This window comes from Oncorhynchus tshawytscha, linkage group LG06 (genome assembly GCF_018296145.1).
Source record: "Oncorhynchus tshawytscha isolate Ot180627B linkage group LG06, Otsh_v2.0, whole genome shotgun sequence".
NCBI classification, from domain to species: domain Eukaryota; kingdom Metazoa; phylum Chordata; class Actinopteri; order Salmoniformes; family Salmonidae; genus Oncorhynchus; species Oncorhynchus tshawytscha.
Window position 1 is genome coordinate 67486506 of NC_056434.1, and position 72089 is coordinate 67558594.

Below are 72089 nucleotides of genomic sequence, written 5' to 3' on the forward strand. Positions count from 1 at the left end.
TGCTATGCAATCTGGTTTCAGAGCTGGTCATGGGTGCACCTCAGCCACGCTCAAGGTCCTAAACAATATCTTAACCGCCATCGATAAGAAACATTACTGTGCAGCCGTATTCATTGATCTGGCCAAGGCTTTCAACTCTGTCAATCACCACATCCTCATCGGCAGACTCGACAGCCTTGGTTTCTCAAATGATTGCCTCGCCTGGTTCACCAACTACTTCTCTGATAGAGTTCAGTGTGTCAAATCGGAGGGTCTGCTGTCCGGACCTCTGGCAGTCTCTATGGGGGTGCCACAGGGTTCAATTCTTGGACCGACTCTCTTCTCTGTATACATCAATGAGGTTGCTCTTGCTGCTGGTGAGTCTCTGATCCACCTCTACGCAGACGACACCATTCTGTATACTTCCGGCCCTTCTTTGGACACTGTGTTAACAACCCTCCAGGCAAGCTTCAATGCCATACAACTCTCCTTCCGTGGCCTCCAATTGCTCTTAAATACAAGTAAAACTAAATGCATGCTCTTCAACCGATCGCTACCTGCACCTACCCCTGTCCAACATCACTACTCTGGACGGCTCTGACTTAGAATACGTGGACAACTACAAATACTTAGGTGTCTGGTTAGACTGTAAACTCTCCTTCCAGACCCATATCAAACATCTCCAATCCAAAGTTAAATCTAGAATTGGCTTCCTATTTCGCAACAAAGCATCCTTCACTCATGCTGCCAAACATACCCTTGTAAAACTGACCATCCTACCAATCCTCGACTTTGGCGATGTCATTTACAAAATAGCCTCCAATACCCTACTCAACAAATTGGATGCAGTCTATCACAGTGCAATCCGTTTTGTCACCAAAGCCCCATATACTACCCACCTTTGCGACCTGTACGCTCTCGTTGGCTGGCCCTCGCTTCATACTCGTCGCCAAACCCACTGGCTCCATGTCATCTACAAGACCCTGCTAGGTAAAGTCCCCCCTTATCTCAGCTCGCTGGTCACCATAGCATCTCCCACCTGTAGCACACGCTCCAGCAGGTATATCTCTCTAGTCACCCCCAAAACCAATTCTTTCTTTGGCCGCCTCTCCTTCCAGTTCTCTGCTGCCAATGACTGGAACGAACTACAAAAATCTCTGAAACTGGAAAAACTTATCTCCCTCACTAGCTTTAAGCACCAACTGTCAGAGCAGGTCACAGATTACTGCACCTGTACATAGCCCACCTATAATTTAGCCCAAACAACTACCTCTTTCCCAACTGTATTTAATTTTAATTGATTTATTTATTTAGCTCTGCTGTCTCAGGTTCTTGTTTGTTAATGTCTTCTTTGTCTTCCTTCTTCTGTTATGGCCTGTTCTGTTCTTCTGGTGTCTCGCTCCATCATATCCTATTCTTAGTTTGCTATCTCTGTGTCTTGCCTCGTGTCTCTCCATCATTTACTCTTCTGTTGCTGCCTATATGTGTCTTGTCTGGTGTCTCTCTCTCCATCATATCCTACTCTTCTGTTGCTATCTCTGTGTCTTGTCTCTCCATCATTTACTCTTCTGTTCTTGCCTATATGTGTCTTGTCTGGTGCATCTCTTTAGGTTTTCAATCCAAAACGGTCAAGGGGATACTGGGGTAGCTTAACTTGTTTTGGGCCTATGTCTGGGTCACCTAAAGCATCCTCTTCCCTACCAGTTTCCCCTGGCTGCTGCTGTTCTAGGTGCTCCACTGGCCTGTTGTTCTCATCTGTTATCCTCCTTGGCTCATCTGAAAGGTAGCAAGGTAGAGGTGCAACATGTCATTAAATCCATTTAAAAGGGCAAATAGACTTCCTGATTTGGCCTCGTTTTAGATTTGGTTCATTAAGAAATGCAAGCAGCATGACTAAATTCAAACATGAGGTGGTTTGATGTGGTTGTCTGGTGTCTCGTAGATAAGGATGTCTGCTAAGCAAACAAATACTAATTAAATCAAATAATGGCTAGGTAACCTGACAGAGGAGTGAAAACGTGTTGAGCTCTCCCTTTTCCTCTGCATGATGTTATACTAGCCCTCCCCCTTCAGAGTTTTTTCATTTGTCAAAATCACATGATATGCATGATGTACACAGTGCAATGAAATGCTGACTTGCTGGTTAACCTGTCGACAATGCAACAACAATAGAAAAGTAAGTAGCTAAGTGAATACAAAGTGTAATATAAATAAATGCTAAATGAAATAATTTAATTATGGGCAGTTTTTTTGTACAATTAGGTACATAGCGTATATGGAAATAAGACATCAGCCAAGCATGTTTACCTGTAGAATGGAATAACGTTAGGTTATAAGACCTCTATGATTAATTTCATTTCATTTAGTCAGTTCTACCACCTCAACATTGCTAATTTAAACTGCAAAATATGAAATTGTAGTAAAGTTCAGCTTCAGTCCACAGGAGGACACTGTGTCACTGTCAGAAGACATGCGCTTCAGTCAGAAAAACGTTCTCAGCCTGCCAGAAACTAGCTACAAAAACGAAACCCATCAAATACACTCTAGAAAAACACTTTTCCTAATATCCTTACTTATATCAACATCCTTAGCTTGCCCACTCACTAAATATACTATTAATTAACTCTGACTGACACCCAATAGCTTAAGCTAGTTTATTAGCATTAGCTAACCTTATGCTGACGTAGAGTAACGTTAGCTAGTAAGCTACCACCAACCCTGCACAAACCTGTGGCTAGCTCTGCTGCTGCTGCACTTTTATTTAGCTCCTTTGCACCCCATTATTTTTATTTCTACTTTGCACATTCTTCCATTGCAAAACTACCATTCCAGTGTTTTACTTGCTATATTGTATTTACTTTTCCACCATGGCCTTTTTTGCCTTTACCTCCCTTCTCACCTCATTTGCTCACATTGTATATAGACTTGTTTATACTGTATTATTGACTGTATGTTTGTTTTACTCCATGTGTAACTCTGTGTCGTTGTATCTGTCGAACTGCTTTGCTTTATCTTGGCCAGGTCGCAATTGTAAATGAGAACTTCTTCTCAACTTGCCTACCTGGTTAAATAAAGGTAAAATTTAAAAAAATATAACCCCCTACTAGAATATCTAACTGTTAGTCATATAAACCCCCTACTAGAATATATCAGTTGTTGATATAAACCTTACTAGAATATCTAACAGTTGTTGATTTAAACCCCCTACTAGAATATCAAACAGTTGTTGATATAAACCCCTACCAGAATATCTAACAGTTGTTGATATAAACCCTATTAGAATATCTAACAGTTAGTCATATAAACCCCCTACTAGAATATCTAACTGTTAGTCATATAAACCCCTACTAGAATATCTAGTTGTTGATATAAATCTAGAACATCTAACTGTTAGTCATATAAACCCCCTACTAAAATATCTAACAGTTGTTGATATAAACCCCCTACTAGAACATCTAACAGTTAGTCATATAAATCCCCTACTGGAATATCTAACTGTTGTTGATATAAACCCCCTACTAGAATATCTAACAGTGGTTGATTTAAACCCCCTACTAGAATATCAAACAGTTGTTGATATAAACCCCTACTAGAATATCTAACAGTGGTTGATATAAACCCCCTACTAGAACATCTAACAGTTAGTCATATAAACCCCCTACTGGAATATCTAACTGTTGTTGATTTAAACCCCCTACTAGAATATCTAACAGTTAGTCATATATAAATCCAGTTTGTCATATAAACCCCTACTAGAATATCTAACAGTTTGTCTAGAATATAAAGTCATATAACCCTACTAGAATATCTAACAGTTAGTCATATAAACCCCTACTAGAATATCAGTTGTTGATATAAAACTAGAATATTAACAGTTGTTGATATCTATTAGAATATCTATAATCATATAAACCCCTACTAGAATATCTAACTGTTAGTCATATAAACCCCCTAGAATATCTACTGGAATATCTAACATCTAACAGTTGTTGATATAAACCCCTACTAGAATATCTAACAGTTAGTCATATAAACCCTTACTAGAATATCTAACAGTTTGTTATATAAACCCCTACTAGAATATCTAGCAGTTATTGAAATAAACCCTACTATAATATCTAACAGTTTGTCATATAAACGCCCTACTAGAATATCTAACAGTTGTTGATATAAACCCCCTACTAGAATATCTAACAGTTAGTCATATAAATCCCCTACTAGAATATCTCGGTTGTTGATATTAACCCCCTACTAGAATATCTAACAGTTAGTCATATAAACCCCCTACTAGAACATCTAACAGTTAGTCATATAAACCCCCTACTGGAATATCTAACTGTTGTTGATTTAAACCCCCTACTAGAATATCTAACAGTTAGTCATATAAACCCTTACTAGAATATCTAACAGTTTGTCATATAAACCCCTACTAGAATATCTAACTTAGTCATATAAACCCCTACTAGAATATCTAACAGTTAGTCATATAACTCCCTACTAGAATATCTAACAGTTAGTCATATAACCCCCTACTAGAATATCTAATTGTTAGTCATATAAACCCCCTACTATAATATCTCAGTTGTTGATATAAACCTTACTAGAATATCTAACAGTTGTTGATATAAACCCTATTAGAATATCTAACAGTGAATCATATAAACCCCCTACTAGAATATCTAACTGTTAGTCATATAAACCCCCTACTAGAATATCTAACAGTTGTTGATATAAACCCCCTACTAGAACATCTAACAGTTAGTCATATAAACCCCCTACTGGAATATCTAACTGTTGTTGATATAAACCCCCTACTAGAATATCTAACAGTTAGTCATATAAACCCTTACTAGAATATCTAACAGTTTGTTATATAAACCCCTACTAGAATATCTAACAGTTATTGAAATAAACCCTACTATAATATCTAACAGTTTGTCATATAAACGCCCTACTAGAATATCTAACAGTTGTTGATATAAACCCCCTACTAGAATATCTAACAGTTAGTCATATAAATCCCCTACTAGAATATCTTGGTTGTTGATATTAACCCCCTACTAGAATATCTAACAGTTAGTCATATAAATCCCCTACTAGAATATCTCGGTTGTTGATATTAACCCCCTACTAGAATATCTAACAGTTAGTCATGTAAACCCCCTACTAGAATATCTAACAGTTAGTCATATAAAACTCACACAAAAAAATCTAAACATGCAGTCATATGTTGTTTGCCTTCCAGACCAATACATCTGTCTCGGGTCTTTCTAACACTGGATTCTGTTACTGTAATTGGAGCTGGAATATATTACAGTCTGGATGGGCCTCACAGTCTAGACAGCCTCATTCCTCCCATGTACACAGTTTGTTAGTGCATGTATGTGTCTGTGTGTGTGTGTGTGTGTGTGTGTGTGTGTGTGTGTGTGATTGTGGGTGTGCGTGTGTGGGAAGGGAGGGAGGTTACCCAAACAGACCTCTCATCAACATTCAGTGACACTCATCTCATAGATAAGTGTGTCTGCTAACCAAACAAATATTAATGAAATCAAATAATGGCTAGAAAATCTGACAGAGGAAAGAAAACGTGTCAAGCTCCCACTTTTCCTCTGCATTATGTTATTGGTAGACGAGCACACACAGCACCAAACCTCACTGCTTCTCTGACAGAGAATATGAGTGTGTAAGAGTATGTGAGAGTGTGTGGGAGGGATCACACCAGCAACTGAAGGGCCTACTTCGAGAGATTTCCCCCTTGAAATTGCCGTAGCAACTGCCCTACTTTCTAGCCATTTTGGGGGCAACCAGCGCACCTATCTAGCGCCCACACCCTCCCCATCCCCCTCTCACACATCCACCAACTAAAAACATCCTTGCCCTGTGTGGGGTTGAGAGCCTCTCCACTAACACTCCTGTTAGAATAACACACTCGCTCCTAAATGCACACGGTGATTGAATAAGAAGTGCCTGTGTTTAGTTTCATATTCAGCTTGTTGGATCATTAGCAAGGGTGCTTGAGGCTAACTACAATTTAGCATAGGATTTACAGTATAATCCAAAACTATGTACATGTGAATTGAATAATGGCACAGCAGTACAAGTAGAGAATAGCACAGTGAGGCTGGTTTGAAGCCAGAGCTTATTTCACAACTTCTGTTATCAAACCCGGGACAAATTGTACCAATCATCGTTGTACTACAGGAGTACTACTACATAAGGCACTCCAAAGCCATTAGGTCTAATAGACACTGGCAGCCAGAGGACAATATGGAGCCATGTCTCCATAACGTCACAACTTGACACAGTGCACGTCAATTAGTCTTGGATTTCAACAAAAACAGCTGGAGCTTAATCTTGATCTACTGTTCTTTCTCCCTATAAACTCTTCTGGACTGGGTGGAGAGATCAGAAACAGATGAGCACCAAAGTTGGAAATAATGTATCTCTTATTATCATGGAGATATAGACCACTGAGTTGGAACTGTCTCAAAAACAGGTACAGTTGGTGAAGCAGGGTATCACTACACACAGTACAAGATATTCCATAATTTCAATGCTATTACGTGTCTCAGGTACTGTAGTTTCTAAAAATATCCACTGGAGAGCAGTATTGCTATTCAGATATTCTCGTTTTTGGCTCCCGAGGGCAAAGATCCAAATTGGTCACACCCATTTAAAGATCTGCAGCTGTGTTGGACTTTCCTCATCAAATGTTCCCAACACTGAAGAGAATACATAGACAAATAAAATGAGCTTGAATTGGATTTCCAAACTTTTGATTTATTGCAGAATACATTGTAGCTGTTGTTTCCAATATTAGTGATAAAACACATTTGACTGGTTACACACAATGCACTGGCAAAATGTAAAAGCATTATATAGTCTGTTTTTTGCCTTTCTTCCTGTTATTTATGTGTGAAGGGTTGTCATATGTGTTTTTGATGTGTATCATGTACTGTATGTCATAAAACCAGCATGCCCTCAGGCTGTCATGACACCAGAAACTAATAACAACAGGTCGTCAGATATTCTTTGAAATACACCTACATTTTATTGGATGACAGTTTGGCTGTGGATACAACACATTTTAGTTAAAATGGTAAGAGCAGGAGACTTGTAACTCAACAGTAGAAAAATCACATGTGTGTCAACCCAAAGATAAACTGAAAAATGTGATTTGTGAAACATTAAGTAAGAATGTCAAATTTGGCAGAATAGTGAAGTCACTTGTTCTACAACAAGCACAGAATCAAGTAGCAGTGAACTTGTATGTCCTGTAATATTTTAAAATCTAGATTAAGAGTTAAGCACTTTCTATTTTGGTATGCAGAAGCTAGCTACAATTATGCTCCTTAATTTCCTATCCACCCATTCAACTCCAGATTCATAAATTACCATATAATTCAACATATTTACTCTCTTTAGCGTGCCAGTTGTCATCTTCTTCTGCATTATAAACTACATACAATGCAAACTTTAGCTAAACATACAATTCTGACATAGCTTTGAGTATACAGTAAAGCAGCTACATACAGCATCTTGTGCATTACAATATACTGGAGGCTGCACAAAATACATGGTATTTATCAAAGTAGAAATACATTAAAGAAACAAAATGATGTATTTTTATTTCCTTCAACTTAGTAGTCATACATTGACGTCCATATAATGGTGGGGATGGGGAATGTGCAGCTAGATTAACATGACATATAGATTAATATGATATTAGTTATTAGGATGGAGAAAGCACTTCAGGGCTTTCCACAGATTGAACAGATCTGCTCTGATAACAGTGGGTGAGATGAGTGATTGGGACATGTACAAACGTTGCCTTCACAGTCAATGGTTCATTTGTCCTTGCATCTGGATTTGAAAAGGCCACACTTTTCTCCACACATGGTGGTGTAACATTATCACCACATCTAAACCTCAAACCTAAAAAAGTGTTGCTAGAAATTGTTTTCTCACCATTCGTAAAGAGTTACTCATGCAAAACGTGCATTGCAGGAGAGTGCCATAGGCAGCATCATAGATCAAAGCTTGTGCACTTTTTCACATCAACAAATCAACGGAGACCAACCTAAATTCAGAGTTTTCCGTGAAGATCTCATTTCGAATCTGAGTTTTAAACCCCTTAGTGTAGGGTTCTCATAGAGGAACACTGAAGAAAGACCATAAACCTTCAAATAAGGTTATCCTGCATTGTCTGCGCTATAACTTGCAAAGCTATTAATTGTATCTTTATTTTTTCATTGAAACAAGGTTATAGAATTTCAAATATCAAGTTGTTTTTATTTTGCTGTTTCCTTCCATCGATACTTGATTTAGGGGATAATACTTCCAGTAGCTGCAGCCTTGAAGCAAATGTAAGAATGGAAGCACAGCACAAAAATGTTTCATGGTTGTGTTAGATCGTGGTAAGGAACAACACCTTGTAATTGCAAGGTGTTATTGCTCTTGTATTACTATTGTTTGGGAGAGAAGGGCAGAGATTTGGAACTGTCACTTTATATTATTTGCAGGGTGGTTGAAGGATAGTTTTGAATGGGCAATTACTGTCGTTAGAAAGAGCCAACAAATATTTACTATCGATTATTTGAATGTAGAATACAGGTTTTCCATAAACCAGAATGCAGGTTTTTCATAAACCAAACCAATTTAAAAAATGTAATCTAAACTAAATACAAATTGACAGTTGCACAGCAAACAAAATGATTTACCCACATGGAAATATCTGTAGCACGTATGCATGAGGCTGCAGATGTAGGATCTTAATTTGAGTCAATTTGTCAAATAATCCAGCAGCAACAGGAAATGTGAATTATTATGTGGATTATAATTAATGGACATTTTTTAGTAGGGTATGATACATTTTAAGTTAGGGCAAATGAAATGTTAAAGTGGAAATTACAAACTTTAGAAGCCTTTTTAAACTTTGAATATACTACAAGTTTGCACTTCCTGCTGTGCAGGAAAATTCTCATCAACAAAAGAGGGATCAAATTAAGATCCTACATCGGTAGTGAAAGAAACGTAATTGCTCTTTCATCAGCGCATGACTCTGTAGACTGCTACTGTGAACCACTAATCATACAATGGGTTAGGGAAGTTCTGTGGAATGGGAAATCTTTGTCCTGTTTGGTTTTGTCACTTGTTTCTTGTCCATGTGTACCTGTCTTACCAATAACAATAAAAACATTTAATAAAAAAATAATTAAAAATGGTTTTCCCAACCCAAAGAAACTCCATGTTCCATAACAATAACCACTCATGTTTTAAGGGCAAAGGTATTCAAGTTTTTTTTCAATCGCAGAGCAACACAGGCAACGTTCACTTTCACTCATTGTCGATGAATATGCCATTCAAATTCTGCCTTGACATGCCATGCATGGCTGGTGAGAATAATGAAATAAGGTGTCTGCGTGAAAGCACACACTCTCTGTTCTAAAGCTGCTAAAATAATAACGCAAAAAATCTGTACAATATTTAAATACTGTATTTACAGAAATAAACATATTTTCAATGTAATCTTTCCTTTTTATGGGCCTGCAATTGTACAGAAATCTCCGGAATATGAAATATTCAAAAAGGAAATTAAGTGGCTTTTTGTCCTCCGTTGAATCATAAGCATAACAAATGAAGGCAACAACAAAGCACAAAGCACATGGCAATGGTTATATTCAAATCAGTTTGCAGGTTCAGCTAGCAGCATTGTCAACTCTGCCACTTTTCACATTCAAGGATATATATTTGGCTGTGGATCAGCGCAACATATTAAACAGTGAGGTGGATTTTTACGTTGTTTGTGAGAAATTAATGTCTTTAGCCTGGTGTCTAAACAGGTGGCTGTTAGTCTCTCTATATTTCCAACACAGATTTGTTCGCAGTACACAATAAACCATTAAACATATATTGTTGACAGGATAGGAGACTGTCTGACTAAATTTGACCAAACATTTTTAAAGCTAATGCACCAAGTTTGTTTTCGTATGGTAATAGAACTCCTTTTTATGACATCTTGGGCCGAACCACAGGAGACGGTAGAGATAAATACAGATTCGAAAGCTACCCTGTTAAGCACGTGTCAAACTTATTCCACGGAGGGACGAGTGTCTGCGGGATTTCGCTCCACCCTTGTACTTGATTGATTAATTAAGGTCACTAGTTAGTAAGGAACTCCCCTCACCTGGTTATCTAGGTCTTAATTGAAAGGAAAAACCCAAAACCTGCACACACTCGGCCCTCCGTGGAATGAGTTCATGGAAGCCCCAGGGGTTTGGTTTTAAATGTCTTAATAATCATAGGAGTTATGAAAAGACGGTCCCATGAGCCAGGGTTGAAGAGGACACTGAGGTTTGTGCAGCATTGTGTCATAGCATGATGTTGTCACTGTAAGAGGAGTACTACAGTATCCACTACAGTATCCATCTACCATGACCTAAAACAGCTACAGCACACTAACTACAGATAACACACAATGAACCTGAAACAAGGCTGCATGTATCAGTAGCAATATCTGCAAGTCTGTGTAAATCTCTAGAGCAGATCACATCAATATAGCCTGCATTTAAGACTAGACACAGTACATACACAGATGGTAGAAAACCTGAGAGCTTGTTTGTTTCTGACCAAGGAGTTAGTTAAAGCAGAAACAAACTAGCACTTATCATGCTACAGGGAATTTGAACAGGCCTAAAGATCAATATACTGCTACAGTATTCTAGCCACTGTCCTCTGGTTCATTGTGTGCTGTGCTGCTGGAGATTTCACTTCCTATGACCTTTTGACCCTCTGGTTCTGTCACGCTATTTACTGAGCGAGGAAATCGATGCTAGCCTTGACAGTACGCGAGGTGGCCACGTCCACCGCCATGGCCCGGATCTCCGTGTCCCCGAACTGCATGTGCGTCTGGATCTCACGGCGTGCGGCGCTGGTTTCCGTACCAGTCACATCCAGCCGCAGCGTGCCGCACTTCCTCACGCCCGGCTCGCTAATGAAGCCCACGCCCTCCTTCTCCGAGCAGTAGATGTGGATGATGATGACCTGCTGGCTGGGCTTGGCGGGCGTGTAGCTGCGCTTCACCGTCTCGCCCAGGGCCACGGACTGGTCGCACACAATGAAGGTGTCGAAGACATCGGTGCACCAGCGCGTGCCGTCCTTCACCAGCATCTTGTCAGGTGGGTGCTTGCCCTCTACGTAGCGGTTGAGGACGCCCACGCCGTAGGTAAGGGGCGAGCGGCGCACCTTGATGACGCTGGGGTCCAGGCCAAAGAGGACGGCCCCCTTGAGGATGGTGAGGCCCACGTCGTGGGGGATGATGATGCGACTGCGGCCATGCAGCATGTTCTGCACCGCCTGCTGCAGCAGCGGCGACTCAGCGAAGCCGCCCACCAGGAACAGGAACTTGATGTCACACACCTCCGGCTTATCAAAGAGGTCAGCTGAAAGGAAGATAGTTATTATTCAACAGGAGTTCTACTCTACAGTATGTGAAGTAAAATGTCAATTTTCTGCAGGCATTAGCAGATGTGTTATGCCATTAGTAACTCCATTAAAAACCTCTTCAACAAACAAGTTGTTTACTCTAGGAATTCAGTAATGTGACCCACTTCTTACTCTCTGTCCAAAACCACTGCATGCATTATTGTAGTAGGTTGGTTTATTCTAGGTGGGAGTACTGGGAAGACTGCTCAATGTACAGTGAGAGGAACACTTAGGGGTACCGTGTGCACTCCCCAAATGACTCTTCGGGATCTCAACTCCCTTGAGCTTGGAATGGGATGGGCATGCTTTCAATTAAGCCTGGGTGGGAAGCTCACGTACTGTATGGAGATGATCCAAACTGAAAACATAATCATGCTTTATTCATCTAGGTCAGTGGAGATATGTCTCTTTTTCAAGACAGCAGCAGGACCAATAGATTAGATTAGCATTAGATAGACTGCAGTATTTCTAAACCTTTGATTTGCGAGTTACAAGGAAGCATTGGGAACCTCAGCCATTTTGATTGTAAGTTCAGAAACCTCAGCTCATAAAAATGGATGACTGACACCATTTCCACACTGAGTCTTTCACTCACGCTGATTTGCCTTTCAGGTTTCAACCCTTGCAGGCAAACACATTGACAGCTTCCTACTGTATAATCATCACAGGCTATATCTCTCAGACACTACAGTACAGTCGTGGCCAAAAGTTTTGAGAATGACACAAATATTAATTTCCACAAAGTTTGCTGCTTCAGGGTCTTTAGATATTTTTGTCAGATGTTACTATGGAATACTGAAGTATAATTACAAGCATTTCATAAGTGTCAAAGGCTTTTATTGGCAATTACATGAGGTTGATGCAAAGAGTCACTATTTGCAGTGTTGACCCTTCTTTTTCAAGACCTCTGCAATCCGCCCTGGCATGCTGTCAATTAACTTCTCGTCCACATTCTGACTGATGGCAGCCCATTCTTGCATAATCAATGCTTGGAGTTTGTCAGAATTTGTGGGGTTTTGTTTGCCCACCCGCCTCTTGAGGATTGACCACAAGTTCTCAATGGGATTAATGTTTGGCGAGTTTCCTGGCCATGGACCCAAAATATTGTGATGTTTTGTTCCCCGAGCCACTTAGTTGTCACTTTTGCCTTATGGCAAGGTGCTCCATCATGCTGGAAAAGGCACTGTTCGTCACCAAATTGTTCCTGGATGGTTGGAAGAAGTTGCTCTCAGAGGATATGTTGGTACCATTCTTTATTCGTGGCTTTGTTCTTAGGCAAAATTGTGAGTGAGCCCCACTCCCTTGGCTGAGAAGCAACCCCACACATGAATGGTCTCAGGATGCTTTACTGTTGGCATGACACAGGACTGATGGTAGCGCTCACCTTGTCTTCTCTGGACAAGCTTTTGTCCTGATGCCCCAAACAATCAGAAAGGGGATTCATCAGAGAAAATTACTTTACTCCAGTCCTCAGCAGTCCAATCCCTGTACCTTTTGCAGAATATCAGTCTGTCCCCAATGTTTTTCCTGGAGAGAAGTGGCTTCTTTGCTGCCCTTCTTGACACCAGGCCATCCTCCAAAAGTCTTCGCCTCAACGTGCGTGAGATGCACTCATACCTGCCTGCTGCCATTCCTGAGCAAGCTCTGTACTGGTGGTGCCCCGATCCCGCAGCTAAATCAACTTTAGGAGACGGTTCTGGCGCTTTCTGGACTTTCTTGGGTGCCCTGAAGCCTTCGTCACAACAATTGAACCGCTCTTCTTGAAGTTCTTGATGATCCGATAAATTGTTGATTTAGGTGAATTCTTATTGGCAGCAATATCCTTGCCTGTGAAGCCCTTTTTGTGCAAAGCAATGATAACGGCACGTGTTTCCTTGCAGGTAACCATGGTTGGCAGAGGAAAAACAATGATTCCAAGCACCACCCTCCTTTTGAAACTTCCAGTCTGTTATTCGAACTCAATCAGCACGACAGAGTGATCTCCAGCCTTGTCCTCGTCAACACTCATATCTGTGTTAACGAGAGAATCACTGACATGATGTCAGCTGGTCCTTTTGTAGAAGGGCTGAAATGCAGTGGAAATGTTTTTTGGGGATTCAGTTCATTTGCATGGCAAAGAGGGACTTTGAAATTAATTGCAATTCATCTGATCACTCTTTATAACATTCTGGAGTATATACAAATTGCCATCATACAAACGGAGGCAGCAGACTTTGTGAAAATGTATTTATATTTGTGTCATTCTCAAAACCTTTGGCCACGACTGTATATGTAGTCCCTCAGTGTTTAACAAAAATGGGGTTTGTATTAGTAAGAGCTGCTACTCACTGAGGTGCTGAATGATGTGGTCTATTGTGGGCTTGAAGAGGGCATTCATGGCATCAGGGTTCATTCTCAGCATGCCCTGGGAGGACCACTTCACAAAATCCACACTGCAGAGACAAGAGAGGAGAGATAAGCATGCCATTATTGACCCTGCTCTGATTACCAGTAGATTGGTAGGCTACTGTAAAAGCACTGATACAATGCACCATGAACCAGTCTTCCTTCTCTGTCAGTACAGTATGTGACCTATGATGTCTTTAGGAAACAAAACCTTTTTTTACAGTCCCCTGAATGGACATAAGGAAATCATTGTGTCTTCCACTACGTTTTACCCCGTGTGCTTGGTATATGATCTATATGGAGATTTAACACAGTGAGCTCTCTATGGAATATATTGGTGACCCGTTTCAGGAAGCTGGGCATATGTCACATGTCCCTACTTCACAGGAGAGACATTTGAACATATGTGTCCTTACTTACTGAGGCTTTTATGAAAGATATGTTAGCCAAGGAGAACTGCAAAAGTGTTGCTACTGCTCTCAACAACATTGCTGCCCTGAATTTCAGTGGGGAAAAGTTGTGTTGGACTACTTTCTGTACACCGTCAGTGTGAACCGGAATGACTTGACACAACAGGCCAAACAACCGTTCATCCATGTATATGGGAAAGAGTCAGATATTATCCATTTCTAATTTAGTCAGAAAGTCGTTTTAATTGGAAGTTAAAGCATACTGTTAGCTAGCTAGCCAATGTTAGTTTGCTGGCTCGCTGTGTTGTAATATTAGTTGTAGCTCAGAAAACCCTTTGCATTGCTAGTTATAGCCTACTGTTTAGCACATAGCCCCATCCATCTCCAGATTCCCATGAGGCCAAGGCTTAAGAGGGTGTGAACGATGCTGAAGGGGTGTCGACAAAGACGAGCTCCCAAGTAGGAAAACATTCAAGGGCCATTTTCTCAGTGTATGATATACCATGTTGTGGCTCTGAGTATCTTCTTTTATCCAGTGTCAAAAAACACAATTTAAAATGTTGCTAAATAAGACCCAAAATGAGCTGGTGGGTTACATTTATGTCTGTAGGAGAACAATGGATAAGTGGTGTCTGCCTCAATACAGTAGCTCAAGTGAGTTTCTTTCATGAGATGAGTGTTTTTTAAATTTTATATATGTACTGTATACTCCTTCCCCTCACTCTGCTCTTGTTGTAACATTTTATTTAAACTTTATTTAACTAGGCAAGTCAGATAAGAACAAATTCTTATTTACGACGGCCTACCCCAGCCAAACCCTAACCTGGATGACGCTGGGCCAATTGTGCACCACCCTATGGGACTTCCAATCATGGCTGGTTGTGATACAGCCTGGAATAGAACCAGGGTCTGTAGTGACACCTCTCGCACTGAGATGCAGTGCCTTAGACGGTTGCGCCACTCGGAAACCCATATAACATATCTTATAGGAGTGTATAGAACACATCTGGTATCGTTTGAGTATTCTCCCAGGTGTTTGTGAGTGTGTGTGCTTGCCAGTGCACACATACACACACTCTTTCACACAAAGGCTTCTCCAGCAGATTGAGACAGACTAAATGATTTACAGTTATGACTGTGAGTCAGAGGGCCCACAGGCCCACTGGAGGCTCAGGTTTCGGGAATCTGAATGTCTTTAAGGGTCCCATGATTTTAATAAGAGATGAAAAACTGTACGCATGCAAGACACGACTGTTAACACCCAGACTACAGGGTGGTATCAAAGTGAGATACTAGTCTAGTGTATGTACAATACACTAGACTAGTGTAAGTAGCTGACTAAGTATTCTCACTCAGGTTCATTCAGGTCAAATTATTTCAGCCAAGACACAAGTCTGAAATGCTTTCTTCCTGCTTACACACTGTAGTATGGACAGTAGTAGTTTTACCCAAATTAATGTTTGGTGCAGTATTGTGCACTTGAATTCATAAAAAAATGACTGAATAACATTCAAATAAAGCTTGCTTACATAAAGACCCTGTATCACTCTGATATCACTCTCTAGTCTGGCTTAGTATAGAGAACCCTGCTGTCTCTTAATGAGCTGACTGAGGTAGTGGAGGGGGAAAGGTGGTGAATTCTGAATTCCCTGGTATATAATGGAAAATATATTGTAATATGTCGCAAGTTGGTCATTACATGTTTCTGTAATAAAAATGAAATCTGTGCAGAGGAAGCTTGTGTGTATTCACATGGATACATGTATACACCAAGTAAACATGCACTGAGTGTACAAAGAATCACTTCCTAATAGTGAGTTTCTTCCTAAGAATGAGCTTAAAAATCATTATTTAACCTGTCTCCTCCCCTTTATCTACACTGAGTTTATTTTTGAGTTTATTTTTACAGGGACAGTGCACATTAATAAACGTTTCTGTAAAAGTACCGGTGTATCCAACCGGCTAATTTTCCAACGCAATCCCTGGGCAGGTTATTAAAAACAATTACAATAACAATACAGACAAAACAATGAGCAGTGAGCACATGCAGAGCAACATAGAACAAGCAACACGTAGCACACAGACAGAGGAACCTAACACGAAAAGCAACAAAACAAAATATATAAAAGCAACAGTGTTTCCACATCTCACAAGCTACAGACAACATGGAAAGCGACAATACACAGTTAGGGATTATGTTCACAAGTCTGATTGGCCTTTAGCCATGTCTTCAAGTTTTTTGTGAAGGTGCGATAGGTGGTGCAGTTGTGTGTCTGATGGAAGTGTGTTCCCGACATGGGAAGCTCTCACAGAGAAAGCAGATTGACTAAAGGTGCTCTTCCTTAACGGAACTATTCAGTCACCTCTCATGGCAGACCTTGTGGATCTGCTGCCATGGGTTTGGGTTTTCTGTTTAACAAAAGTACTAAGTGGAGGGAGAGCCAGGCCATTTAGGATCTTGAATACGAGACATGAGTAGGTGTATTCCACAAGATTTTCCCAACTCAGGAGCTCATGCTTTCTGAGGATATAACAGTGATGATGACTATTGGGCTTCCTATCGAGCACTTTGAGAGCCTGTTTGCAGACAGACTGAATGGGTTTTAATGTTGTACAGCAAGCTTGGGCCCAACTGGTCAAGTAGTATGTTAAGTGGGGGAGAAGTACAGTTTTGCTACCTCTGTAATCAAACATTTCATAGGAATTGGAAATTAGCTTGGTTGAATATGGTTATTTGAGTTACCTTTTTGACCTGCTTCCGGCTGTTGAAGTGGATTTAGCACATGACATCAGTCTATGTCATGGAAAGAGCAGGTGTTCCTATTTTTTGTACCCTCAGTGTATATTACATCTGACAGCTAGGACATATCATTCAGACACATGCTTGGGTAATAGGGTATTCACTCAATAGGGAGTTGATTGAGCTCTAGACTTTCGGTGTGCGCGGTATCCTGTACCAGTCCTCTAACCCTTCTCCCTAATCACACACACACTCACTTGCTCTTGCGCAGGGCGTGTTCCACACTGTGACCTCTGAACTTCTTGTAGTAGTCAATGAAGGAGAAGGGCAGGTTGATGTTCAGGGGGTTGGTCCTGTCCGGGGCCGCCGCCCGTTTCCTGGACTCAAACGCGATCATCAGATCCACCCAGGCAGCCGGCCGCTTAATCTTAAACTGGTCGATGAAGTCGGGCCCGAAGATCTTACACAGGAGCTTCTCAAACTCATAGTCAATACCAATGGAGCCATAAGGACCGCCTGAGAAGGCGAAAATGAGTGTCGGTCAATAACAGCTCAAATGACTCAAGAGTCCATAGAACTCATAGAGTTGGTTGCATGGACCCTGATTAAGCCTACCGCTACACTTCTGCTATGAAAGTATTTTTTAGTCTAGGGCTCCAAGCATCCACCCCACAATGCAATATAACAGCCAGAATAATGTGATTGTTGTTGTGTTGAGGACACTGCCTAGATCCATCTCAGTGTAACATGCATACAGCAAGAGCTGCTATATGAGCATTGAGCAGTCTCTGTACCTGAGGCCTTATAGAGCTCTTTGAGATGTCCCTCGGGGAGCTGTATCTGATGGACCGTGAGGTCAACCGTTCCACCACCACAGTCAACCACCACATAGCGGTCACCTGGCGACACGGAGCGAGAGAAATGTCATTGGGGGACAAGGGGCAGAAGACTATAGTGGTAGCCAATAGCGCCTCTGAAGCATGACTTCTAACATTTTCCTCTAAAATCAGCTTCTGTTTTTGGGACACACTCAGAGGATGTTGAACACGAGTAGTCATGATACTGTCAAGCCCTAAAATCCCAAGTGGGTAGTAGCGACCTAGATACAGTGTAGCTACTATACTGTATCAGGGGCATGGCGGAGGGAGATAGAGGACAAACCAATTGCTATACTGGATTACAGTCCTTTCATACAGTGAATAACTTATATTATCACCATGCCCACACTGTCACAGTGGTCAGTAATCACTATGTGGTCATTTAAACCAGTGATTCCCAACATTATTTGCTTACTGTAGCACCAACTGAATTTTGCTCTGCCTGGAGTACCCCTGAAGTACCCCTTCATGTGCATTTTACCAGTAAACATATGGTCTCATAAGTCTTATAAGTACCCCCTGTGGATAGGCCAAGTACCCCCAGGTGTCCAAGTACCCCTGGTTGGGAACCACTGATGTAAACAACCATATGATCCCTGACATGTCAACATCCAGCCAAACCTACAGGAAGCATTTGATTAGTAGAGAAAAGTAACCGATTAGACCGTAAAAGCATGAGGTTATAAGCAAAAACTAGAAAGACATTAAGTAGAGAAGATCTTCCCACTCAATAGGCATGTCGTTGTCATTTAGGGTAGTGAATAACCAGCACAATGCATGATCAGCAGTATAAGAAACAGCAAGAGCAAATAATGTAGAGAGAGAAACCGAAGCGTAAAAGAGAGAAAGAGACTCTACCTTCTTCCAGCTCCGACCAAAGCTCCCCTATGACATTTTCCACCAAAAAGGTGCGGCTCTGCCGTTTGCTCCGGACAGGCTCCTTGGCTGGTTATTGACAGAGAGAGAATGACCGAGTGTGAGAAGGGTGAAAGCGCTTCGGTGAAGCTGTGTGGGTCATACAATGTAAGTCAAGCAACAGGATGATAGGGTTACATGATGTCTAGATGTGAAGTCAGCGATAGAACTCTAGACTATGGCTTCACCGCAGGTACCCATCTCAGAGATTCTGGGTTGACAGTTTCTAGTGTTTCAATTCATGTACTCATATTGAAACTGTGCTTTATCAGTGTGTCGCTGATGAAATAGTATTCCTACACAGGGAAAAAATGTGTTAGTTGCAAAGGGATGAAAGAACAAGGACATTTTACACTCAATGTTCAAAACTGGAGAATGCTCTTATGATCAGTACTTATGGGCTAATGATGGGATTAATCACATACGGACCTTGTAATCACTGGCTGAAAACACAAAGAGACAGTAGTACTAGCATGACCACAGCGATCAAGACGTCAGAAGGACATTTCCTTCAACAGTTGGGAAGCACAAAGAGGAAAGAGGAATTTTCTACTCCTATTAGCTCTCAGGAAGGCGTGAGAGTGGGGTCGATCTATGGCAGCATTACCTCTTCCATCAACATGTCAAAACACAGACAACAAAATGAAGGAATAAACTTCCAGGAACGCTGTGAGAATGTTGTGAGTTAGTGATGGTGGAAGCTGCTCGAGTAGAGGGGCAGCCATTATGGGAAAGATCATGTAAGGAGGAAACAGCAGCAGCTGGACAGAGAGTACACTTCTCTTCCAACACAATAAAGAGTTGTAACATCCTGTTGGAAACCCCAGCATTAGACTTGGGGATATTGACTTGCACCCTCTTCTTTTTTTCCGACCTCTCTCTGACCTCTGCATTACTACTGGAGGCAAGGCGCTAGGCCTACAAACAATCTGACTATTCATCACAGGGTTAATTTCAAACCAACTTAATATTCCATAATTATTATTAGTAAAAGATATATCCGTTGGATGGCGCTACATTGACCTCACTAGTTCTGAAATCCTGTATATGGCCTTGGGACACATTGAGCACCATTTTGGACAACAAACTAAGCATTTTACAGGAATGTAGAGATATACAGGAAACATAGAAACTCTGCTAGTCGTACAGTATGTGTTCATAAGCTGACCAGACACAGCCTGAAACTGGCCATTACAGAGTCTATAAAGGAAAAACATAGGAACACATCTGCTCCAAAGAGACAGCAATAGCCTTCAGCTGTGTTACAGCATGCAGTTAGTGTTGTAAACCATGATGGAGGCAGTGACCATTCCGTCAATGCAATGATCTTCATCCAAGAACCGCAAGGCAACAAGTGCCCAGCTAAAGAGCGAATACTGTTTTCTTATTGTTGCACTGAGTATTCAGAATCAACAATAATTGTCTATACAGTACAGTAAATCATCTCTCATCTCAGTTCTTATTAAAGACAGTATACCATGTACACTGTTGTCTTACAGCGTTTCCTCTACTGAATGTGTGGGTGAATCCTATTGAATTCAAACTAAAGCTGCAGTACTACTATAACAAGTGAATCACATTCAGGGAATATGTTAGACAGATGGTAGAAATGATTTGTTTGTCATAAAATACATGGCATTCAAGGACTGGAGCATATAGTTTTGAATTGACACCTTGGATAAATGTCAGGCTCTCACCAGGGTCACAGACAACTGGAAGAATGGATTCAATCAGGGGCGTCATGAACCCCAAAAATGTAGCTGTCTGTATTCTCCTGACTGGAGGTTATTTTTCTTTTTTAAAGGACAGGTGGTTATTTTTTTCTCTGCACCTCTGCTAAAATCTGGGTAAAGGACTGAAAGGATTGGGAGTCTTATTCAGTACGTTTCGTAATTACTTGCTTTTTTTGTGTGCATGCCAGCTAAGACTCGATGGATAGCCTGAAATGTAGTAGTTATGAGGTTGAGAGACTGGGAATGTATCCAGGCTAAAGACAACTTCATAAAATTGCTAGGTGGCTAGTAGTATTACAGAGAAAGAAAGAAAAAGAAGAAAATAATATTGTTCATTTTTAAACAGGACAAATCTGAGGGGGCACGTGCCCCTGTGACGTCAATTGAACCAACATAGGTGTAATACACATTCTCCCTGCTGATGAGCTGCTGAACTAAAAGAAAGGGGAGATGAATAATTGCCATGCATGCACGTGAATGCTACTGTGAGTGGCATTCAGTCATATCCCCAGTCAATAGCGTATAGATAGGACTGAAGGTCACCGAGCTTCTAAATCTCTGGTTTAGATCATCTGTGGAGAACAAAAACTCTTTCCCGAAACAAAAAAGAGTGATGAGTGAGAGAGAGGAAAGGCTTGAGGGAGTCATTTGCTATTGCTGATTCGCATGCTGTCAAATTAGGGGTCACAGGGTGGGATTTACCCTGGGTCATCCCTGCCCCCACGTTCTCATTGGGGCTGAAACCATTCTGGGTGGTCTTGGTGCCAATGTCAATCATCTGGTGGAGGCGGAGCTTGCGGCAGTAGATGGAGGCTGCCTCAGGCTCAAGGGCGATGATCAGCTGCTCTGGGGTGTCACGGGGAACCAGACCAGCCTAGAGGAAAGCAGAGCACAGACAGGAAATACAGGACATCTGCTTTTTCCTTAACAGGATCCGAATAAAACTAGCATTGTGAATAACTGTCCTAGTAAGTTGCTGTGGTCAACCCTCATTGCTAAGTATTCAGGGTATGCTAAGGGTTCAAGATACCTCCAAATAGGAAGTAAGACAATATGGCCATAAGTACTCAAATAATTAATTTTGTAAAAGCAAATATACTGTCTATATACACTTATACAATACTGTGTAAATACCATCTATAGCTGGAACCATTTAACACAACCATAATTAATATAAAACAATCTAGTTCACTACTAAAGGATAAATAGCTTTTAGGAAAGTATGGGGATCTGGACAAGCCACAAATTTGAACAGGAAAATACTAAATCATACGATCCTAACATAAGAGGAATTTCCAAAAGCTATTACATTTCCTCAAGCAACCACTGATTTTGCAGCATTCGAACATCAGAAACAAATGAGACCTATCGATCAACAGAACAATGGAGACCTATCGATCAACAGAACAATGGAGACCTATCGATCAACAGAACAATGGAGACCTATCGATCAACAGAACAATGGAGACCTATCGATCAACAGAACAATGGAGGCCTATCGATCAACAGAACAATGGAGGCCTATCGATCAACAGAACAATGGAGACCTATCGAACAACAGAGAATGTGGACCTATCGATCAACAGAACAATGGAGACCTATCGATCAACAGAACAATGGAGACCTATCGAACAGTAGAACAATGGAGACCTAGCAGTCAACAGAACAATGGAGACCTATCGATCAACAGAACAATGGATACCTATCGATCAACAGAACAATAGAGACCTATCAAACAACAGACCTATCGATTAACAGAACAATGGAGACCTATCGAACAACAGAGACCTATCGATCAACAGAACAATGGAGACCTATCGATCAACAGAACAATGGAAACCTATCGATCAACAGAACAATGGAAACCAATCAATGAACACATGCTGTGCAGGCTGGTTTGTGTTTCTATCCACAATACACACAGAAAAAGACAGACTACGTATAAAATCTGAGCATTGCATCACATCCCTCCGCTCTGTGAGATCTGCATGTTGTGGTGAAGGAGCGGAGGAGAGGGAGGAGGAAAGTTGAAGAGGGAGGAGCGGGTAAGGGAGAGGTGTGCCTGCTTCCCCCAGTGCCAATAATAGATTATAAAGCCAGAGGATGCTGAGTCACTGCAGATACGCAGCCTCCCCCACCACCACTGCCATCCCCCCGAACATCCTCCCCCTCTTACTGTACCTCAATCCCCACTGCAGATATCAAGTGGTCAAGCCATCTAAAAAGCCTCTCTCCTTTCCATCTCACATCTCTCCTTCGCCATCTCCATCTTTCTCTCCCTCCTCCCTCTCTCTCCCCCTCCCTTCTCCCTCTCTCTCCCCCTCCCTTCTCCCTCTCTCTCCCCAGCCCTTCTCCCTCTCTCTCCCCCCCCTCCCTTCTCCCCCTCCCTTCTCCCTCTCTCTCCACAGCCCTTCTCCCTCTCTCTCCCCAGCCCTTCTCCCTCTCTCTCCCCAGCCCTTCTCCCTCTCTCTCCCCCTCCCTTCTCCCTCTCTCTCCCCAGCCCTTCTCCCTCTCTCTCCCCCTCCCTCTCTCCCCCTCTCCCCCTCCCTTCTCCCTCTCTCTCCCCAGCCCTTCTCCCTCTCTCTCCCCCCTCCCTTCTCCCTCTCTCTCCCCAGTCCATCTTCTTTGTTCACTGCAGAGGGGAGGGTGGTGTCTCTATCCGGTGCTGCAGCCTCAGACAGACTGACACACCCATTCCACTGGGCTCAGACGTCATTTCAATGTCTAGTTCTGATTTACATTTGCACATTTGAGTCCACTAACGTAAATTCAATGTGAAATCACCAAAACATGTCACCATGTCATTGGACTTAGGTTAGAAGTTGGGTTTAAAAAAAATACCAAAGTCATTTAGCAGATGCTCTTATCCAGTGAGTGCATACATTTTCCCTTACGTTGATGACTTTTTGCAAATCCAATCAGTTTTCCAAGTTGTTTTAACGTCATCAAGGGGGGGGTGACAAACAACCCTGCTTGTGTCACTATGCTGTGATGCTGTGAGCTGGCATGTCTGTATCGAGGAATAGTATACACTGGAGTTTCACTATACTGTCTAATGATCTGTAGTACCAAGCGATTTGTCATAATATTTATTCTCACAGTCTATTGAGAATTCTCACAATAGCCACTTCATTCTCTTCCTCTATTCTCATCCTCAGTATGCACCAACTTGATCCCTTGTCCCACTATCCTATCCTCATATTATCTCTCTCTCTTGGGACGACTCATAGTGATGAAGTAATCCCTTTCCCTGTTGGCTCCCTCCAGCTCTCCTCCCTCTCCTCTATCGCAGTCGTGGACCAGTCTGTCTGCCCCCATGCAGGAGAGAGGGAGGAGGGTGGTCTGCCCCCATGCAGGAGAGAGGGTGGTCTGTCCCCATGCAGGAGAGAGGGAGGAGTGTGGTCTGCCCCCATGCAGGAGATAAGGAGGAGGGTGGTCTGCCACTGCAGCCCAAGAGCAGTTCCCCACCTCTCTCCTATCTGCAATACATCACAGCAGCGACAAAGCTAGTCATGCCCCGTCATCACTTTCTCTCCCAAGTACCTGCAGTACCTTTGTCAAACGACAGATGGCTTTCATGTTAAGAGCTAGTGGTGAGACTATGCGGGAGCATCATTTACCCTGAGGGGTATAGATGGTTTGATCTGCAACAACATTGTCGTTTGAAATGTTGAGAGCAGCATACGGCAGACAGACAGTTTTTCGAATTAAATATTTGACTGTGTGTCTGTGTGTGTATATGCATGAGCGTACGTGCCTCTCTGTGTGATTGCATGCGAGTGAACATGGGCGTGTGTTGATTGACAGGGGCCCACCCACCTTGTAGGCTGCCTCCCTCATGAACTGCTTGGCTGGCATTTTCCAGATGGCTGGCACTGTGATGACCCATCTGATGTTTGTGTTGTCAAACTCTGCACCCGCCTGGTCACTTAACTCCTGCACGGGATCAAATTAAACATGATATCTGTTTTCCCTGACACACCATAACATCAGCACTATCACTGAGTATTAAGAGCTATTTCTAATTCATAACAGATACATGTATTCAATATACACTGAGTGTACAAAACATGAGCTAAGCTATGATCCCTTATTGATGTCACTTGTCAAATCAGCTTCAATCAGTGTAGATGAAGGGGAGGAGCAGGTTAAAGAAGGATTTCTAAGCCTTGAGACAATTGAGACATGGTGTATGTGTGCCATTCAGAGGGTGAATGGGCAAGACAAAATATTGAATTTCCTTTGAACGTGGTATGGTAGTAGGTGCCAGGTGCCCCGGTTTGAGTGTGTCAAGAACTGCAACACTGCTGGGTTTCTCATGCTCAACAGTTTCCCAGTTTGCATCAAGACTGGTCCACCACCCAAAGTACATACAGCCAACACAACTGTGGGAAGCATTGGTATCAACATGGGCCAGCATCACTGTGGAACACTTTCGACACATTGTAGAGTCCATGCCCTGATTAATTGAGGTTGTTCTGAGGGCAAAAGTGGGTGCAACTCAATATTAGGAAGGTGTTCCTAATGTTTTGTACACTCAGTGTATTGTTTTGCATAAAATATATACCGTGCAGTAGAACCTGTTAATACTTTACCTTAAGTGCTTGTTCCTTGAAGAACGCCAGAGCATATGCAAAAATATCAATAGCTTTTACTCGCTTCCCATTGGCTGCATGGAGTTCTGTGTCTATGGAGAGATTCTGATTGGGGGAAAGAAACGATGACAGAGAAAACAAAAGTTCCATGTTATCGTAATATTTTAATTGAAACACCAAATAGACATCTACTGATAAACACTAAGACAGATTGAGCCAACATACTTGAATAGCCTTATCCAAATCATGTCCATTCATAATTCTATGGTGAAATATGTGCAATAACACTAGCCTGAGCCAACAGTTACTGGCTGTGTTACCTCCTACTTTGCACAAAACACAGAACTTCAAGAGCTTGCTGCAAAGTCATCTCAGGGCAGCCAAGCTGCCAGCCCTGCACAAGGGCAGACAGTAATAAGGGAAGTGTGTGTGTGTGTGTGTGTGTGTGTGTGTGTGTGTGTGTGTGTGTGTGTGTGTGTGTGTGTGTGTGTGTGTGTGTGTGTGTGTGTGTGTGTGTGTGTGTGTGTGTGTGTGTGTGTGTGTGTGTGTGTGTGCATGTATGTATGTCTTTACCGCAGTGGTGTGGAGTTTCATTTTGAACTTCTCCAGGTAGAGCCAGTGCTTGGACTCGGTTGGATCCAGGTCATGGTAAAAGTCACGTGCTGCGTAGCCAAAACTATGGAACTTCCTGTCCGGGGTCAGGAGGATGGTGGTAGGCGTCTTCTGATTGGATACTCCGGGGTCGCCGCCCTCCCAGCGTCTAGGAAAGACCACAAAACATTTAAACCAATGAATAACTGAGTTATGACAGCTAATTGGTCAATTTTTTACAAAGAGCATATTTCAGCATCTTGTGCTTTATTAGGGGGACATTCTCCAATTTGGTTGTGGGTGGGCCTCTATCTTTCATCTATTTACTTTTTATCTTAGTTTCATCTATCTTTAATCTGTTGAAACCACCAGACAGTTCCCTGCAGTGCATTTTCTCTATTTGTGTCAAATGGCTCAATATGTCTGAATAAGGCAGAATGCATTTAAAAGCATTAATGTATCCTGTCGACATTACAACCTGAACAAAAATGTCTGCAGACAACAGACACATCTAAGGTCAATTACACAAACTAAAGTAGTGTGTCCTCATCAGTCCCTCGTTGTCAGTCATTAATGGCTTTCTGAACCTCAAGTCAAATCAAATCCAATTTTATTTGTCACATGCTTCATAAACAACAGGTGTGGACGAACAGTGAAATCCTTACTTACAGGCCCTTACCAACAATGCAGAGAGAAAGAAAAGAGATAAATAATACAAAAGCAATAACACATAATAATAAAAGTAATAATAAATACACAATGAGTAGTGATAACTTGACTATATACACGGGATACCAGTGCTGAGTCGAGGGGTACGAGGTAATTGAGGTAGATATGTACATATAACTGGAAATAAAGTGACGAGGCAACAGGATAGATAATAAACAGTAGCAGATAGTTAAATAGTTAACCAAAAAGCTACCCGGACTAACTATTTATCAGTCTTATGGCTTGCAGGTAGAAGCTGTTCAGGGTCCTTTTGGTTCCAGACTTGGTGCCGTGTGGTATGACAGGAAGCTCAGCCCCAGTTATGTACTGGGCCGTACACACTACCCTCTGTAGTGCCTTATGCCAAGCAGTTGCCATACCAAGCGGTGATGCAGCCAGTCAAGATGCTCTCAATGGTGCAGCTGTATAATTTTTTGAGGATCTGAGAGCCCATGCCAAATCTTTACAGAATCCTGAATGGGAAGAGGTGTTATCGTGCCCTCTTCACGATTGTGTTGGTGTGTGTGGACCATGATAGATCCTTAGTGATGTGAACACAGAGGAACTTGAATCTCTCAACCCGCTCCACTACAGCCCTGTCAATGTGGATGGGGGCGTGCTCGGTCCTCAGTTTCCTGTAGTCCACAATCAGCTCCTTTGCCTTGCTGACATTGAGGGAGAGGTTGTTGTCCTGGCACCACACTGCTAGGTCTCTGACCTCTTCCCTATAGGCTGTCTCATCGTCATTGGTGATCAGGCTTACTACCGTTGAGTCTGAGTTGTGCGTGACCACGCAGTCGTGGGTGAACAGGGAGAACCGGAAGCAACTAAGCAGGCGCCCCTGAGGGGCCCCCGTGTTGAGGGTCAGCGTGACAGATGTGTTGTTGTCTACTCTCACCACCTGGGTGCGGTCGGTCAAGAAGTCCAGGATCCAGTTGCAGAAGGAGGTGTTCAGTCCCAGGGTCCTTAGCTTAGTAATGAGCTTAGTTAGAGTGATGAGTTGAACACTGAGCTGTACTCAATTAATAACATTCTCACATAGGTGTTCCTCTTGTCCAGGTGGGAGAGGGCAGTGTGTAGTGCAATAGAGATTGCGTCATCTGTGGATCAGTTGGGGGGGTATGCAATTTGGAGTGGGTCTAGGGTGTCTGGGATGATGGTGTTGATGTGAGTTATGACTAGCCATTCAAAGCATTTCATGGCTACAAATGTGAGTGCTACGGGGTGATAGTCATTTAGACAGGTTACCTTGGCGTTCTTGGGCACAGGGACAATGATGGTCTACTTGAAACGTAGGTATTACAGACTGGGTCAGGGAGAGGTTGAAAATGTCAGGGAAAAGACACTTGCCAGCTGGTCAGCGCATGCTCGGAGTACGCGTCCTGGTAATCCGTCTGGTCCTGCGGCCTTGTGAATGTTAATCTGTTTAAAGGTCTTACTCACATCAGCTACAGAGTGCGTGATCACAAAGTCATCTGGAACAGCTGGTGCGCTCATGCATGATTCAGTGTTGTTTACCTTGAAGCAAGCATAGAAGTCATTTAGCTCATCTGGTAGGGTCACGTCACTGGGCAGCTTGCGTGTGGGTTTCCCTTTGTAACCCATGACAGTTTGAAAGCCCTGCCACATCCGACGAGTTTCCAATCCGACTTAGTAGGGTTCAGGGTTCCTCTATTGATGCTTTGCCTGGATTTCTTATAAATTTACAGATTAGTGTCCTGCTTCTTGAAAGAGGTAGCTCTAGCCTTTAGTTCAGTGTGGATGTTGCCTGTAATCCATGGCTTCTGGTTGGGATATGTACTTACGGTCACTGTGTGGACGACGTCAATTGATGCACTTATTAATGAAGCTGGTGACTGATGTAGTAAACTTCTCAATGCCATCGGATGAATCCCGGAACATATTCCAGTCTATGCTAGTGAAACAGTCCTGTAACTTAGCATCCACTTCACCGGACCACTTCCGTATTGAGCGAGTCACTGGTACTTCCTGTTTGAGCTTTTGTTTTTATGCAGGAATCAGGAGGATAGAGTTATGGTCAGATTTGCCAAATGGAGGCCGAGGAAGAGCTTTGTATGCATTTCTGTGTGTAGAGTAAAGGAGATGTAGAGTTTCTTCGCTTCTAGATGCACATGCTGGTAGAAATTAGGTAAAATGGATTTCAGTTTTCCTGCATTAAAATCACCGCCCAGTAGGATGAGCATTTTCTTGTTTGCTCATTGCCCTATACAGCTCGTTCAGTGCGGTCTTAGTGACAGCATCAGTTTGTGGTGGTAAATAGACAGATACAAAAAAATATAGATGAAACTCTCTTGGTATGGTCTGCAGTTTATGAGGTATTCTAACTCAAGCGAGCAGAACCTCGAGACTTCCCTAATATTAGAGATTGCGCACCAGCTATTGTTAACAAAAACCCTCTTAGGCTTCACTTCCCCCTATCTAAGATACCTACTGCAGCCCTCATCCTCAAAATACAACATCCGTTCTGCCAGTCACATTCTGTTAAAGGTCCCCAAAGCACACACGTCCTGGGTCGCTCCCAGTCTCCGCAGGAGGCCTTTTGCCTTCTAGTAGGTCGTCATTGTAAATAAGAATTTGTTCTTAACTGATTTGCCTAGTTAAATAAAAGGTTCAATTAAAAATAAAAAATGAATAAAAACAAAGAGACACAACATGACCGACACACTAATTGTGCTACACTAGCTCTGGATAAACTAAGGATTAGTTACTATAATTAGTTTGGTTCCCTTGAAGATGAGAATATGTTTGCTAAGTGCCCTGATGAGATTATTGGTCAGTCTCACTGGGGGATAAGCCTGCTGTGAGGGACTAATTTGGAAGATTTGGGGGAAACCACTGGATGCTTACTGCTAATCTAAATTAAGAATCTTTTTTTTTTTTAATTCACTTTTATTTATTCAGGGTAGCCAAATTGAGACCAGGGACGCATTCCCAATGGTGCCCTGAGTACACATTTGTTTCTCACAAACTTTAACATTAGAAATATGACTTGATATGGCTCTTTTTTGCACAATCTGTGTTTATCATTCAACAGCCCTTTATCATCATTGTCATTGTCATCATCATGCTGGATGGTATGTCCACAGCTCTATAGACGGAGTATGGTATGTCCACAGCCCTATAGACGGAGTATGGTATGTCCACAGCTCTATAGACGGAGTATGGTATGTCCACAGCCCTATAGACGGAGTATGGTATGTCCACAGCCCTATAGACGGAGTATAGTATGTCCACAGCCCTATAGACTCCACAGCCCTAGTATGGTATGTCCACACGGAGTATGGTATGTCCACAGCCCTATAGACGGAGTATGGTATGTCCACAGCCTATAGACGGAGTATGGTATGTCCACAGCCCTATAGACTGAGTATGGTATGTCCACAGCCCTATAGATGAGTATGGTATGTCCACAGCCCTATAGACTGAGTATGGTATGTCCACAGCCCTATAGACGGAGTATGGTATGTCCACAGCCCTATAGACGGAGTATGGTATGTCCACTTAATAGATGGATAATAGAGGGATAATTCTACTCCTAATCACATCACAGCATGATCACACTATATAACTCACCAATCTTTTTTAATGATCTATGTTTGGTTAAAACATATACCCTAATTAACATGATCATTTGACACAATCAAAAAATCTAAACCTGTAGCCTATTTATTCAAAACTCATAGTCGTTGTAACTGTCACATTGAGGCTAACTGACAATGTGACAGTAAGTCGTCGTAACAGAACTTAAAACATGGTTGTGATTCAAACTGTCGATGAATGCAAATAGCTCCCCAGTATGGCTAAACTGGTTAACATGTAAGAACATGACGGGTTGAAAAATAGCTAGCCTACTGTATAACACGACCGTAGATGGAATGGAATATGCCTCACGGAACATAAAGGAGTGAAGGTCTGTAAATGATGCATTTCTTTTCACTGTGCGTAGTCTGTAAGACAGGCATTTAGTGCAGTGGGAGGCCAGACAAGCTTATATTCAGACCTCTGACAATCACCAACTAAAAGCCTTAATGCACGGTAGCCTACATACTACTAAAAGGGTGGCTTACTGCAAAATGTAGCAAGAACAGAAATTATATCTAAAAAAATATACACACAATAAAAAATATTGTCAGAGTGTTGGCAATTTCCAGAGGAACTGGCAGCCATGGCCGAATAGCGGTTTTCATCTCAGGTTGGGCTTCTATCGGCAATGAGATTCCTGCTCCATTGTGAGGGCCAGCAACAGTGAGGACAGGGAAGGAATGCTAATGTCTATGTCATAGAGATGCAACTGGCTAATGCTCACTATCAATACAGCAATGCATTCCTCTTCTATTCAAAGAGGTGTTCTACACTGAAATCTCTATCATAAGAGAACTAAAACATTAAAGCAGCCCAAAACAGTTCCCTCGGGGTATGGGCAAACTTTACAGATCCATTCGGAGGGCTTATTATTGTTTCTGTAAGGATTTAGAGAGCAGATGGTTCAATCCAAAGTAAATCATCTTGGGGCTCCGGCTGTTTTCACTGCAAGGTCTGGCAGCACCAGTAAAAATATCTTACTAAACTGTTACCTGATGTCTGGAGTTAATGACCCATGACAGGAGAGGTTTCCCCAATAGACAATTCTCCCAGTCTGTGTCTCATCACCCTAAGGATGTGACATTAATAATATTCCATTTTATCTAGCACTCCTACAAAACAACTTCATTCTCAGAAAAATGTCCAAGACACAGAAAGATTTGTGTTATTAAGCACATAATTGCTACATTTCAGTGTAGGGGCTAATATAACTGTTCTACCTAGTAGTCTAACCGCCAAACATTTTTTTTTTTTTACTATTACAGAATTTACGAGTTTCACCTTTGACAGATTTTCTGATGTTACAAAGTGTTACCCATTTTCTGTTGAAATTTTGCAAGAGGGAAAATGCAGATTATGGTCGAAAGTCATGCATAAAACTGTAACATGTCGTATATAGAGTTTCCAGACATATTTTCTCCATGGACAACTCCTTAAAACTATTGTTGATTTCCAGTTAAATATCAACAAGTTTAGCTATAAATTGAAAAATTATTCAAATCAACAAAAATCTGCAACCACACTGGCCTTCTACGTATAAGATTGGCCACAGCTGCTCTAAGATAGATCATGAATTCAAAGTTCAGATAGGGCCCCTTAAAACTAGTGCATGAAACCATATAAAAACCGGTCTGTTTTGTGAGGGACTGCAAGGTATGGAGGTTGGCCCTGGTGCCTGACACACACAGGGAAAAGAGTTGACCTGTGTGTTTTATGGGTCAGAGGATCCTACAGATCTCAGGATGGCAGTCTAGCTGGTTCCTCAGCTAAATGAACCAGCTCCTCCTACCAGTGCTAACAAGAGCATTACACTGCTGGGGCCATGACATGATGACTGCCAATGAGGCATTGATGAGAGAGGGAGCAAACACTGTTTCTTCTGACCTTTAAGGACAGTCATTGGAATCCAGTTAGAAGCCTCCATGGCCCTTTATATCTCCATTTGAGACATGGAAATAACCAAACAATGCTCCTGCTCGACCTATCAACAGCCACAAAAGTTTCTTCATAATGAGTGCTAAAGAATCAAATGTTTCAATGAAGGTACCGTACTTCACTATTCAATCCATACATATCTCTGAAGTGGAGAAGCCCTAGAATAGTTTAGAATCCTGAATTCTAATAGTCCAAATAAAATCAAGTCCCAACAACACAATATCATTTTCCGCCAACAATAAGTGAAGAAATAAACATTTATCCACCACAAAAAGAGCCATAGATTGAGTATCCTCTTTCCCTACATCCTAGTAGAGTGGTCCTGCTGCCTGGAACGTTCTACACACATTCTGGCAGAAAGCAGAGGAGGGGGCCATTTCTCTTCCATAAGTGACTGACAGGCCAAACAGACAGATTTATTTTAATTAGGTAAGTCATTTAATAACAAATTCTTATTTTCAATGACAGCCCAGGAACAGTGGGTTAACTGCCTTGTTCAGAACAACAGATTTTTACCTTGTCAGCTCAGGGATTCGATCTTGCAACCTTTCGGTTACTAGGCCAACGCTCTAAACACTAGGCTACCTGCCGCCCCAGATGCAGGTAACTGCCAAAATAATGGAAACACTTGTGTAAATGAGGGATACAAAGTATTTTGAAAGCAGGTGCTTCCACACAGGTGTGGTTCCTGAGTTAATTAAACAATTAGCATCCCATCATGCTTAGGGTTATGTATAAAAATGCTGGGCAGGCCATTATTTTTTCCATTATTTTGGCAACCATGGCTATGCCCCAAAAGGATGACAATGAAATAGAGGAGCAATCATTTGATAAACACCTTTTACCTGGCTATCAACAACCCTTCTGTTATGGTTACGCCTAAATAAGACCTAAGTAAGAACAGAAAGCAGCACCATGCATTCAATGTCTCCTGCATCACCTGCCAGGGAATATTCAATAAGACTCTGCTACAGAACAACCTGACCTGAGTGCACCTCCCCATGACTCCCTCAATCTATCTCGATCTCTTTCTCTCTCTCTCTCCTCCTGCTCCCAGCAACTGCATTTCAGCGTTGACTTGGCTCACCTCATGGTGTGAATGCATTCTGGCTCCTTAGTGAAGGCGTAAGCGTAGCCGCTGGAAGTGGTGCCAAAGTCGACAGCAACCACCACGATGAACGAAGGTCCCGTGTGGGCATTCGAGTCCGTGTCATTTTGCTGAGGTGGGGAGGACAGAAAACTGGAGTCAACAATGTTCAAGGAGATGTGCTATTTATTCTGGATGGAAAAGCTGGTGGCTAGTTTAACGACTTAAAAGGACTGTGTGGTGAATCTCTCATAACAATCTCTCATTCCACAGTAATGGAGTTGTTTATACAGACTTCATACGGCTCTTATGGATCCATCTCCATGCAGAATATTCCATGGTGGGTTTTTTACCTGAATGTGTGAGGGTGACAGTGGGGTGATGCCAGGGTCACCCATGCTCTTTGCCGGAGAGGGAGTTGCCATTGCATCTGAGGAGACAGAAACAAGTAGACACAACATGAGTCAACTTAGATTGGCAACAACAAACAACAGAAAGCTTCATCAAAATCATCTGATTTAGGACACACTTTATGTCCATTAGTACCCTGCCAATCCCTATTTCTCAACAATTCAAATAAATTGTGCAGCTGTGATCTTAGTTTTGATTGTTCAGTAATCCTCTGATAATGCACTACAAAGAATGATACCATTCTAACCTTTGGTTTGAAACTCCTGGCTATCTAACAACTCTTATTTTAAGATAAAACGGTTGATGCACCTGCCTTTTAAACACAATGGCATTTGAATGGAATGAAAGTGTGTCCATTTGCCACCACTTTCATTAGCTTCACTTAATAGTGCTTGTGAAAAGGCCCTTTGACAATGCACAATAACAGTGCTTCCTCTGTGTTTTTAAGTGTCTGGGGATGGTCTCAGTCTCAACGGGACATCTCGCTACCGGTCTGTTTTCCACAACGCTCGCCCTTTTCTCGCCCTTCCAGAGTGACTGAGTGGTCCGAATCCACACAATGTACTGCTTGGTAATTACTGTGTGGAATTACAGACCACCTGTGGATAGACTCCATCTTCTCCACCCCCTCCCCCATACCCCCTCCTTTAAATCATAACCTTGAGTCTTATTTTAAAGGGGCAATCTGTATTTGCTACATACATTTTTGTGATTTTTAAATGAATGATAATTACCCATTTGATTCTTGGGGAAAATATCTTATAAAGGCCGCATGAGCTTACCCCATCAGAACCCAGAATATAAGCATGTTTAACTTAATTATTTGTAAAAAAATAATAAACATAAAAAACCTCAAAACATGGTTAAAACAATCATTTTGATATCTTGCATGGTCAGTCCTTGTATCCATAGCTCTGTCTATGAATTTGATCAAGAGTGGTTACATTTCTCCAGCCCCATCCCTCAGCTGTTTGCCAAAAAACAGTAGCAGGGTGTCAAGACTCTTCCCGTTCGGGTGGCGCTCGGCAGTCGTCCTCCTACTAGCTGCCACTGATTCTTTCCTCCCCCTCCTTGTGTGTTTGTTGGTTACACCTGTTATGAGTTTGTGGTAATTAGTTGGGCTTTATTAGTCAGCCGGCCCGCCTGTTTCTTTGTGCGGGATTAATTATTGTAACATTTTTTTTTTTTTTGTGTATGTTGGAGACAAACGTGTTTGTTTCTGTTTGTAGATTTTGCTGGACTGTTTTCGTCCCCACGTTTGAGGCATTTGTTTTGAGCACCCAGTGTTTTGTGGGGTGGCCGTGGTTGACCGTGTGTGCATTAAAAGAGCACAATATTGAACTCTCGGTTTCCTGCGCCTGACTTCACACCCACGAACACCCAGATCGTTACACAGGGTATACGCTTTGTTACCGTTTGTGGCTCTAGTGGTAAATGTGTTCCAGTGCAGTCTGTGTAGTTTATTATTAACCTGACAGTATAAAATACTTAATGAGAGATGTCATTCAATTGTATTGAGTTCATTACAAGCAGTTGCAAAATGTCAATGCAGATGTTTTTTCTGACTAATTCGTGCAAGTTGATTTGGGCATCTGAGTGAGAATTTTCTATTTATTTCTTTAGAATTTCCTTGAATAACCCAAGAAATCATTAACTGTACGTAATACAGGTCAACCAGAAACTACAGTTTTGTTGAAGTCGATCAATCACCCACAATCTCATTAAGGATATGGCAATATAAATGTAAGTAATTTACATAACTGGCAACAGCAAATACATCAATTAATTGAATAGTGTGGTGCCTTCGCACTTACAAAACATATGTAGTGTTTTAACAATATACAGTATAATGATTTCCTTCAACATCCCCCACTATTGTGTTTAAATCCTATTGGTAATGTTGGGCTCTGAAAAGGGGTCTATAAAGGTTTACTTTATGTATATTCTTCCTAAGGTGAGACATGGAAATAACCAAACAATGCTCCTGCTCGACCTATCAACAGCCACAAAAGTTTCTTCATAATGAGTGCTAAAGAATCAAATGTTTCAATGAAGGTACCGTACTTCACTATTCAATCCATACATATCTCTGAAGTGGAGAAGCCCTAGAATAGTTTAGAATCCTGAATTCTAATAGTCGAAATAAAATCAAGTCCCAACAACACAAGATCATTTTCCGCCAACAATAAGTGAAGAAATAAACATTTATCCACCACAAAAAGAGCCATAGATTGAGTATCCTCTTTCCCTACATCCTAGCAGAGTGGTCCTGCTGCCTGGAATGTTCTACACATTCTGGCAGAAAGCAGAGGAGGGGGCCATTTCTCTTCCATAAGTGACTGACAGGCCAAACAGCCAGATACAGGTAACTGCCAAAATAATGGAAACACTTGTGTAAATGAGGGATACAAAGTATATTGAAAGCAGGTGCTTCCACACAGGTGTGGTTCCTGAGTTTATTAAGCAATTAACATCCCATCATGCTTAGGGTTATGTATAAAAATGCTGGGCAGGCCATTATTTTGGCTACCATGGCTATGCCCCGAAAGGATGACAATGCCCCCATCCATTGTAACTGAATGGTTTGATGAGCATGACAATGATGTAAACCATATGCCATGGCCGTCTCAGTCAACAGATCTCAACCCAATTGAACACTTATGGGAGATTCTGGAGCAGCACCTGAGACAGCGTTTTCCACCACCATCAACAAAACAACAAATTATGGAATTTCTCATGGAAGAATGGTGTCGCATCCCTCCAATAGAGTCCCAGACACTTGTAGAATCTATGTCAAGGTGCATTGAAGCTGTTCTGGCTCGTGGTGTCCCAACGCCCTATTAAGACACTTTGTTTGGGGCCTCCTGAGTGGCGCAGCAGTCTAAGGCACTGCATCGCAGTGCTAGAGGTGTCACTACAGACCCCGGTTTTATCCTGGTCTGTATCACAACCGGCCGTGATCGGGAGTCCCATAGGGCGGTGCACAATTGGCCCAGCTTTGTCCGGTTTAGGGGAGGGTTTGGCCGGGGGAGCTTTACTGGCTCATTGTGCTCTAGTTACTCCTTGTGGCGGGCCAATCACCTGCAGGCTGACCTTGGTTGTCAGATGAACGGTGTTTCCTCTGATACATTGGAGCGGCTGACTTCTGGGTTGAGCGGGCGGGTGTTAAGAAGCGCGGTTTGGCGGGTCATGTTTTCGAAGGACGCATGACTCAACCTTCGCCACCCGTTGGGAACTTGCAGTGATGAGACAAGATTGAAATTGGGGAGGAAAAGGGGGTAAAATAAATAAACAAAAAATACACTTTATGTTGGTGTTTCCTTTATTTTGGAATTACCTTTATGTGTGCTGTGTCTATAAAGTTGAAAACATTTTCAGACTCCCCCGACCCCCAGAAAAGGATTGCAGCAGATGGCAAAAAAATATTCAATTCATTGGTGCATTGCGATACAGAAACTATGTTGCTTGAGTGAGCACATGAGCTGGAGCTGAACTGAGTGGAAAGAGAGGCTTTCATTTTTTGCGCCTGGACTTTTTTCTCCTCTCTGCAGGAGAGGCTTTTACTTCCTGTTCTCGTCACATTCCTCTGTTTCCCCAGACGACTCTTTACATTTTTCAGACCCTCAGTGCAGATGTCAGACTGGGTGTTTACAGGAGAACTAGGCCCCAATTTATGACTGCACAATGGAGGTTTTTCGATAACACATATGAGCAGCAAGAACTGGAATTTAAAACTCAATGTTAAAGTTCATTACAAGTTTATAGAAATAAATAATCTTAGGCATTAGCACACTAGCAATGTATTACCCTATGTGAGAATATGGTATTCTAGAGGCAAAGGCAGAGTTTTGATATGTCAGATATAGCGACCACACTATGACACACTCTCACACTAACAAGTTGTAAACTAATAGTAATTTGAATCCTTAAGACACAAATGGGTTGGATATATTAAAATAAAAAGCGAAAATGTACCCGATTCATCTTATAACGGAGTTTTTTCACCTCTAGAAAGAAGTCTGGGTACGTTGACAAGCTCATCTTTTTTCTAATGACATTGTTGTGTCTTCCAGTGTGATTTTCATAGCCCACTCTCGGTGAGAGCCTGTGTGATGAAGGAAAAAAAGAGGCTAATAATCCAATCCAAGCGTTGAACCTCTGGTCCTGTGGCACCATAAGAAATGAGGTCAGAGCCTCCTCTTGCCACCTCTGCCCCGATAGCTAGGCTCACACCGCCTCCTCAATACAGCAAGTGTGAGGGGAAGGGAAGAAATGTCTGCACATAAAACATCCTTCACATCCTCTCTGATTTTCTCATCGTTTCATACTAAGATTACAGGGCCAGAAATATCATTCCTGCTGGTATGAGAAAAAGAGAAAAGATGTTTAAACACAACGGGCAAACAGATTCCTTGCAACGCTGTTGCAGTTCAGAGACGCACGCAATCCCCAAATACTGGTCCTATGAGTAAAGAACCTACAGTCGTGGGTTAGCATACATTTTGATTCATAAAAGAAAACACATCTTCATCTAGTATCATCTGCCCGGTTTATCAAGTAGTGAGTTCGCGATTGGTGCATTACCATATGCACGTCTGTGTTGAAACCCATCCTTCACCATGCATGCTCTATAGACAAACATACTGTAAAATGCCTTCATGAACGGCAGGAGTAGAGGACTCAATACCTAACAGTGCAAGGCCTGATTAACTTTGCGTTTTGCATCTTACCGGCTGTATTTCTGTATTTTGAAAGTCATAGATCTTGAAAACTTGACTGCTGACATGCAACACATTTGGCGACTATATCAACAATGGACTAATGAAACAAATACCAAAAGATGGTTTTGGGGTGGAGTTTTTCTTTAAGCTAGTTGAAATAGGTCACTGGAGCAATAAACCACATTTTCAAAACATGCGTTACATTTAGCGCAAAAAGAAACACCAAATTGTAGTTAAGTAACTAACAACTATTGAGCAAGTGCATGTTAATACTATACCACAGTCCACACCGAGGCTAATTTAAAACAATATACAAGTGAGATTCTTGTCTCTTTGCATGTCTGATTAGAACTACTTGAAATCCGTTGCACAAGTTCCAGAATAGATCTCAAGGTTGGCCTCATAGGCACTCAGACTTATTACTTCATCCTTAAATGACAACAATGATTGGACAGGTGCATGTGCATTGTGCATGTAATCAATTCAATACATAGTTGTATGTATGTTATAGTGGCATGTATAGAATCTGTAAACATCAGAGAATGTGGTGATGCTGACAGACAGGATCAACAGAGTTTCTCCGGAAAGCGGACACTGATTGGGCCAGCGTGAACGAAGCAGAGCAGACACAATTTATGCCGCAATCAACAACACCTACAAAGGCAAAGAGATGCCCCATTACATTCACTGTCACAAAGATTCAGTGCCACACAAAACATTCCTTTCAAAGGGCTACATTCATGTAGATGAAGGGAAAATGAGACTGGGCGGCTCTCCTTTTGAGAGAATGGCCCACTTCTTCCCCCATCATGCCATGTATCAGCTAGTACAGCAAGCAGTCAGAGGGAAATTGAGAGAAAGAAAGAGCGAGAGAGGGGCCTCCTTCATCCTCCCTCCCTCTTTTCCAACTACATCCAGCTGGCCAAGTGCCCAGACACATAGTGCAGGGCAGCAGCCTGACAACAGCTGTTAGCCAACTGAGTTTCTAGCACCCTTCATAGTCCGCACACACACACTTGCATGCATATACACACACTTATGTCTAACTGATTCCAGACATGCTTTTCAGGTGTCCTACTACAACTGCTTCTGTATAAGGCCTGATTATCAAAAATAAACACAACTGTATGGATAGCGGTGGAAGGTAATTCGGCATGATGTTTCAGAGAAGATTTAGCCTAATTGGTGAGAAATGCAACTGGTTTCAAAATAATAATAATGACGTCATAATTTACACTCTAAGTGGGTAAAAGTGGGTAAATGTACATCATTTGTCAATACAAATGCAATTCCAGTGGGATGTATATTAGGAAAAGGTACATATTCTCCCTCCATGTCCTCCTACTGTATGTGTATTTATTATGTACCTCCATTAGTTCCTGCCAAGGCAGCAGCTACTCTTCCTGGGGTCCAGCAACATAAAAGCAGTTATATACCATTTTAAAAACATTACAATACATTTCACAGCAGATTTCACAATACATTAAGTGTGTACCCTCAGGTCACTACTCAACACAAAATCCATATGTACGTGTGTGTATAGTGCGTATGTTATCATATGTGTGTGTATGAGTGTGTCTGTGCCGGTGTGTCTCTTCACAGTCTCATTAACCTGCTAAATTTCCACATTATTCATTACAAGATTTAGTTGAGGTTCAGTGAATGATTTGCCCCAAATACAATGTTTTTAGTTTTTGAAATACTTAGGACTAACTTATGTAAATCAAATCAAATCAAATTGTATTAGTCACATGCGCCGAATACAACAGGTGTAGTAGACCTTACAGTGAAATGCTTACTTACGGGCCCCTAACCAACAGTTACAAAAAAAAATACGGATAAAAATAAGAGATAAAAGTAACAAGTAATTAAATAGCAGCAGTAAAAAATAACAATATATACAGGGGGGTGCCGGTACAGAGTCAATGTGCGGGGGCACCGGTTAGTTGAGGTAGTATGTTCATGTAGGTAGAATTATTAAAATGACTATGCAGAGATGACAGCAGAGTGGCAGTAGTGTGGAGGGGGCAATGCAAATAGTCTGGGTAGCCATTCGACTACATGTAGCAAGAAGTGCTGAGGAGGGTTCTAAACCTGCCTGTCAAGGGGTGAGTGTAGTGAGTGTAGCTGGTGCATAGAAGTCAGGCGCAGGAGAGCAGAGATTAGTGGACAAAGCACTTTACTAAGGCAATCATTTGCACAGAACGCAACCGCGTCACAAAGTACAAAAACCCAAGTACAAAGTACCGGCTGCCACAAAGCAGGGGAATAAAACAAAACCCGGCGCAAACCAGCAGGAATCTGGCCAAACTTGACAATAAACAATTTCACACACAGACATGGGGGGGAACAGAGGGTTAAATACATGACAAGTAATGAGGGAAATGTAAACCAGGTGTGTGTGGAAAACAAAACAAAACAAATGGAAAATGAAAGGTGGATCGGCTATGGCTAGAAGACCGGTGACGTCGACCGCCGAACGCCGCCCGAACAAGGAGGAACCGACTTCGGCAGAAGAAATCAATCTATAGATCTGTGTCTAGTGCAAACGATGTCCCAGCAGTGGAGAATGTGCAGATCAGACAGAAATACACCACCTCCGCTGCACTGAGTGAAGCATGAACTGATTACCATAGAACACAACTAGGTTTAACTTGATTAGCATATCCTCACCTACTATAGATAGTGCTGTAGACATGCATAGCTCAACCTTTCCCCTATATTATCTGCAGATAATATAGGTCATAGGTTTTCCTGGTATATGTTAAGTAATATAAACCCTACGGTATAAGGCTTCCAAAAGGGTTCTTCGGCTGTCCCCATAGAATAATCCTTTTTGGTTCCAGGTAGAACCTTTTTGTGGAAAGGGTTCTACATGGATCCCAAAAGTATTATACCTAGAACCAAAAATAGTTATTCAAAGGGTTCTCTTATGGGGACAGGTGAAGAACCATTTTAGGTTCTAGATAGTGACTAGTCTTCTAAGAGTGTATGAGAGGAGGGAAAAACTAGGGAATATAACTGATGAGAAATTGCTTCCAACCATGACTTTTATTGCATGTTTTCAATGATCAAGGTACAATGCAGACACCACATGGTTTCTCTGAGGAAGGATGAATGCCCTCTTGTGAGTGTGAGAGTCCTTCTGGTGTCAGGTATCCTCCAAACAGAGCGGAGGAGACGGGGAGGTAGGGATATCTGCTCAACTGTTGTATAATAAACATGTCCCGCTAGCGTCTCCCAGACGGAGTGTTTAGCGAGAAAAGGCCTCGTTCCAGATCAGTCTGGGGGTAAATCAGTGTGACATTTTGACAGCCGCGCAACATCTGCCTGAGGAGTTTCAAAGTACACAGCTCAGTGGCTATACACCTTGTGCTTTTGACTGGCCCACCGAGCAGGGGAGCGGCTGGGAAACCCAGATAGTATGCCAGTACAACCTATGACCTATGAATGACAAGATGGTGGGTACAGGGAAGCAAAAATAAACATAAACAGATTTGTCAATTTGTCAAGGCTGGCTAAACGTATATTTACTTTCTGTCATTTTGACAAGTATATTTTCTCTTAAATTTGCCCAAATATACTTGATTTACGTGGGACAGTCTACTGCACCTCATAACACCCTATAACAGGGGGTCATCAGGCCTTAAAACTCCAAAGTTTTTAGTAAAAATACATTTAAAAAGAGTTTCATTTAGGAAAATCAATCGGTTCACAAGTATCCCCACGAATAAAAAAAGAGACGTGATTTTGTCTCAACTTAATCAAGGTATTCAATTATTGTTATATTTTGGGGCTTAGTTGTGGTCCATTTGCAGTGTTCAAAATCATTATTATTATTATGTTCCAGCCCCACGACCATCCACTCCGTCAACAATCGGCCCGTGGCCGATGGCATTTGACAGAAAGAGTGAGCCTTTTTTCCTACAAGGGCAGAGCATTTAGGTCATCCTAAGGAGATTCTGAAAAACCTCTCCAAACAATAGACTTTCTCCTTCTTCTTCTTCTTCTTCTTCTCTCTCTACGCTGGAGACCCTTATAACAACAAAATCACACAAAACAGATTCAATTTGCTGCCCATTATGTACATATCGCAGACACGACAACACTGCAGGTTCAAAAGCATCCTCTATCAAAAACATCAATTTGGCAAGCTCATGATCAAGATATCAAACTTTACGTAATTATGACCCATCAGTGCTTTCATGCTATCGTCCATTTCAGTGTCAAACTAAACAGCCAATGTGTTTTCGGATCCCCTCCCATGCTTTTCTTGGCCCCCTTATGCTCTGAAGGCAGAACTAAAGCTGAATAATTTAACACAGTAGAATATTCTAGGCTTCATTTTTTACCAGAGCATATAATTAATTGTGGTTACACATAGCGATGGTGCATTGAGTTAAATCTGGCTGAGAATCTGCCCAGGTGTTTATTACAGTATTTCCACCAAGACACCATGTATTCAACTGCTGTAAGTTTTTAGGTTGCATTTTTGGTGCTTTGTGTTGTTTGAAATAAGGTAACGAAGAGCAACACCTTCATTTTTATTTATTTATTTTATTTCACCTTTATTTAACCAGGTAGGCAAGTTGAGAACAAGTTCTCATTTACAATTGCGACCTGGCCAAGATAAAGCAAAGCAGTTCGACACATACAATGACACAGAGTTACACATGGAGTAAAACAAACATACAGTCAATAATACAGTATAAACAAGTCTATATACGATGTGAGCAAATGAGGTGAGAAGGGAGGTAAAGGCAAAAAAGGCCATGGTGGCAAAGTAAATACAATATAGCAAGTAAAACACTGGAATGGTAGTTTTGCAATGGAAGAATGTGCAAAGTAGAAATAAAAATAATGGCGTGCAAAGGAGCAAAATAAATAAATAAATTAAATACAGTAGGGAAAGAGGTAGTTGTTTGGGCTAAATTATAGGTGGGCTATGTACAGGTGCAGTAATCTGTGAGCTGCTCTGACAGTTGGTGCTTAAAGCTAGTGAGGGAGATAAGTTTTTCCAGTTTCAGAGATTTTTGTAGTTCGTTCCAGTCATTGGCAGCAGAGAACTGGAAGGAGAGGCGGCCAAAGAAAGAATTGGTTTTGGGGGTGACTAGAGAGATATACCTGCTGGAGCGTGTGCTACAGGTGGGAGATGCTATGGTGACCAGCGAGCTGAGATAAGGGGGACTTTACCTAGCAGGGTCTTGTAGATGACATGGAGCCAGTGGGTTTGGCGACGAGTATGAAGCGAGGGCCAGCCAACGAGAGCGTACAGGTCGCAATGGTGGGTAGTATATGGGGCTTTGGTGACAAAACGGATTGCACTGTGATAGACTGCATCCAATTTGTTGAGTAGGGTATTGGAGGCTATTTTGTAAATGACATCGCCAAAGTCGAGGACTGGTAGGATGGTCAGTTTTACAAGGGTATGTTTGGCAGCATGAGTGAAGGATGCTTTGTTGCGAAATAGGAAGCCAATTCTAGATTTAACTTTGGATTGGAGATGTTTGATATGGGTCTGGAAGGAGAGTTTACAGTCTAACCAGACACCTAAGTATTTGTAGTTGTCCACGTATTCTAAGTCAGAGCCGTCCAGAGTAGTGATGTTGGACAGGCGGGTGGTACAGGTAGCGATCGGTTGAAGAGCATGCATTTAGTTTTACTTGTATTTAAGAGCAATTGGAGGCCACGGAAGGAGAGTTGTATGGCATTGAAGCTTGCCTGGAGGGTTGTTAACACAGTGTCCAAAGAAGGGCCGGAAGTATACAGAATGGTGTCGTCTGCGTAGAGGTGGATCAGAGACTCACCAGCAGCAAGAGCGACCTCATTGATGTATACAGAGAAGAGAGTCGGTCCAAGAATTGAACCCTGTGGCACCCCCATAGAGACTGCCAGAGGTCCGGACAGCAGACCCTCCGATTTGACATACTGAACTCTATCAGAGAAGTAGTTGGTGAACCAGGCGAGGCAATCATTTGAGAAACCAAGGCTGTCGAGTCTGCCACTGAGGATGTGGTGATTGACAGAGTCGAAAGCCTTGGCCAGATCAATGAATACGGCTGCACAGTAATGTTTCTTATCGATGGCGGTTAAGATGTCGTTTAGGACCTTGAGCGTGGCTGAGGTGCACCCATGACCAGCTCTGAAACCAGATTGCATAGCAGAAGGTATGGTGAGATTCGAAATGGTCGGTAATCTGTTTGTTGACTTGGCTTTCGAAGACCTTAGAAAGGCATGGTAGGATAGATATAGGTCCGTAGCAGTTTGGGTCAAGAGTGTCCCCCCCTTTGAAGAGGGGGATGACCGCAGCTGCTTTCCAATCTTTGGGAATCTCAGACGACACGAAAGAGAGGTTGAACAGGCTAGTAATAGGGTTGGCAACAATTTCGGCAGATAATTTTAGAAAGAAAGGGTCCAGATTGTCTAGCCCGGCTGATTTGTAGGGGTCCAGATTTTGCAGCTCTTTCAGAACATCAGCTGAACTGGGCGAGTTGCTGTTGGGGGTGCAGTGCTGTTGACCGGGGTAGGAGTAGCCAGGTGGAAAGCATGGCCAGCCGTAGAAAAATGCTTATTGAAATTCTCAATTATGGTGGATTTATCAGTGGTGACAGTGTTTCCTATCTTCAGTGCAGTGGGCAGCTGGGAGGAGGTGTTCTTATTCTCCATGGACTTTACAGTGTCCCAGAACTTTTTTGAGGTAGTGTTGCAGGAAGCAAATTTCTGCTTCAAAAAGCTAGCCTTGGCTTTTCTAACTGCCTGTGTATAATGGTTTCTAGCTTCCCTGAACAGCTGCATATCACGGGGGCTGTTCGATGCTAATGCAGAACACCATAGGATGTTTTTGTGTTGGTTAAGGGCAGTCAGGTCTGGGGAGAACCAAGGGCTATATCTGTTCCTGGTTCTAAATTTCTTGAATGGGGCAGGTTTATTTAAGATGGTTAGGAAGGCATTTAAAAAAAATATCCAGGCATCCTCTACTGACGGGATGAGATCAATATCCTTCCAGGATACCCCGGCCAGGTCGATTAGAAAGGCCTGCTCACTGAAGTGTTTCAGGGAGCGTTTTACAGTGATGAGTGGAGGTTGTTTGACCGCTGACCCATTACGGATGCAGGCAGTGAGGCAGTGATCGCTGAGATCTTGGTTGAAGACAGCAGAGGTGTATTTAGAGGGCAAGTTGGCTAGGATGATATCTATGAGGGTGCCCGTGTTTAAGGCTTTGGGGAGGTACCTGGTAGGTTCATTGATAATTTGTGTGAGATTGAGGGCATCAAGTTTAGATTGTAGGATGGCTGGGGTGTTAAGCATGTTCCAGTTTAGGTCGCCTAGCAGCACGAGCTCTGAAGATAGATGGGGGGCAATCAGTTCACATATGGTGTCCAGAGCACAGCTGGGGGCAGAGGGTGGTCTATAGCAGGCGGCAACGGTGAGAGACTTGTTTTTAGAGAGGTGGATTTTTAAAAGTAGAAGTTCAAATTGTTTGGGTACAGACCTGGATAGTAGGACAGAACTCTGCAGGCTATCTTTGCAGTATATTGCAACACCACCCCCTTTGGCAGTTCTATCTTGTCTGAAAATGTTGTAGTTTGGAATTAAAATTTCAGAATTTTTGGTGGTCTTCCTAAGCCAGGATTCAGACACAGCTAGAACATCCGGGTTGGCAGAGTGTGCTAAAGCAGTGAATAGAACAAACTTAGGGAGGAGGCTTCTAATGTTAACATGCATGAAACCAAGGCTATTACGGTTACAGAAGTCGTCAAAAGAGAGCGCCTGGGGAATAGGAGTGGAGCTAGGCACTGCAGGGCCTGGATTCACCTCTACATCGCCAGAGGAACATAGGAGGAGTAGAATAAGGGTGCGGCTAAAAGCAATAAGAATTGGTCGTCTAGAACGTCTGGAACAGAGAGTAAAAGGAGGTTTCTGGGGGCGATAAAATAGCATCATGGTATAATGTACAGACAAAGGTATGGTAGGATGTGAATACAGTGGAGGTAAACCTAGGTATTGAGTGATGAAGAGAGAGATATTGTCTCTAGAAACATCATTGAAACCAGGAGATGTCATTGCATGTGTGGGTGGTGGAACTAATAGGTTGGATAAGGTATAGTGAGCAGGACTAGAGGCTCTACAGTGAAATAAAGCCAATAAACACTAACCAGAACAGCAATGGACAAGGCATATTGATATTAAGGAGAGGCATGCTTAGTCGAGTGATCAAAAGGGTCCGGTGAGTGGAGAGGTTGGTTGGGGGTCAAGGCGATTTAGACAGCTAGCCAGGCCATCGGTAGCAAGCTAGCATAAGATGGAGGTCTGTTATTAGCCACCTCTTGCGTTCCGTCAGTAGATTAGTGGGGTTCCGTGTGGTAGAGGGGATTAATCCAAATCACACAACAACAACAAAAATAAAAACAATAGATATAGTTATAGAGGCCCAAGAAGAAAACATAATAATAATAATAATAATAATCTTAAAAATAAATAAAATTGTCCGATTGTCTATTCAGATAGCAGCCGATAAGACAGCTAACGGTTAGCAGGCCGCAGATGGGCGTTCAGGTAACGTCGCGACGGAGGTGCCAGCTGGATAACTCCTTCGGGTAGATAACATCGGCAGTCCAGTTGTGAAGGCCCGGTGGGGCTCCGCGTAGGCAGTAAAACGGGTCCGGATAGGTGACTGCAGCCCAGGAGTGATTGATGGAACTGGCTAGCTCCGGAGCAATTGATGTTTGCTCCGGAATTGACGAAAGCCGATAGTCACACGGATAGCAGCTAGCCAGCTGTGAGATCCAGGCATGAACGTCCAGAGCCAGCGGCCGAAATCCAGGGACATGGAGAGAGAAACTGGTCCGGTATGTTCCGCTCCGAGCTGCGCTGCGCCGTACAAAACCGGCAATAGATTTTCGAGCTAAAGGATAGCTGATGACCACAAACCGTGGTTAGCTGAATACTAACGATTTGCCAGTAAAGAAGCTAACTAGCTTCTGAACTAGCTTCTGATTAGCTTCTGGGCCAGCTTCTGGCTAGCTCCTGGCTAGCTTCTGGCTAGTTTCTGGCTAGCCTCTTGGAGTTTCTGGCTAGCTTCCCGGAGGACCACAGATTTGAGGTAAATAATAGTTTTTTTATAAATATAAATTGGTGAGGTGGGTTGCAGGAGAGTGTTTTGAAGATGAGTTGATGGGAAAAAAATTAAAAACTGTATGTGAAAAAAGTTGTAAATATATATATATATATATATATATATATATATATATATACGGGACACAACAAGACGAGGACAAAAGACGTCTGAACTGCTATGCCATCTTGGAGGACCATTCAGTAAAGGTTCTGATGTAAATCTCTTAAAAGGTCCCAAACACTATGAAAGGTGGATGTAGACATTGTCCTGATCTGTTTTTCCTGTCCTTGTGATTGTCTCCACCCCCCTCCAGGTATTGCTTATTTTTCCCGGGGTATTTGTCCCTGTGTTTCCTGTCTCTCTGTGCCAGTTCGTCTTGAATGTTTCAAGTCAACCAGTGTGTTTTTCCAGTGCTCCTGCTTTTTCTATTCTCTTTTGCCAGTCCTCCCGGTTTTGACCCTTGCCTGTTTCTGGACTCTACCCGACTGCCTGACCATTCTGCCTGCCTTGACCTCGAGCTTGCCTGCCACTCTGTAACTCCTGGACTATGAACAGATTTTGACCTTTTGCCTGTCCATGACCATTCTCTTGCCTACCCTTTTGGATACTAATAAATATCAAAAGACTCAAACCATCTGCCTCCCGTGTCTGCATCTGGGTCTCACCTTGTGCCCTTATAGCCATGGGATGGACACAACTGAGTATACCAAACATTAGGAACACCTTCCTGATATTGATTTGCACCCCCCTTTTGCCCTCAGATAAGCCTCATTTTGTCGGGGCATGGACTCTACAAGGTGTCAAAAGTGTTCCACAGGGATTGTGGTCCATGTTGACTCCAATGCTTCCCACAGTTGTGTCAAGTTGGATGGATGTCCTTTGAGTGGTGGACCATGCTAGATACACGTGGGAAACTGTTCAGCATGAAAAACCCAGCAGAGTTGCAGTTGTTCACACAAACCGGTGCGCCTGGCACCTACTACCATACCCTGTTCAAAGGCACTTCAATCTTTTGTCTTGCCCGTTCAATCTCTGAATGGTACACATACACAATAGAAGTCTCAATTGTCTCAAGGCTCAAAAATCCTTATTTAACCAATGTCCTCCCCTTCATCTACACTGATTGAAGTGGATTTAACACGTGACCTCAATAAGGGATCATAGCCTTCAACTGGATTCACCTGGTCAGTCTATGTCATGGAGCAGGTGTCGTTAATGTTTTGTATACTTAGCGTACATTGCTGTGGTATCTGGAAGAGCTTGTATCTGACAGCATTGGGATGGGAGTGAGAGATGTGACAAAACCAAGACCAAGAGAATACACAAACACAGTCAGTGTTTTGTTTCTAACATTGAACTGGTGAGAGTACAAAGACTATAGCCTTCTGTGGAGTAAATTGAGTTTGATGGAGGAGAGCGACAAAGACACATAGAGAAAAAGGTTTACAGTCATTTCATGAAGGGCCTCTTGGGTAATCGAAAAGATGTCATACTGCTGATGTCTAACGGCTGTTTAAGTCTTACTCTACAATCCAATGTCTTGTGAAAAGCGCCTCCCTTGTACTTCTCAACAGAATGGGTGCCTCCTCTTGAGGGTAAACACAGCCAATATCTTAGTCATGACGTAATGCTGAGCATAGGATGGGAGTGAGAGATGGGAGTACCTTGCCAGTTTACTTGCATCGCAATTCACATTTTCAACCTTGATTTTGGTAAAGAGGAACATCCCTTGCTGAGAGGGTGAATTCTCTCAAAGTACATGTTCCATGATAAAATACTAGAGCTTATCAGGGATACTGGTCAACTATCCAATTGGGTGGCACTTTACATGAAGTTGCTCTCATACCTGTGTAGTAACACTGTAATTACACTAGTATGCTCCTTATTCCACTTGTCTGAGCAAATTCTCGTGTAAAACGTAGCAACCATGTTATTACTGTAGTAATTACAGCATTATTACACTGGTATGAGACCAACAATGTAATGTGTTATCCAAAAGGGTCGCATATAGAATAGCTATTCAACTCATCTATTTCCATGCAACAAAAATGTGATCATAATGTGATCAATGTCACCCATTGTCACCTAGTCACGACATTAATTAACGTTTCGATAGAGAGGACACACCTGTGTTGTGGTGGGCTCTCTGCTGTGTGTCTTGTCTAGGAGTGGCGATGGGATTTTTCTCACCGTAAAGGCTCGCCACAGTGATTTCACAGCTCCGTTCGGTAGAACTACGTGGAGAGCTACGCAAAAGAAGCTCCATTGGATCTGTTGCGTAGACTGTGTGGAGCCCTTTAGGGCCTCTGAAAGACAACTTCCTGCCTGGCCCTGGTTCATCAGGTTCAGCCCCCCTACCACTTTGTCTCAAGAACTCCCAGTTATTGGGTTGACCTCAAACAGAAATGCAAATGGCTGAGGCCTTAAATCACCTCTGACTGCAGCCTTACCCCCTCCCCTGGTCTGAACTCCTTTCCCAGCCTCCAACCCCTAACGCCCCATCCATTTCACAAATACATGCCAACGATGGCTGCAAGTGAGGCAATTTGCTTTAATACATTGAAGTAAATTAAAAAGGCAATTGTATACTAGAGCTCAAGGGTCTCGTACAGAGGCTGTACATGTTTAATATTAACCGCTTTATCACTGTGGTAGATGCAGCTGAACTTCTGTTGTAACACTACTGGTGCCCCGCTTACTTCAGCAAGAAGCCAATAATGTGTTGGTTGCTATGGGAACCTACAATGTTGTGTGTTATGTGTGAGTGAGTGCAATGACATGACAGCACACCTGTGGTGCAATTTGTCTGCTCATGGTGTGCTGAGTCACATTGAGGTATTGTAATACATTGTAAAGTCCTTTTTCAATGCTCGTCAGTCGTCACTGTCCACCTATTCGTTAGCCAGCTGGTTTATGAGCTGGATGACATTGTAGTGAGTCATACATCACTATCTTATGGTAAAAGGTCTCCTTAACTCAAGGCATTTCAATGTCACCTCTGAACTGTCGTCTGACCTGACCTCATCACATTTACACTCCTCTGTTCATTGATACTCAAATTAGGTTCCTTGCATGCATGGAATGTGCAATGCTGACCCTATTCTTTGAAAACACTCTGCAACTGTTCCATCCCCTCATTGATGATTGCTGTGGAGGAATCACACATTGGATGGCTGGAGCCACGTGTGGGAGCATACGTAAGTACTTGTAGAACAGCTGGACAGAGCACACAGAAAATAACCCAGTGATGAGCTCCACTTTGTGCAGCGCAGCAGACCAGAGGAAAACTGGGCTTAGCAACAGGGCTAAAAGTTGTCTATCACAGTGAATCTGATTTAATTCCTAGATCATAGTATACTCAATCTAGAGAATCCACCCACAGCAAAACACTTGGTCTGATTGAAGAGCTTTCAGATGGAAACGAACTAGCTTGTGATAGATTACTTTTATATGTCGCATTCTATTTTAATGCCTCGTTGCATCAAGCTGTCGCCAATGATATCTACAAAGGAAATACAGGATTAATCTGTGTTTTTGGAATCTGCAATCATATTAATATCACAAACTAAATAAATCTCTTGAGTATGACTCCTCCACCCTATCTGAGCTCTCCCTCTCTCTCTGCTATAAATGTGTAGAACATGTGGCTGTCCCTTAGGGAACACAAAGCTCTCCGTTAGTGCAGTCATTGGGTGTTCCCACTTGGCTAAAGCCAATTAAAAATATTTCAAAAATGTGTTTTTGATTTTTGCTCTTTAAATGTGCATTGCAAGTTATGATAGTGACGTTGGGAATAAGAAGTAATGATAATTTGAAACAAGTCATTGCAGTTTTGGGTGTGTCATCTCTGGGATTTGTATCAGCACACTAATAGGTACTTGAGGCATTGAGCTGAGCTAATAATCAGCTCTCATGATGAGATGGTCCCTGTAGCTAAGGTAATCAGCTGAGTGTAAAATCAATTGATGTCAATTTGTTACCTTCACATTCTACTGCACACAATTAAAGAACCTAATGAACTCAGCAAAAAAATAAACGTCCTCTCACTGTCAACTGTGTTTATTTTCAGCAACTTAACATGTGTAAATATTTGTATGAACAGAACAAGATTCAACAACTAAGACATAAACTGAACAAGTTCCCCAGACATGTGACTAACAGAAATGGAATAATGTGTCCCTGAACAAGGGGGGAGTCAAAATCAAAAGTAACAGTCAGTATCTGGTGTGGCCACCAGCTGCATTAAGTACTGCAGTGCATCTCCTCCTCGTGGACTGCACCAGATTTGCCAGTTCTTGCTGTGAGATGTTACCCCACTCTTCCAACAAGGCACCTGCAAGTTCCCTGACATTTCTGGAGCGAATGGCCCTAGCCCTCACCCTCTGATCCAACAGGTCCCAGACATGCTCAATGGGATTGAGATCCGGGCTCTTTGCTGGCCATGGCAGAACACTGACATTCCTGTCTTGCAAGAAATCACACACAGAACGAGCAGTATGGCTGGTGGCATTGTCATACTGGAGGGTCATGTCAGGATGAGCCTGCAGGAAGGGTACCACATTAGGGAGGAGGATGTCTTCCTTGTAACGCACAGCGTTGAGATTGCCTGCAATGACAACAAGCTCAGTCCGATGATGCTGTGACACACCGCCCCAGACCATGATGGACCCTCCACCTCCAAATCGATCCCGCTCCAGAGTACAGGCCTCAGTGTAGCGCTCATTCCTTCGACAATAAACGCGAATCTGACCATCACCCCCGATGAGACAAAACCGCAACTCGTCAGTGAAGAGCACTGATGGAGGGATTGCCCGGAGGGATTGCCCGTTCCTGGTGTTATTCGTGCAGTTGTTGTTGCCATCCTGTACTTGTCCCGCACGTGTGATGTTAGGATGTACCGATCCTGTGCAGATGTTGGTACACGTGGTCTGCCACTGCGAGGAGGATCAGCTGTCCGTCCTGTCTCCCTGTAGCGCTGTTTTAGGCGTCTCACAGTACAGACCATTTATTGCCCTGGCCACATCTACAGTCCTCATGCCTCCTTGCAGCATGCCTAAGGCACGTCCACGCAGATGAGCAGGGACCCTGGGCATCTTTCTTTTGGTGTTTTTCAGAGTCAGTAGAAAGGCCTCTTTAGTGTCCTAAGTTTTCATAACTGTGACCTTAATTGCCTACCGTCTGTTAGCTGTTAGTGTCTTAACGACCGTCCCACGGGTGCATGTTCATTAATTGTTTATGGTTCATTGAACAATCATGGGAAGCAGTGTTTAAACCCTTTACAATGAAGATATGTGAAGTTATTTGGATTTTTATGAATTATCTTTGAAAGACAGGGTCCTGAAAAAGGGACATTTCTTTTCTTGCTAAGTTTATTATACTGCATATCAATACTCAATCATCTGAAAAAGACAACATTACTGCTCTGACTGTGACCCTGAATAGTATGGGGACTCCATTGTCCCGTTCTGCTGGGAAGCTCAAATGTACATACTGATCGATTCCACAGTGCCTGTGATGGTGACCTCTATATCAGTGATTCTTAAGGTAGCTATCCCCCTTTCCCATTCCCAAATATGATTGGTGTGTGCTGTACAGACTGAGCAGCAGACCATGCTGGGCCAGGGTCACCCATACTCTCCCCCATCTTCCTCTTCTTCAGGGGGAGTCCGGATAAACCAGGGTAGACTGAGAGCAGACATGGAGGGAGAGATCAGGCCACGTCCCACTGCGTCTGCCTCATCCCAATGTTGCAGCTGAGCTCACGAAAGTAAGTGCCGTTAGTGCACATCCCTACCCACGAGTGCCTGGCAGGAGAGCTTAAGATTGGCAGCACTGCTCAAATAGTGCAGTGCCTTGTACACACAAAATGCAGTCTGTTCAAAACTTTTGAAACACCTTGTAACAACCTATTAAATTATTCTCAATCAAATACTTGCATGTATGTTGATATTGAGTTTCATTCCAAAACGCTAAAAATCAATTTTCAGAAATGTTGGTAAATGAGCTTTTATTGTTTAAAGAAATGATGAGCGATTGGTGCTTTTTACTATCGAATCATGGCATGGCATTGTTCAATGACATGTATTTGTTTAAAATCTATCACTTAATGGTTTTATTTCCAAGAGACAAATAGCCTAATCATGCTATTTTTGCTAAATGCTGTACAGTGCATTGGGAAAGTATTCAGACCCCTTCCCCTTTTCCACATTTTGTTACCTTTAAGCCTTATTCAAAAATCTATTAAATAAATGTTATTTCTCATCAATCTACACACAATAACCCATAATGACAAAGCAAAAACAGGTTTTTAGAAATGTTTGCAAATGTATTACAAATTTTAAAAAACAGAAATAACTTATTTACATAAGTATTCAGACCCTTTACTCGAAATTGAGCTCAGGTGCATCCTGTTTCCATTGATCATCCTTGAGATGTTTCAACAACTTGATTGGAGTCCACCTGTAGTAAATTCAATTGATTGGACATGATTTGGAAAGGCACACACCTGTCTATATAAGGTCCCACAGTTGACAGTGCATGTCAGAGTAAAAACCAAGCCATGAAGTCGAAGGAATTGTCCGTAGAGCTCAGAGACAGGATTGTGTCGAAGCACAGATCAGGGGAAGGGTACCAAAAAAAATCTGCAGCATTGAAGGTCCCCAACAACACAGTGGCCTCCAACATTCTTAAATGGAAGAAGTTTGGAATCACCAAGACTCTTCCTAGAGCTGGCCGCCTGGCCAAACCGCGCAATTGGGGGAGAAGGGCCTTGGTCAGGGAGGTGACCAGGAACCCGATGGTCCCTCTGACAGAGCTCCAGAGTTCCTCTGTGGAGATGGGGGAACCTTCAAGAAGGAAAACCATCTCTGCAGCACTCCACCAATCCAGCGTTTGTGGTAGAATGGCCAGATGAAAGCCACTCCTCAGTAAAAGACACATGACAGCCCGCTTGGAGTTTGACAAAAGGCACCTAAAGGACTCTAAGACCATGACAAAGAAGATTCTCTGGTCTGATGAAACCAAGATTGAACTCTTTGGCCTGAATGCCAAGTGTCACATCTGGAGGAAACCTGGCCCATACCCATGCTGAAGCATGGTGGTTGCAGCATCATGATGTGGGTATGTTTTTCAGCGGCAGGGACTGAAAGATTGGTCAGGATCGAGGGAAAGATGAACGGAGCAAAGTACAGAGAGATCATTGATGAAAGCCTGCTCCAGAGCGCTCAGGACCTCAAACTGGGGCGAAGGTTCACCAACAGGAAAACAACCCTACGCACACAGCCAAGACAATGTAGGAGTGGCTTCGGGACAAGTCTTTGAATGTCCTTGAGTGATCCAGCAAGAGTCCTGACTTGAACCCGATCGAACATCTCTGGAGAGACCTGAAAATAGCTGTGCAGCAACGCTCCCCATCCATCCTGACAGAGTTAGAGAGGATCTGCAGAGAAGAATGGGAGAAACTCCCCAAATACAGGTGTGCCAAGCTTGTAGCATCATACCCAAGAAGACTCAAGGCTATAATCGCTGCCAACGGTGCTTCAACAAAGTACTGATTAAAAGGTCTGAATACTTATCTAAATGTGATTTTTCTGTTTCAATTTTTTTTAAATTAGCATCATTTCTTAACCTGTTTTTGCTTTCTCATTATGGGGTATTGTGTGTAGGGACAATTTAATCAATTTTAGAATAAGGCTTTAACGTAACAAAATGTGGAAAAACTCAGGGGGCCTGAATATTTTCAGAATGGACTGTATATCCACTGTATATATCACAATCTGTGAAATAAGTAGTACTGCTAGGTTTTACAGTCAAATGTAACAAATAATTACTTTTTTTATAAAGAAATGTACAAATGATACATTTGTGACATCAATATATATATTTTTTATGATTCAATACAGTAATATGAGATCTGTATGTAAAACATTTACATTTGACATTTTAGTCATTTAGCAGATGCTCTTATCTAGAGCGACTTACAATGTGGATTCATCTTAAGATCGCTAGGTGAGACAACCACATATCACAGTCAAATATACATGATACCAACATTCCATTCCAACTAAACAATGGATGTATAGCGTTTTTCCCCAAAAACATTTTCATACACATCTAAAATCTATGAATAAAAATATCTGAACAGTAATATTTTACACACACATGAAGGTAGCATTTATTTTTGAAGAAAAAACACAAATGTGAAAAATTGGTATATAGGCCTATTTTTTATAAATATAAACTCTTCATAAATTATCTGGATCAACAATGAAGACCATAAAAATAATACATGGGTAGGCCTAATTTATAACACTGTGGAACAAAACTATCTATCTAACCAGCTCTGAACATCAGAACGTATGTTAATATTATTACTGTATAATTTCACCCTGATGATGTCAAGAGCTAACAATCTGCATTCATCGTCATTGTATGACATCAGTCCCCCAGGAAAGGGCTCAATCGGTGAACGAGCCTTTGTGTGCGCGCATCCTGGCTGCCCCTAAAATGAACAAAGGTCTCTTTATCAGCAACTTCAATGTGTCACCGTGGGAATGTGAAAAACAAGCATGGATTGGGATTTGATCCAAAAGCCAAAGGTTTTTCTGATGGCTGCTCATCTACAAGAGATTCTTTATTTTCCTTTAATTTAACTAAGCAAGTCAGTTATGAACACATTCTTATTTTCAATGACAGCCTAGGAACAGTAGGTTACCTGCCTTGTTCAAGGGCAGAAAAACAGATGTTTACCTTGTCAGCTCAGGGATTCGATCTAGCAACCTTTCAGTTACTAGTTCAATGCTCTAACCACTGCCGCCCCAGAGTTGGCTACATGTTTTGTGGAACATATGAGCAAACAAAGTTAAGCCATTCGATAAACGTTCACAACACCCAACCCCAAAGGTAGGACAGGCAAATGGTCCAGCCGCAAGTTCATTGTGACAACACCGTAATTAACATATTAACAACTGGGTGTCAACAAATAACAAGCATGCTCAACATCCTGTGATGAAGTGTGATAGGACATGACAGACCCCTCTGTTCACTTTGACTTCTCAATGAGCAATCGCAATCACAAGAAGGACAACAGACTTTCACTTTTGGATTTCAAGCACATCCAGCCAAAAGTACATAGGGCCCTACTGTACACGATTATTCTACATCATATAGGAGTGGTGTCAGATGATTTAGCCTACTTGCTGCATTCAAAACAACTGTGTACTCGGAAATCAGACATTTCCAACTCCAGTGTGTTCATGACAACTTGGAATTTGGAAAAACGTTATCCGACTGGAAAAACTCGTTTTGAACAGTCATCCAACTCGGAATTCCATGTCCTAAACTCTGGCATCTTTCTAGAGCTCTGTCTTTCCGACCTGAAGATCACTGACGTCATGATTTGACCTCGTTTTCTTCCCGAGTTCCCAGTTGTCTTGAAAGCACCATTTGTCCTGCAGAGGGACCGATATGACATAAAAGTAAATAGTCCTAGTCCTAAATGACATGTTAGACATAAAAACCTCGAAGAAAACGTTCAATAAGTAAAACAACATGAAAACTTGAGCACTGGTTGAGATTGAAGACAATTGAAATGCAGTAATGTATCCGCCCATTACGCACATTGTGTCCATAATAGAGGAACCAAGCATTCCTATCGCTGCATTTATCAGCGCACTTCTAATCAGACGTTTTAACCACATTGCTGCGAATGCGACACCTGGGGTGGTGGTAGGGCACGCAGACTTTTGCTGCATTGTGTCAAGCCTCGGGTGGGATTGACCATGTGACCAAACTCTGCTCGGTTATGGAGGACCAAACTATAGGCTACTGGGCGGGTATTTACAGTGTTCCTGCCCAACGCAAAAGGGCGTTATTATGTGTGCCCATTTTCTGGGACTAAAGGAGAAATGTTCTGCAGGGTAATATTATGATTCTAATAATTACATGTGTTGCTGTCGAGGTGGGTTCTCAGAGGTAGACTGTTTCCTTCACGTTGCGGCAAAGCTCTCTTGAAGCTGCATGAACACGACTATAGCCTATATCCTATGCTTTCCAATAATATTCATTATAAACCTTTGTATAAATGGCAATTTCTCATAAATATAACAAGAGCGAATACCTTTATACCATCACGTAACCCGGGCGACTATTGCACAAATCAAACGTGAAAACGTAAAAGGAGTCTCCTGGCAAGGTCTCAAAAAGGCTAAGAATGCGCACTGAATGAGCGCACCTATAGAGTGTAGCTTTGATGCTGCATAAAAGCGTAGAGGCCTCTGAAGAATACTTCAGAATCACAAGAGGGTTAGAAAGAAGCATTTTACCTGCTATTATGTTGTCTGTTGCCGATTCTTTCTCAGTCATGCCCAGCTGTTTTATTTTTCCTTGAGTCTCCCCTAAACAGTTACACATGCAGTTTGTCCTTGTTTACTTGCCAGTCTGAATCATTAGATTGATGGGAAAAAAAAGCTAAATTCTCTCACTCGGATTATCCCCCTTAAACCTGCTTTCTTTCTCTTCAATTCTTTAAACTGGAAAATAGGACTTGCTATGTATGGCGCACTAAAAAGCCCATTTAAAGGAGGCACAGCGGGGTTGACCGATTCAACTGAAAGATTGTTGTCGAGTTTGGCCGATCTGCACCTCCAAAGAAATGAGGTCTGCTACCCAGGCTGCTACTTTCCGATCGTTAGGTAGCCCTCTGTCCCGCCCCTCCCGTCAGCTCGCACGGCTGTTCTGGCAAGGAATGTCTCCCAATAATCCAGAGCTAAAAATCGACAGTAGGGGCTGCAAGGATGCAGCACTAGATAGCCTATACATCATCATCTACATTTCTGCTGTCCTGCACTTGCACATTTTCATTAGTCATCTCCTCATTATGCAAATAAGATCCCCTCCCAAATCTATAAAATGGTTTTCAGGTTAGCCTACCTCTCATGTTTTTCTTTTTGCCTACAGCATCAATAAACTTGTACTGCATCTTTCAAGCTTGGTAAAATGCACTATGCTTGTGGGTTTGTAGTAGGCTAAATTCATGAGGACCCTTGATGATAAACACTTTGAGTTCAATACAAAATTAGATGGTCAAGGCTGGACGCTTTGGAAAAAAATGTTTTTAGAAATAGTACAAAAAATGTAGAGTACCAGTCAAAAGTTTGGACACCTACTCATTCCAGGGTTTTTCTTTATTTTAGCTATTTCCTACATTGTGGAATAATAGTGAAGACATCAAAACTATGAAATAACACATATGGAATCATGTAGTAAGCAAAAGAGTGTTAAACAAATCTAAATATATTTTATGTTCTTCTTCAAAGTAGCCACCCTTTGTCTTGATGACAGCTTTGCACACTTGGCATTATATCAACCAACTTCATGAGGAATGCCTATCCAACAGTCTTGAAGGACTTCCCACATATGCAGAGCACTTGTTGCCTCCTTTTCCTTCACTCTGCGTTCCAACTCATCCCACACCATTTCAATTGGGTTGAGCTCGGGTGATTGTGGAGGCACACCATCACACCTCCCTTCTCGATGCTTTACGTGGGAACCACACATGCAGAGATCATCCGTTCACCTACTCTGCGTCTCACAAAGACACTGTGGATGGAACCCAAAATCTCAAATTTGGATTTATCAGACTAAAGGACAGATTTCCACCAGTCTAATGTCCATTGCTCATGTTTCCTGGCCCAAGTTAGTCTCTTCTTTTTATTGGTGTCCTTTAGTAGTGGTTTCTTTGTAGCAATTCGACCATGAAGGCCTGATTCACGCAATCTCCTCTGAACAGTTAATGTTGAGATGTGTCTGTTTCTTGAAGCATTAATTTGGGCTGCAATCTGAGGTGCAGTTAACTCTAATGACCTTGTCCTCTGCAGCAGAGGTAACTCTGTGTCTTTCTTTCCTCCTCATGGGAGCCAGTTTCATCATAGCACTTGAAGTTTTTTGCAACTGTACTATGGACTAGGTCTTTTACCAAATAAGCTATCTTCTGTATAGCACAACCGAATGGCTCAAACACATTAATTAGGGAAAGAAATTTCACAAAATTACTTTTAACAAGGCACAACTGTTAATTTAAATGCTTTCCAGGGGACTACCTCAAGCAGGTTGAGAGAATGCCAAGAGTGTGCAAAGCTGTCAAGGCAAAGGGTGGCTACTTTGAAGAATCTCAAATATGAAATATATTTTGATTTGTTAAAAATACATGATTCCATGTGTTATTTCATAGTTTTGATGTCTTCACTATTATTCTACAATGTAGAAAATAGTCAAATAAAGAAAAACCCTTGAATGAGTAGGTGTGTCCAAACTTTTGAAAGATACTGTATATACAAAAGTATGTGGACACCCCTTCAAATTTGCGGATTCAGCTATTTCAGCCACACCCGATGCTGACAGGTGTATAAAATCGAGCATATGCCCATGCAATCTCCATAGACAAACAATGGCAGTAGAATGGCCTTTGCTGAAGAGCTCAGTGACTTTCACCATCATAAATCAAATCAAATGTATTTATATAGCCCTTCTTACATCAGCTGATATATCAAAGTGCTGTACAGAAACCCAGCCTAAAACCCCAAAGAGCAAGCAATGCAGGTGTAGAAGCACGGTGGCTAGGAAAAACTCCCGAGAAAGGCCAAAACCTAGGAGGAAACCTAGAGAGGAACCAGGCTAAGAGGGGTGTCCAGTCCTCTTCTGGCTGTGCCGGGTGGAGATTATAACAGAACATGGCCAAGATGTTTAAATGTTCATAAATGACCAGCATGCTCAAATAATAGTAATCACAGTGAACAGGTTCCATAGCCGCAGGCAGAACAGTTGAAACTGGAGCAGCAGCATGGCCAGGTGGACTGGGGACAACAAGGAGTCATCATGTCAGGTAGTCCTGAGGCATGGTCCTAGGGCTCAGGTCCTCCGAGAGAGAGAGAAAAAGAGAGAGAGAGAATTAGAGAGAGCATACTTAAATTCCCACAAGACACCAGATAAGACAGGAGAAATACTCCAGATATAACAGGCTGAGAGCATAAATACTGGAGGCTGAGACAGGAGGGGCCAGGAGACACTGTGGCCCCATCCGATGATAGACAGGGCCAAACAGGCAGGATATAACACCACCCACTTTGCCAAAGCACAGCCCCCACACCCCTAGAGTGATATCTTCAACCACCAACTTACCATCCTGAGACAAGCCCGAGTATAGCCCACAAAGATCTCCGCCACGGCACAACCCAAGGGGGGGGGGCTGCCAACCCAGACAGGAAGACCACGTCACTGACTCAACCCACTCAAGTGACGCACCCCTCCTAGGGACAGCATGGAAGAGCACCATTAAGCCAGTGACTCAGCCCCTGTAATAGGGTTAGTAGCAGAGAATCCCAGTGGAGAAAGGGGAACCGGCCAGGCAGAGACAGCAAGGGCGGTTCGTTGCTCCAGTGCCATTCCGTTCACCTTTACTCTCCTGGGCCAGACTACACTCAATCATAGGACCTACTGAAGAGATGAGTCTTCAATTTTTATAAAAAATCAAATATTTCACCATTATTTAACCAGGTAGGCAAGTTAAGAACAAGTTCTCATTTACAATTGCAACCTGAGTTACACATGGAGTAAAACAAACATACAGTCAATAATACAGTAGAACAATAAGTCTATATACAGTGGGACAAAAAAGTATTTAGTCAGCCACCAATTGTGCAAGTTCTCCAACTTAAAAAGATGAGAGAGGCCTGTAATTTTCATCATAGGTACACTTCAACTATGACAGACAAGATGAGAAGAAAAAAAATCTAGAAAATCACATTGTAGGATTTTTAATGAATTTATTTGCAAATTATGGTGGAAAATAAGTATTTGGTCACCTACAAACAAGCAAGATTTCTGGCTCTCACAGACCTGTAACTTCTTCTTTAAGAGGCTCCTCTGTCCTCCACTCGTTACCTGTATTAATGGCACCTGTTTGAACTTGTTATCAGTACATGTATATATGTGTGTGAGTATGTGTATATATATGTACAGTTGATGTTGAAAGTTTACATACACCTTAGCCAAATATATTTAAACTCAGTTTTTCACAATTCCTGACAATTAATCCTAGTAAAAATTCCCTGTCTTGGTTCAGTTAGGATCACCACTTTATTTTAAGAATGTGAAATGTCAGAATAATAGTTGAGAGAATTATTTATTTGAGCTTTTTATTTCTTTCATCACATTCCCAGTGGGTCAGAAGTTTACATACACTCAATTAGTATTTGGTAGCATTGCCTTTAAATTGTTTAACTTGGGTCAAACATTTCAGATAGCTTTCCAAAATAAGTTGGGTGAATTTTGACCCATTCCTCCTGACAAAGCTGGTGTAACTGAGTCAGGTTTGTAGGCCTCCTTGCTCGAACATGCTTTTTCAGTTCTGCCCACAAATGTTCTATGGGATTGAGGTCAGGGCTTGTGATGGCCACTTCAATACCTTGACTTTGTTGTCCTTAAGCCATATTGCCACAACTTTGGAAGTATTCTTGGGGTCATTGTCCATTTGGAAGACCTATTTGTAACTAAGCTTTAACTTTCTGACTGATGTCTTAAGATGTGGCTTCAATATATCCACATAATTTTCCTGCCTCATGATGCCAACTATTTTGTGAAGTGCACCAGTCCCTCCTGCAGCAAAGCATCTCCACAACATGATGCTGCCACCCCCGTGCATCATGGTTCGGATGGTGTTCTTCGGCTTGCAATCCTCCCCCTTTTTCCTCCAAACTTAACGATGGTCATTATGGCCAAACAGTTCTATTTTTGTTTCATCACACCAGAGGACATTTCTTCAAAAAGTAAGATATTTGTCCCCATGTGCAGTTGCAAACCGTAGTCTGGCTTTTTTATGGCGGTTGTGGAGCAGTGGCTTCTTCTTTGCTGAGCGGCCTTTCAGGTTTTACTGTGGATTTAGATACTTTTGTACCTGTTTCCTCCAGCATCTTCACATGGTCCTTTGAGGTTGTTCTGGGATTGATTTGCGCTTTTCGCACCAAAGTACGTTCATCTCTAGGAGACAGAACGCGTCTCCTTCCTGAGTGGTATGATGGCTGCATGGTCCCATGGTGTTTATACTAGCACACTATTGTTTGTACAGATGAATGTGGTACCTTCAGGCATATGGAAATTGCTCCCAAGGATGAACCAGACTTATGGAGGTCTCCAATTTTTTCTGAGGTCTTAGCTGATTTCTTTTGATTTTCCCATGATGTCAAGCAAAGAGGCATTGAGTTTGAAGGTAGGCCTTGGAATACATCCACAGGTACACCTCCAATTGGCTCAAATGATGTCAATTAGCCTATCAGAAGCTTCTAAAGCCATGAAATAATTTTCTGGAATTTTCCAAGCTGTTTAAAGGCACAGTCAACTTAGTGTAAACTTCTGACCCACTGGAATTGTGATACAGTGAATTATAAGTGAAATAATCTGTCTGCAAACAATTGTTGGAAAAATTACTTGTGTCATGCACAAAGTAGATGTCCTAACCGACTTGCCAAAACTACAGTTTGTTAACAAGAAATTTGTGGAGTGGTTGAAAAACGAGTTTTAAATGCTCCAACCTAAGTGTATGTAAACTTCCGACTTCAACTGTATATGTGTGTGTATGTATGTATGTATGTGCATATGTATGTGTATATATATATATATATCATTCAAAAAATGATTTGGGGGTGTACTTTTAACTTGGCAAAATCCTTGTTCCGATCTCCTAACCCACAATATGTATATGTACTGCTGTCTATGTCATTTGCTGATGGTTTATCTTTAGACCGGCATTGCTTAGCAATATAATGTTGCGATGCTATATCTTGCTTATCTCGGATTGACCCAAGATGACACTTAAGTGCGCAATATGTTTAAGTTGCAACTTATTCTGTTTAGGTTTATTAGATGGTAATTGAATACTTTATTCGCAGGAGCCTCCTCAGTTCATATGTTAGTAGAAGTTCTAGGATAGTGAGAGGTGAACGTATAATTGGGATTTTATTTTTGTTTTACCTCTTGTTCGAGGCCGCGCCGTGCATTTTTGGCATCGGCCAGACAATGTGTGTATTGTTTTTTTTCTTTTTTTTCTCTCTCCTATTTGTGTATGCCTGTTAAAGGTGGGTTGAGTGGGGGGTAAATGTTGGGGGACAGGGTGGAGAGTTAAGGTGCTCGCCAGGGGAGGGGGGTTGGTTGGATGCTGCTCGGGTGTAGGTGCTACATAATGCTGATCTTGATGGTTTGGTGCCATTTCTTACCTTTTTATTGAGTTACATGTTATGCAGGCCACCATGGGAACTACAAACAAGAGGAGGGTGGGGCTTACATTTACTTCCTGGAATGTCAAGGGTTTAAACGTACCAATTAAGAGAGGCAAGGCCCTAGCCCACTTGAAAGCACTCTCGTCTGATATAGTATTATATTTTAGCAAGAAACCTATCTGAAAAACAATTCTCATAGCAGACTTAAATGTAGGTGAGTGGGGCAAGTGTATCACTCTAACTTCTCCGCCAAAACGAGAGGCACAGCGATTCTGGTACGGAAAGGAATTTCCTTTCTACATAAAACCACTATTGCGGATAAAGAGGGTCGTTATGTGACCGTAATAGGAGAAATCCACTCTACTTCTGTAATTCTACTAAATATCTATGGGTCAAACATTGATAACCCCTATTTTTCAAAAGAGTCTTTGCCCTGATTCCAGATATCGCCCATACTAATTTGGTCATTGGAGGGGACCTTAACTGTGTGCTAGACCAATATTTGGGTAGCTCCTCTACCGGGCATACCCCTACCTTGTATTCAAGCAAATTCTTGAATACCTACATTAAAAAAATTAACTTATTTGATATATGGAGGATCTCTAACCCTACGGGTAGGGAATACTCCTTTTACTCTCGTGTTCACAATGTTTATACCTGAATTGACTACTTTTTGGTTGATGCGAAATTACTCCCCTATACCTGTAATGTGAGATATCATGATATTATAATCTCTGACCACAGTCCACTCACATTCTCCCTGAGATTGAGTGACATCGTACCAAACAACAAGGTCTGGAGGTTGAATCCTAAGCTCCTCACACAACCAACATTCTGTGAACATCTTAAAGACCAAATTGAAATTTTCTTTGATACCAATGACAACATAAAGACTTCCCCAGTATTATTGTGGGAAACACTGAAGGCTTATTTGAGAGGCTGTATCATCTCCTTTCAGGCTGCCAGGAGTAGGCAAAACAGATAAAAATTTGTAGAATTGGAGGGACAAATTCACTTACTGGATAGGGAGAATGCTAGCCAGCCAACAATGGAGAAACATAAAAAATTACCTCTTTAAAATTGGAATATAATCAGATTCTCTCAGCTAAAATTGCTAAATCTTTTCTCTATGCTAAGCAAAAATATTTTGAGTTTGGTGACAAACCATACATATTACTCGCCAGACAACTTCGAAAAAATGTGAGTGACTGTAATCTCCCTGCCCTGAACCAGGATGATTCCAACTTCCTGAATAAGGAAATATCTCTTGGAGAAATTTGAGAAACAATTAAATCTCTAGAGAGTGGCAAGACCCCGGGCCCAGATGGATACACTGATGAATTCTATAAAACATTGAGCAACATGCTCTCTCCCTACCGGCACAAAATGTTGGTTCAGGCCAATTAGGATGGAGCTCTGCCACCTACTAAAGATCCGGAAGAGGTAGGGTCATATAGACCAATATCGCTCCTTAATACACACCAAAAGATTTTAGCAAAAACTCTGGCTAACAGGCTTAGCACTTTAATGGGAAAATTGGTCCATTCGGACCAGACCGGCTTTATCCCTAACAGACATTCATTCTTCAATCTCAGGCGCCTCTTCAACATTATGTATGCTCAGAGGTTACCTAATGTGGACCCTGCCCTTATATCTTTTGACGCCGAAAAGACCTTTGACTAAGTTGAGTGGTCCTATCTATTCAAGGTCCTACAGAATTGTAATATTGGAGATGGGTTCATACATTGGATCCAGCTTTTATATAGGAACCCCTGTGTGAGAATACTCAATAACCAATCATTGTCTTCCCGATTTAACCTTTATAGAAGGACAAGGCAGGTTTGTGCGCTGTCGCCTATGCTCTATGCTCTAATTATTGAACCTCTCGCTCAGGCGATCAGGTCTTATGCAGCAATACACGGCTATAATACTAAAGATACTCTAAATAATATTTCCCTATACGCAGATGACATTCTCCTCTATGTAACAGAAACCCAAGCTAGTATTCCAGCTATTCTTGATGTGATTAATTTGTTTGGTACCTTCTCGGAATACAGAATAAATTGGAACAAGAGCGAATTAATGCCCATATGGTTGGAAAACACCTATTGAAAAATGTACCTACCTAGGAATTGTATTTACCAAACAATACTCCTCACTATTTAAAAATAATTTTGCCTCTCTGGTGCAAAAACTCAAGGCAAACATACAATTTTGGAGAACTCTCCCAATATCTCTGCTCGAAGAATTAATGCCATTAAAATGGTCTTCCTCCCACAACTGCTCTACCTATACCAGAACATCCCAGTATTCATACCTAAGTCCTTTCATAAACAACTGGACTCAATTATCAATCCATTCATCTGGGATTATAAAAAAAACACCTCTGTAAATCCAAGATGAAAGGAGGATTGTCTCTCCCAAATGTTATATTTTACTATTGGGCCGTTAACCTCTGCGCTGTTACTTTTTTGCTGGATGACCCACTTCCATCATCCTATCTGGCTTAGTATTGGAGCGTGAGGAATGTCACCCCTTCTCTATTGGCACTGTGATTTTGCACCTGTCAATCTGGAGATGTCACTTTATAGTAACAATCCTATTATACATAGCACAGTCTGAATCTGGAAGCAAATTAAAGTCCACTTTGATCTTAGAATAATATCATTCATACTCCCTGTTGCGAGGAATCCCTCCTTTGCCCCCTCTAACCTTGATAAAAACCTTTGAGCGATGGGGAGAGCTATGTACACGTACTTCCGGCGCCGACAGAGATGGCCGCCTCGCTTCGCGTTCCTAGGAAACTATGCAGTTTTTTGTTTTTTTACGTGTTATTTCTTACACTAGTACCCCAGGTCATCTTAGGTTTCTTTACATACAGCCGAGAAGAACTACTGAATATAAGATCAGCGTCAACTCACCATCAGTACGACCAAGAATATGTTTTTCGCGATGCGGATCCTGTGTTCTGCCTTACAACCAGTGTAACCGAGTGGATCACATGCAGCGACCCAAAAAAAAAAAAACGACTCAGAAAAAGAGGGAAACGAAGCGGTCTTCTGGTCAGACTCCGGAGACGGGCACATCGTGCACCACTCCCTAGCATTCTTCTTGCCAATGTCCAGTCTCTTGACAACAAGGTTGATGAAATCCGAGCAAGGGTAGCATTCCAGAGGGACATCAGAGACTGTAACGTTCTCTGCTTCACGGAAACATGGCTAACTGGAGAGACGCTATCCGAAGCGGTGCAGCCAGCGGGTTTCTCCACGCATCGCGCCGACAGAAACAAACATCTTTCTGGTAAGAAGACGGGCGGGGGCGTATGTCTTATGGCCAACGTGACATGGTGTGATGAAAGAAACATACAGGAACTCAAATCCTTCTGTTCACCTGATTTAGAATTCCTCACAATCAAATGTAGACCGCATTATCTACCAAGAGAATTCTCTTCGATTATAATCACAGCCGTATATATCCCCCCCAAGCAGACACATCGATGGCTCTGAACGAACTTTATTTAACTCTCTGCAAACTGGAAACGATTTATCCGGAGGCTGCATTCATTGTAGCTGGGGATTTTAACAAGGCTAATCTGAAAACAAGACTCCCTAAATTTTATCAGCATATCGATTGCGCAACCAGGGGTGGAAAGACCCTGGATCATTGTTACTCTAACTTCCGCGACGCATATAAGGCCCTGCCCCGCCCCCCTTTCGGAAAAGCTGACCACGACTCCATTTTGTTGATCCCTGCCTACAGACAGAAACTAAAACAAGAAGCTCCCACGCTGAGGTCTGTCCAACGCTGGTCCGACCAAGCTGACTCCACACTCCAAGACTGCTTCCATCACGTGGACTGGGAGATGTTTCGTATTGCGTCAGACAACAACATTGACGAATACGCTGATTCAGTGTGCGAGTTCATTAGAACGTGCGTTGAAGATGTCGTTCCCATAGCAACGATTAAAACATTCCCTAACCAGAAACCGTGGATTGATGGCAGCATTCGTGTGAAACTGAAGGCACGAACCACTGCTTTTAATCAGGGCAAGGTGTCTGGTAACATGACTGAATACAAACAGTGCAGCTATTCCCTCCGCAAGGCTATCAAACAAGCTAAGCGCCAGTACAGAGACAAAGTAGAATCTCAATTCAACGGCTCAGACACAAGAGGTATGTGGCAGAGTCTACAGTCAATCACGGACTACAGGAAGAAACCCAGCCCAGTCACGGACCAGGATGTCTTGCTCCCAGGCAGACTAAATAACGTTTTTGCCCGCTTTGAGGACAATACAGTGCCACTGACACGGCCTGCAACGGAAACATGCGGTCTCTCCTTCACTGCAGCCGAAGTGAGTAAGACATTTAAACGTGTTAATCCTCGCAAGGCTGCAGGCCCAGACGGCATCCCCAGCCGCGCCCTCAGAGCATGCGCAGACCAGCTGGCCGGTGTGTTTACGGACATATTCAATCAATCCCTATACCAGTCTGCTGTTCCCACATGCTTCAAGAGGGCCACCATTGTTCCTGTTCCCAAGAAAGCTAAGGTAACTGAGCTAAACGACTACCGCCCCGTAGCACTCACATCCGTCATCATGAAGTGCTTTGAGAGACTAGTCAAGGACCATATCACCTCCACCCTACCTGACACCCTTGACCCACTCCAATTTGCTTACCGCCCAAATAGGTCCACAGACGATGCAATCTCAACCACACTGCACACTGCCCTAACCCATCTGGACAAGAGGAATACCTATGTGAGAATGCTGTTCATCGACTACAGCTCGGCATTCAACACCATAGTACCCTCCAAGCTCGTCATCAAGCTCGAGACCCTGGGTCTCGACCCCGCCCTGTGCAACTGGGTACTGGACTTCCTGACGGGCCGCCCCCAGGTGGTGAGGGTAGGCAACAACATCTCCTCCCCGCTGATCCTCAACACTGGGGCCCCACAAGGGTGCGTTCTGAGCCCTCTCCTGTACTCCCTGTTCACCCACGACTGCGTGGCCATGCACGCCTCCAACTCAATCATCAAGTTTGCGGACGACACAACAGTGGTAGGCTTGATTACCAACAACGACGAGACGGCCTACAGGGAGGAGGTGAGGGCCCTCGGAGTGTGGTGTCAGGAAAATAACCTCACACTCAACGTCAACAAAACTAAGGAGATGATTGTGGACTTCAGGAAACAGCAGAGGGAACACCCCCCATCCACATCGATGGAACAGTAGTGGAGAGGGTAGCAAGTTTTAAGTTCCTCGGCATACACATCACAGACAAACTGAATTGGTCCACTCACACAGACAGCATCGTGAGGAAGGCGCAGCAGCGCCTCTTCAACCTCAGGAGGCTGAAGAAATTCGGCTTGTCACCAAAAGCACTCACAAACTTCTACAGATGCACAATCGAGAGCATCCTGGCGGGATGTATCACCGCCTGGTATGGCAACTGCACCGCCCTCAACCGTAAGGCTCTCCAGAGGGTAGTGAGGTCTGCACAACGCATCACCGGGGGCAAACTACCTGCCCTCCAGGACACCTACACCACCCGATGCTACAGGAAGGCCATAAAGATCATCAAGGACATCAACCACCCGAGCCACTGCCTGTTCACCCCGCTGCCATCCAGAAGGCGAGGTCAGTACAGGTGCATCAAAGCTGGGACCGAGAGACTGAAAAACAGCTTCTATCTCAAGGCCATCAGACTGTTAAACAGCCACCACTAACATTGAGTGGCTACTGCCAACACACTGTCAATGACACTGACTCTACTCCAGCCACTTTAATCATGGGAATTGATGGGAAATGATGTAAATGTATCGCTAGCCACTTTAAACAATGCTACCTTATATAATGTTACTTACCCTACATTGTTCATCTCATATGCATACGTTGATACTGTACTCTATATCATCGACTGCATCCTTATGTAATACATGTATCACTAGCCACTTTAACTATGCCACTTGGTTTACATACTTATCTCATATGTATATACTGTACTCGATATCATCTACTGTATCTTGCCTATGCTGCTCTGTACCATCACTCATTCATATATCCTTATGTACATATTCTTTATCCCCTTACACTGTGTATGACAGTAGTTTTTTTTGGAATTGTTAGTTAGATTACTTGCTCGTTATTACTGCATTGTCGGAACTAGAAGCACAAGCATTTCGCTACACTCGCATTAACATCTGCTAACCATGTGTATGTGACAAATAAAATTTGATTTGATTTGATTTTGGATAAATACCATAGGGGATCTATATATAGAAGGGACCTTTGCCTCATTTGAGTTGCTGAGGGAAACTTATAATCTTCCCAGAACTAACTTTTTCAGATACCTACAAATGAGAGACTATGTTAGAAAACCCCTCCCAACATTTGGGAATGCTAAACCTTCCATGTTTGATGGATGCACAAAAATATGCCCCACCTCAGACAAGCTGATATCTCGTCTATATGACGCTTTTCAATCTGTTAGCACAACTTCTACAGATGCCATTAAGGCAAAATGGGAGGAAGAACTAGGGACTGACATTTCTGTGGCAGACTGGGAAGATAGCTTGAAGTATATCCACACCTGCTCAATTAATTCCAGACATCGTCTCATACAATTTAAGGTATTACACATATTACACTATTCCAAAACTAAACTGCATAGGATATTTCCTGATACATCCCCTATGTGTGATAAATGTCAGGCTGCACAGGGTACACTACTCCACTGCTTTGCCCTATGCTCTAAATTGTATGGTTATTGGTGTGGAATTTGTAGGATCCTCTCTGAAGTTCTGGAGACTTCAATTGACCCAGACCCGCTTCTGATAATCCTGGGAGTGTCTAATTCCCTAAACGGACTAACCAACCCCCAAAAACAACTAATCTCTTACAGTCTCATTTTGGCAAAAAATGTATCTTGTTGTTTTGGAAAAGGAAGGAAGCTCCCTCTACCAAATTATGGCTTAGCGAATTGTCAAACACTGTACACTTAGAAGAATTAGATATATTCTGAACAATAAATTATCAACATTTGATCAAATCTGGCAGCCTTTCCTCTATTACTTGGACCAGTCGGCGCTGTGAATTTGTACATTTTAACACACTCTCAATTGTAATATTTTAATCTACCTTTAAGCAGCATGTGCTTGCCCCGGCACCCGAGCAGTTGGGGGTGGGGGAAGGGGGATAAGGGGCTGGGGGGAAGAGGGATAAAGGGGGGGATAAGGGGGGTGACATCTACCATCTTTCTGACTGTCCTTGTTCTGTATGTCTTGTTTTGTATTATTTACTTTGTACCTAAAACTCTGGGTCTTGTTGTTTCTGTCTGCTCTCTTATGTTTAGATAAGAATTGCATACTTGTATTTCATACTTATACACCATTCTTGTGTGTGTTCAATAAAAAATATTTGAACAAAAAAATAATAATAAATAAATAAATAATTCCAATAGCTCCAAATTTAAATGACTTGAAAACCTCAAACCAACTATAAATAGTAGAAATTCATTAAAACTATTTGAAACCATTTAATGTGAAAACTAAAAGCTTTCTCATTTACATTGTGTGATTTTTTGGATGGTCCCTAACTAGCCCCAGAGATAGGCTATCTAAAGTCAAACCAACTTTGCCATGGTCGCACACCCACCGGCTGAAGCTAATTGGCAAAATAATTTGTCTAAATCTTCCCACCTGCGAACACACACGAGACACCTCCATGAAACCACAACCCGAAACCAACTCACTTTTGAATTCAATCATGGCCGCAAGAATTTCTTAATGAATCAAATCTAAAACAAGGCCAAATCAGAAAGTGCAGTTGTCCTTTACAACTATCTAATGACATGTTGCACCTCTACCTTGCTACTTTGCAGATGAGCCAAGGAGGAGAACAACAGGCCAGTGGAGCACCTAGAACAGCAGCAGCCAGGGGAAACTGGTAGGGAAGAGGATGCTTTAGGTGACCCAGACATAGGCCCAAAACAAGTTAAGCTACCCCAGTATCCCCTTGACTGTTTTTGATAGCGAAACTAAAGAGACACACCAGACAAGACAAAGAGACAGCAACAGATTAATATAATATGATGGAGAGACAGAACAGGCCATAACAGAAAGGGAAAGATAAGTGAGACAGTAACAAACAAGAACCTGAAACAGCAACAGACAAGACACAGAGAAAGGGTCATAAGAGGGCAGATGGAGAGAGAACAGAGGTAGGTTGAGCATACAATAGACAGTATCACCTCAAGCTGCTCTATAGATATTCATTTGTTTATTTATTTGCACACATAACAGGTGAAATACAGACAGTGAAAAAGTTCAACATGGTTTATAAAGAATTTGCACTGTTTGTGTTGTGCATGCCATTGGTTGAGACACAGCATTCTGTTGAATACAGGGTGGGTGTCATGTTTTGGTTCCACAAAGATGTTTGGTTCCACAAAGATGTTTGGAGGTCCACACATCAGAGAGTCTTGATTTGAACAGGAATATCCATTGTTATAAGCTAAACTGTCAATCCTCAA

The 72089-nt window shown here is 42.4% G+C and overlaps 1 protein-coding gene across 1 annotated transcript; it reads right to left on the reverse strand.

The window, feature by feature from the left end:
• Positions 1 to 6744: 6744 nt before the first annotated feature.
• On the reverse strand, positions 6745 to 58460 carry LOC112252952 (heat shock 70 kDa protein 12A). Its single transcript, XM_024424705.2, has 12 exons — positions 57616 to 58460; positions 33397 to 33473; positions 33044 to 33174; positions 25693 to 25879; positions 25120 to 25224; positions 24344 to 24460; positions 21227 to 21398; positions 18735 to 18821; positions 17793 to 17897; positions 17256 to 17514; positions 13792 to 13895; positions 6745 to 11420 (listed from the first exon to the last, which is right to left on the reverse strand). Exons 1-12 carry the CDS (start codon positions 57701 to 57703, stop codon positions 10789 to 10791), a joined length of 2064 nt encoding a protein of 687 aa, XP_024280473.1. The 5' UTR covers positions 57704 to 58460; the 3' UTR covers positions 6745 to 10788.
• Between the last annotated feature and the right edge of the window lie 13629 nt (positions 58461 to 72089).

Coding starts and splice junctions, on each gene's coding strand:
- LOC112252952 (XM_024424705.2), bottom strand. CDS start 57,703: ATGTGTAACTGTTTAGGGGAGACTCAAGGAAAAATAAAACAGCTGGGC. Junction 17,898..18,734: donor TTGGTCGGAGCTGGAAGAAG/GTAGAGTCTCTT, acceptor CCGTGTCGCCAG/GTGACCGCTATGTGGTGGTT. Junction 13,896..17,255: donor CACGCCCTGCGCAAGAGCAA/GTGAGTGTGTGT, acceptor TTGTCTCTGCAG/TGTGGATTTTGTGAAGTGGT.